The following is a 66,675-nucleotide window of genomic DNA, read 5'->3' as shown; positions in this document are numbered from 1 at the left end:
TACACACTTCAGATGTGTTCAGCTAGACTCTGTTAAGATATGGGTGTGGATATAAAGGCTAGGCAAACTCCATCTTCATGATAACATACACAATCCCAATAGAACTGAAGGGGTGTGTGTGTGTGTGCAGGTCTCACCTGGGCAGTGCCAGCGACCTGCGTTACTCCATGGTGGAGGGTCAGGACGGCCACTACAGCACAACCGTCATCCGACGGGCACACAAGGGCAGGCTGGCAGCGCTACGTGACGACCCCAACAAGGTGCCCGACCCCCTCCCCCCTCCCCCACACACACACATCCTGCATCCCATAGTAGAACTGCCATCGCCATGCTAACCCCACATCTCCGTCTCTCTCTCATTCTGCTGCTGCCGTCCACGTGATGTAAGTCCGACCTGTCCACCGTCAGCCTCCATCTGTCTGTGTGGCTGGTTCTGACTGACAGCATGTCAGTGGGTGCATGCTGTGGGTCCCACACTCTGGGAGCGTGGCTGGACAGGGCGTGACGGTGTTTCCTGTTTCCTGTGTGCCGTGCAGGTGTACCTGCTGTGTGAGCAGGACTACCCTTCGCTGCGCGGCAGTGTCAGTCACCTGCTCGGCAGCGACATGGAGGCGGAGTCGGACCTGGACGACGACGTGAGTTCCGCCCTCCTGTCTCCCAGCGGCCAATCGGACGCCCAGACTCTCGCTCTAATGCTGCAGGAGCAGCTGGATGCTATTAACGAGGAGATCAGGTGACATATACACACGCACACATACACGCACTTCTTCACATTATTCCAGCTTTGTCTTTATTAACCATGGTTCTGTATGTGTGTGTGTGTGTGCAGGATGATCCAGGTAGAAAGAGAGTCAGCAGACCTGCGCTCTGACGAGATAGAATCCCGTGTGAACAGCGGCAGCATGGACGGGCTCAACGTCACGCTCCGCCCCCGAGCCCTGCCCACCTCTGCCACCGCCCAATCACTGGCCTCCTCCACCTCTCCGCCCAACAGCGGGCGCTCAACACCCAAACACCACGCACGCAACGCCAGCCACCAGCTGGGCATCATGACCCTGGTGAGACAGCAGCGAACACATTGTCACTCACGCACGTATTCTACCCAGGTGCACGTTCACAACTCCTTTTGCTGTGTGGTAAAAGAAAAGGTTTCCAGCTAAACGTTTGCATTTAGAGTGCGTGTGCGTGCATTTTTGAATGTGTGTGTGTATGTGTGAGTGTGTGCACGTCTCTAACCACTTGCCTCTGTGTGTGTGTGTGTGTGCCTGTCTGTCTCCCAACAGCCCAGTGACCTGAGGAAACACCGCAGGAAAGTAGCAGTAAGTCTGTCGAGCAGTCTGTCCACACTAACCTACACACAGAGAAACACAACAGGTCACCACCTTACCCCCCCCCTCTCTCTCTCTCTCTCTCTCTCTCTCTCTCTCTCTCTCTCTCTCTCTCTCTCTCTCTCTCTCTCTCTCACTCTCTCTCTCTCTCTCTCTCTCTCTCCCTCCCTCCAGTCTCCCACAGAGGTGAGGGAGGATAAGGCTACCATTAAGTGTGAGACGTCCCCCCCCTCCTCTCCTCGGAGCTTACGACTGGAGACCAACTTTGCCCAGCTCACAGGCAGCCTGGAGGATGGCCGAGGGTACACACACACACACACACCAACACAGTCACTCAACATTTAGTTGACCTTAGCAGCTGTTTCCGCTGGAACCGTAGTTGTAATACCTGCTGGTCTAGCTAGGGGCGCTGCTTGTGTGTGACCCTATCCTGGTGTCTCTCCAGAGGAAAGCAGAAGAAAGGGATCAAGTCTTCTATTGGACGTCTGTTTGGGAAGAAGGAGAAGGCTCGCATGGAGCAGTCTCTGGGGAGAGAGACACAGGCTGTACCTGCCATAATACCAGGTAACACACACACAGTACTGGACACACACGGGCACAATGATACAGGAGACTTTCTGTCTAATGGAATCCACTGTGTGTGTGTTTCAGACTTTGAGATGAGCATTGGAGATACCATGACTCTGGGAAAGCTGGGCACTCAGGCAGAGAGAGACCGCAGGATGAAAAAGAAGTGAGCTTTCTCTCTGTCTCTCTTCCTCTCTTTGTGTGTCTGTATCTCAGTCCCTTTCTCTCTCTCTCTCTCTCTCTCTCTTTCTGTCTGTCTGTAATTCAGTCATTCCCTCTCCTCTGTCTTTCTGTCTGTGTATCGCTCTTCCTCCCTCCCCAGGATCCTAAGGCAAAGCTGATGATATCCACTCGCTTTGATAATTCTATAATTATGTACATCTCTCTTTGTCCCTCTATCTCCCTCTGTCTCTCTCCCTCTGTCTCTTCCTCTCTCTGTCTCTCTCTCTGTCTCTCTCTCTCCCTCTGTCTCTCCCTCTCTCTGGCTCTCTCTCTCTCTCTCTCTCAGACATGAGCTGTTGGAGGATGCCAGGAGGAGAGGTCTGCCTTTCGCCCAGTGGGATGGGCCTACTGTAGTCTCCTGGCTCGAGGTAGCCCACTGTACACCCTGTCAGCTAGACCCTAGATCTGAAAACCAGACAGCTTGCCCCCTTTTATCCTGCCCACTACCAGCCATACGTCCCCCGTCCTCCTCCCCAGCACGTCCCCTGATGCTCCTGTCTGTCCCTAGCTGTGGGTGGGCATGCCGGCCTGGTACGTGGCGGCGTGTCGGGCCAACGTGAAGAGCGGCGCCATCATGTCGGCGCTGTCCGACACGGAGATCCAGAGGGAGATCGGCATCAGCAACCCCCTGCACCGCCTCAAGCTGCGCCTGGCCATCCAGGAGATGGTGTCCCTCACCAGCCCCTCCGCACCGCTCACCTCCAGAACGGTACACACACACACACGTGTTACACTTAGTCATAAGGCATCCGCCACTACACGGATTTCCTCCCTCACCTCCACCTCCTGTTCCCTGAATGACTGACTGACTGTCTGACTGGGGGGGATGTTTCACCCTCCAGAGTGCTGTGCAGCAGCAGAGCCCTACTGGGAGAATGATGATGATGATGAGGATGATGATGATGATGAGGATGATGGTGATGATGATGGCTACTGTGCTGTCCTGGGCTGCATGTGGCTGAATGAGAACCTCCTCTCTCAGACTGTCCCAGATGTACGACCTGCCTGTAGCACACTCCCACTCTTCTCTTCACTTAAGACACTGTGTATCCTGTACGTGTGTGTGTCTTTGTGTGTGTGTGTGTGTGTGTGTGTGTTGTTCTATGCTCTCCTTCTCTGAGCAGTCCTCCGGAAATGTGTGGCTGACTCATGAAGAGATGGAGAACCTGGCTTCCTCCACTAAAGCGGTCAGTACCATCTGGGTACTCCCTTCACCCCCCTCACACACACACACACACACACCCTGTTCCTGCCGCGCCACACATATGCCCACTTCCGCACCCCCCCTGCCACCAACTATCACTTCTGCATGCCAACAACCTTCCCTGCCTCTGTGTTGGTCAAACCATGTCCTTGGTGTGTCTGTGTGTGTGTGTGTCTGGCTGTCTGTGTGTGTGTGTGTCTGGCTGTCTGTGTGTGTGTGTCTGGCTGTCTGTGTGTGTGTGTGTGTGTGTGTGTGTGTCTGTGTGTCTGTGTGTATGTGTGTGTCTGGCTGTCTGGTTATGTATGTGTGTCAACATGGTCTGTAATGCCATCATGATTGTGTAAGTGTATACTTGTCTTCTCAATGCTACAGTATTCTAGTCCAGTCATAGGTTTCCAGCTTCTCCTAATGCAATTCTTCAGTTTAGTTGGTACTGGGCAAAAACAAATGAGTGTGTGTGTGTGTGTATGCACGAGTGTGCGTGCGCATGTGTGTGTGTGTGTGTCTCTAACCCTCTGTGCTGTTTGTGCCATGCTGGACGTCCCTCAGGAGAATGAGGAGGGAAGCTGGGCTCAGGTGAGAGAACTCCTCCCCTAACAACGGCCTGCTGTCGCCATAACAACACACACCTGTCAGAAGGAGCCCAGTCCACACTGATACTCTGAGATAGGAAACACACAAACACACACACACTCTCTCTCTTTCACCTATCGCTCACACACACACTCACGCGCACACACACGCGCGCGCGCGCGCTAACCGTGCGTCTCTCCCTGCAGACCCTGGCGTATGGGGATATGAACCATGAATGGATAGGTAATGAGTGGCTGCCCAGCCTGGGCCTGCCCCAGTACCGCTCCTACTTCATGGAGTGCCTGGTGGACGCCCGCATGCTGGACCACCTCACCAAGAAGGACCTGAGGACCCACCTCAAGATGGTGGACAGCTTCCACAGGTCTGTCACCATGGCAACTAACCAAACCGATCTGTTTGACTTTTCTTCTTCTTGTTTTTCTGTGTTTACTGTGTTTGCGTTACAGATTATTGTTGGACACGGAATAAACTTGTGTGTATGTGTGTGTGTGTGTCTAAAATAGGGCCAGTCTGCAATATGGGATTATGTGCTTGAAGAGACTCAATTATGACAGGAAAGACCTGGAGCGCAGGAGAGAGGACAGCCAGCACGACATGAAAGGTACACTTACAACACACACACGCACACACACACACACACACACAGACACACACACACACACACAGAGACCACACACAGCCATGGACACACACGCAGACACATTCACAAACACGTACATGGTTTAGACACATGATATCTAGACCACACAGGCAGGCATGGAAACACACACACAGAGAAACACTCAGGTACACAGTGCCATCTGGTGGAGCTGGTGAGTACTGCTTCAGTAGATCAGTGTAACAGCTGAGTCTGGTACTGTCCAAGGCCAGTTTGGCTCCCAACCTTGATAGAGCAACACACCCACACACATACACACACACACATGCACAAACACACACAAGCACTCCCACACACACTCACACACAGTCAAACACACTGAGACACACATACATACACAGCCAAAGCCTTGCGACCTTACGACCTTGAGTTCTGTACATGAACTTGACTCAGCTGTTGTGTCTCATCAGAACCTTCCCCCTTCTCTCTCTTACACAAACACACACTATTTCTCACTCTCTCACACACACCACACACTCACCGCCTGTTCCAATTGAGAAAGCTAGTTGGCAGCTGTGGTTTGACAGAACAAAGAGGAGTATGCCTACGAATTTACACTACACTCATATAAGCATTATCGGTCAATATCACCCTTCTTATCTCTCTCCCTCCCTCCCTCCCTCTCCCTCCCTCTCCCTCCCTCCCTCTCCCTCTCTCTCTCTCTCTCCTGTATGGCACCGTGTGTAGATGCACTGGTGTGGACGAACGAGCAGGTGATCCACTGGGCTCAGTCCATCGGGCTGAGGGAGTACAGCACCAACCTGCTGGAGAGTGGCGTCCACGGAGCGCTCATCTCTCTGGACGAGACCTTCGACTACAGCAGCCTAGCCCTCATACTGCAGATCCCCATGCAGAACACACAGGTACACACACACACACACGTCACAGGTATAGACTGACACTCACACACAGAACACACAGGTTTACACTCACACACACAGAACACAGATATAAACACAGAAAAGCCTACACACACCTACAAACCCTGCACACACACCTACAAACGAGGTACCAAAAATGATTTGGGGGAATCTTGTTTTTCAGGCACGCCAGGTTCTGGAGCGAGAGTTCAACAACGTCCTGGCTCTGGGTACTGACCGTCAGCTGGAGGAGGTGAGGCAGGGCCTTGCACATTCAACACCAGGGCCTTGCACCCTCAACATCAGGGCCTTGCACACCCAACATCAGGGCCTTGCACACTCAACATCAGGGCCTTGCACACCCAACATCAGGGCCTTGCACACTCAACATCAGGGCCTTGTACCCTCAACATCAGGGCCTTGTACCCTCAACATCAGGGCCTTGCACACTTAACATCAGGGCCTTGCACACTCAACATCAGGGCCTTGTACCCTCAACATCAGGGCCTTGTACCCTCAACATCAGGGCCTTGCACACTTAACATCAGGGCCTTGCACACTCAACATCAGGGCCTTGCACACCCAACATCAGGGCCTTGCACACTCAACATCAGGGCCTTGTACACTCAACATCAGGGCCTTGTACCCTCAACATCAGGGCCTTGCACACTTAACATCAGGGCCTTGCACACTCAACATCAGGGCCTTGTACACCCAACATCAGGGCCTTGCACACTCAACATCAGGGCCTTGTACCCTCAACATCAGGGCCTTGCACACTCAACATCAGGGCCTTGTACCCTCAACATCAGGGCCTTGTACCCTCAACATCAGGGCCTTGTACCCTCAACATCAGGGCCTTGCACACTCAACATCAGGGCCTTGCACACTCAACATCAAGGCCTTGCACACCCAACATCAGGGCCTTGTACCCTCAACATCAGGGCCTTGTACCCTCAACATCAGGGCCTTGCACACTCAACATCAGGGCCTTGCACACTCAACATCAGGGCCTTGCACACCCAACATCAGGGCCTTGCACACTCAACATCAGGGCCTTGTACCCTCAACATCAGGGCCTTGTACACTCAACACCAGGGCCTTGCACACTTAACATCAGGGCCTTGCACACTCAACTTCAGAGCCAATGTTCTACAGTGTCAGTATGCTGGAGGCCTACATTGAACACAGTCTCTGTCTGCAGAGTGGGGATGATAAGACTTTCCGGCGTTCTCCATCATGGCGAAAGCGTTTCCGTGCGCGGGAGGGAGGGGCTGGCCTGGGGATGATGGCGGGATCCATGGAAACGCTCCCCGCAGGGTTCCGCATGCCCTCCATGTCCGTCCCTCCGTCCATGTCTCTGGTGCCCAAGAAACAGCTGCAGCCTGAAGGTGTGTGCGTGGATGTCTGTGGAGGAGACAGTACTGGGCCTTACAACAATAACCAGCTAACCAATGGCTTTGCATGTGTGTGCCTTGTGTCTAACTCTGCTTGTGTAGCACTCTCTGCTTGGCCTGACTAACTGCATGCCTTTGTCCTCTGCCCTGCTCCACTCCTTTCTGCCTTGCCTTGTCTAGCTCCTCCCCCGGCGCCACAGAGACTGGACCCCTCAGCGGTGCGGACCTACTCATGCTAATTACACTTCACTCCGCTTACTAACTGGAACAGGTGAGCTAACCCCTCACCAACACCACCTAGCACCTAAGCAGCTAAGCTAACAGGTGAGCTATCTACACTTCAGTTCTTACAGCTAGGCTTAAGCCTGCATCTTAGCTACCTCCAGGAGTAACTGGGGATAAACAGGTGAGCCCTGAAACCAGCATGAATGTTTGTTGGGTTTCTAGCATTGCTTCAATGTGTTCCTGTTTCTTTTTCCCTCTCTCTCTCTTCCACCCAGTGCATTCTCATTACCTGTACGGACACATGCTTGCGGCCTTTCGAGAGTGACATGCCAAATCTGGAGAGACCTGGTCGTCAGGGGGCTCATCAAATCTCTCCCCCCCCCCTGTACCCAGCCTCACCTCCCACCTCTCCCCCTCACCTCACACCTGCCCTGGACACGTGCAATACAATTTAGAGGTGAACTGAACTCCCACCTTGGAACTCTTGAGCGTGCTCATTGGCTGCGCTCGCTGCTGTAGAGGAGACTCCTCCCAGTCTCTCCCAGTAACCCCAGTGCTCCCAGTAGCCTTGTTGTTGTGGTGTAGTGCTTCTGCTCCTACTCCTGGCCCCTGACCCCTGGCCCCTGACCCCTGACCCCTGACCCCTGGTCCATTCTGTGGGTTCTAGTCTTCATCCTTCTCATCAGCCTCATCTGTGGATTTTGACTCTTAACTTGTCTAACTCGAAGGTCCAACTCCAGATTGCAACCGTCACGCTGTCCCCTGGACCTAGAGAAGGTCAGAGTGGAGAGGACATCAGTAGGTCTAGATGTCTGAGGGTGATAAGTGTTGATTTGGATTCGAATTGAACCTATTGGGTGTGTCAATGAAAAATCACAATACACGTTGCCCCCTATCGGTTATGCAAGGTACTACTCATTATCGTCTGTACATAAAATGGATGACTTATGTTTTTTATAGAAATATATATAAATATATATATTGGAATTATATATGGAGAATATGATCCTATCATTGCTGTATGAAACCCAATGCCCTGTATTCGGTAGTGACTGTTCTCTTCCTGTCTTGGACCTCTGTGTGTCTTATATGCTGTCAGTGTGTGAACTGTTAGTGGGAGGAACTCACTAAGTAGGGGTGTGTTGCTGTGTGAATACTAAAAGGACTCTACAGGTTCAAGGGTCCAATTCTATACTGTTCAGTTCCCTTTTCCTGCCACCTCTCTCATGTCCTTACCTCCATCCTTGTTTAGCACTATGTAGCTCCTCCCTCTCCCGTTCAGCTCCTCCCCCCCCCCCCTGCCTCTAGGTTGACATGATGTAGCTAACATGATTAGAGTAGAGCGTTTGTAGACGTGAGCGAGCCAGAGAGCCAGCATATGGGCCGTTTGTGAATGAAAGCTCCAGTCTCCTATATCTGGGACTGGAGGCACCTGTGCGTTGCCCCAGACGACCAGGAGTGTGTGTCTGGGGGTCTCTGTTTAGACGAGTTGTGAGAGTGTCCACTGTAGCTGTTTCTGGGTGATTCCGTATTTATTTTCTAATCAAACTGTAAATTGCTGCTTGGCACCAGCCAATGAAATCGACACAAAACTGGTCACCTGACACAGACATCACATCATATTTGGGTGCATCCTGCCCCCACCCTCTTCCTGTCTAGTTGCCATGGGGATGTGACAGTGGCCAGTACTGTTCTCTGACTGTCGGGATGCTGTGTGTGACCTGCTCCTGCTGTCCAATGAGAGTACGGTATCAGTGAACCAGTGAATTGTTGGGTGGGTGTATTATCTTTTTTATTTGACAGACAATGTTCTAAAGGTGTAATGTGCTACTGTGGCAGCTATGAGTACTGTATGTGTATTTATTCCAGGTGTGAAATGATGCTGACAAATCAATACTTTATTATTTGGCTATTTAAATGAAGTGTATTGTATTTATGACACTATATAGACATAAGTAAATCTGTTTTTTTAAGATAAAAGTTGAATGATGTGTGTTTATTTCATGTTTTGGGTGATGTTGGTGCATGTGTGAAGGACATTCATTGGCAAGATATTGAAAATGGTCTTTAATGCAAGGACTGGTCAGAATATCACTTCTTGCAAAATCTACAAATACACAACAATCTTCGTTATAAAAGTCAAAAATAAGTTAGCAAAAAATAGAAAATAAAATAGCAAAACCACTCTGTAGAAAAACGGAACGTATTTACATCACTAGCATTCATAACAAGTTTAAATTAAGCAGATCTTGGTCAAAACTGCCATGGTACATGATTGGCCCCACAAATAAACTCATGTTTTAAGCATAAAACACACACAAACAGAATGCAAGATAGATCAGGGATCTAGGTTTCAAAAGATTGGATTTCTTTAAGTTAGGACAGAAAAACTAGGCTTTCTCTCCACCTCCACCTCAGAAGGACTCCAGGCAGAAGCCTAAGGGAGATCCCCACTGGAAGGAGATCTTTAGTGAAAGTCATGCAGGAGCCAGTGGGTTCTCATGGTAGAGTCTGGTCCTGGAGCTGTGGGGGAGGTGTGGACCACAGGGTTCAAGAGGAAAGAGAGGAGGAGAGGAGAGGAGGAGAGGAGAGGAAGAGAGGAGGAGAGGAGAGGAAAGGAGGAGAGGAGAGGACAGGAGGAGAGGAGAGGAGGAGAGGAGAGGAGGAGAGGAGAGGAGAGGAGGAGAGGAGAGGAGGAGAGGAGAGGAGGAGAAGAGAGGAGGAGAGGAGTAGAGGAGAGGAGGACAGGAGAGGAGTAGAGGAGAGGAGAGGAGGAGAGGGGAACCTCAGAAGGGAACAAGGCCTTAGGCTAGAGGAGCAGAGAGAGAGACATCATATTGGAGTAGAGGAGAGGAGAAGGGCACCTCAGAAGGGAACAAGATCTCATGGTGGAAAAGAAGAAGAGGAGGTCTGAGGTTGGTTCTATAAGTTTTGGTTCCCAGATGATCACTAGAGATCATAAAACACAAGGTCTATTTTTCAAAATTGGTGTGACGTTATTCTATGGTAGGATTCACATGAATGGTGATTTGATAAAGAATCATGACTTCATGACAACGATCTAAAAATGTCAATACATGATGTATGGCCTTGTCTAGAACTCAGCCCCAGTGTGTAAGCCTCTGAGTGTCTGACTCTGGTGCTCCCGGCTGGGGGCTTTACTTGGGAATGTCCACCGGTACTGGGTACACCACAGGGCCCTCAGCGGCGGTGATGCTGTCCACGATGGAGGTCAGGGAGCGCAGGTTGGTCTGGTCTGGAGAGTCGGCGTTCAGAAGGTCTGGGGAGGAACAGGGGCCAGGTCAGCACCCAGCAAGGTAGGTGTGATGTGTGTGTGCGTGCGTGTGTGTGTGTTTGTGTGCGTGTGTGTGGGACCACGCACCCTCGTTGCTGTAGTTGTGCGTACACTGGTCCGAGGCGCTGCTCCACTCTGGGCTGCTGCAGCAGGTGCTGCCTGATCTCTGCTCGCTTGACGACGACACCTGTTGCCATGGAGACGCGGACAGAAGGCGCTGTCAGTCACTCTGTGTTATGACACATCATGCCCCACCCTACACAGACACACCACAAACAGTAAGCGGCTCACTGCGACGAGCAACTCACACACACACACACACACACACACACGCACAAAGCTTGGACTAAACATACACACCATATCTTTGTGGTGAAGCTAACCTACACCAGTCCTTAGAATCCATGTTGTGTGGTCAGTTCCATAGGAACACAAAGTCAATAAGAGAACGTTACTTGATATCTTAAAGATCAAATCTGTAACTTGAAACCAGAAAGAATATGTAAGTCATGCTGGACATTACAGTATATCCTCCATCAATGACTTTAAATAGTCAAAACAGTTTTTTATGAAATCATACCTATTTAAATACAAGATCATTCTAGAGATTCCAATTTGATTGTATCTGACCATGTTTGTAGCTGAGACACGTGTGATCAGTTTTTTTGATGAATGAAGATATTTACTACTGCACATCCGGATTCATATAGCAGTTATTACCCTACTCTTTCAATATTTGAAGATTTGACTTACTACTACCATAGACTACAGATGTTTTTACGAAACCTAAAAACATATATAAAAAAAGCTTTTGACTGAACGTATTTTATTGGTTTAGCTTTGAAGTATTTATTGACCTTGATCTTTTTTCATTTTAATGATAAACTTTGATTATTTTAATTATATGCTCTGTAAAACTTTGAGATTGCTCTAATGTAAAGTGCAATACAAATACAATTTTTCACTATTATTACTACTACACCCAGTGCTAACATTGACATTGGTAACCTCTAACTAATCTTAACTACGAACACACACAGACACACACATGGCTCAGACATTAAAGTGGAAGCATTATAAGATATCCTTACATCTATGTGTCACACAACACACATGTCCTTCTATCTGTCTGTAGGACTCTTTCTCCTTAAAAAAATGTCGTCCTCTTTTTCATCTTCTCCGTCACTTTTTCTTAATGACTCTGACTCCATCATTCTTTCTCCTGGCACTGTTATCATCTCTCTCCTCTTTCTCCTCTCTCTCCCCCTCATTCTCCCTCCCTCTCCCCCCGTCCTACTCACTCTGGGCTGGGGTCCCGCTGGGCGGTAATGGACGCCCTGCTGTCCGTTCTCGCTGTCCTGCTGGTTGAGCGAGGACACCAGCGCCTGCAGCCTCTCGATGTACTGAATGGCGCTGCGCAGGATCTCCACCTTGGGCAGCCGCTGGTTGGGGTTCATGAGCGTGCTCCTCTTCAGGGCCTCGAAGGCCTCGTTCACCTTCTTCAGGCGGCGCTTCTCCCTGAGCGTGGCCGCTTTCCGACGGTCCATGGTCACCGTCTTGCGCTTGCAAAGCTTGCAGGCCCAGGGAAGACACTGCCCCGGGCAGTGGGGTTCTGAGTTGGGGGAGAGGCTGGAGGGAGAGGCCTTGTCCTCCATACCCCCGGCGCCTACCCCGACGCCTCCAGACAAACCCCCACACAGCCCCATCATGGAGCCCCTCTCCTGGTAGCCCCCCTGGTCGTACCCCCCAGGCAGACGGGAGGGGAAGTAGCTGTCCCCCCCCTCGTAGAAGCGCTGGTCAGGAAAGAAGTAAGGGTTGGTCTCAAACAGCTCCATGATGGACTCTGACACTGAAGTGGGGGTTAGGGGACTCCGGCTTCCCCTACGCTGGGTGTGGGTTCTAGGAGGAGGTAGGTCCTGCGCTTGGAAATGGTGTGTGAAGGAGAGTGTGTGTGTGCCTCTCCCCGTCCTGGCCTGGGTCTGAGCAGAGAGGGAGATGTGTAGGGAACAACTGTTGTGTGGAGCAACTGTAGGCTGGCATTTAAACCCCTCTGCCTGCTGCAGGATCACAGGGTTAAATTTAGCACAAGCCCCTAGAAACCTGACACGACGTTTAGCTGTTGCTGCACATCTACACTTCACATCTCTGTTGGACCAAGCTCTCCAGGGCTTTAGACGCGTGTGTGTATGTATATGTGTGTGTGTGTGCATGTATATGTGTGTGTGCGTGTGTGTGTATGTATATGTGTATGTGTGTGCATGTATATGTGTGTGTGCGTGTGTGTGTATGTATATGTGTGTGTGTGTGCATGTATATGTGTGTGTGTGTGTGTGTGTGTGTATGGGGCTCATGGTCTGTCATTGGCAGAGAGGCTGGAACAGGATCTAGTTGCCGTAGAAATGGGTCTGATTCCCTCAGATCTGAGTGGACGGTCAAAGATGAGGGCCTTGATGAGCTGATCCCAGACCCCCGTCCTGCTCTGGGACACGCGCATCACGTCCTCTGCCAGTCTGGACACAGCTGTCCCCACTACTCTGGAGCCATGACACAAGAAGTCCTTCCACAATGGTGTCGTTTGGTGTGGTTTATCATAAACAATATGTTTTCAATCTGAAATCTATAGTTTGCATGTGCTTTTACATGAAAACAAAATTAAATGTGGAATTGAATTGAGGTGGATCATGAAAAGCAGGTGAAGGCGTTTGCCCATGTCTAGAATGGAGTCATAGAAATAGCAGAAACTAGTCAGAGTCAGGCAGAACTGGACTGGTCTGCTTGTACAGTGATACAGCTGTACAGTCTAGAGTTGACATTGCCTGGTATTTGTCTCACTGAAGAGACTAACATCCGGTGGGATGGCCTTGGTTGTCCTGACCCTGGGCAGTGCTCGTGTTAGCCTAGCCGCCAGGCGCTAATCCCCTCAGGACATGTCTCACCTCATAGCTCACAGGCTAATTCAGACAGGCTTCCGCTCAGACGGCAAAACAACCACACAGGCTTACTCAAGGGTCCTGACATCCCAGGACATGGCATCAACAAGACATGGCGTGGCTTTATAGGACAAGGTTTGATATGTCAGGTCTTGGGAAAGGCAGGTCTGGGCAGGTTTTGATACTGGTTGAACTTAGTGGAGGGTTGAGTACAAAGTGAATGGAATCAGTCTAAGAGCAGGCCTGGGTAAAGGGTCGAGGTAGAGATAGAGGGTAAAGGGAGTAGAGAGGTAGAGGATAGTAAATAGTAAATAGTAGGTAGTAGATAGAATGTGGATGGGAGAGAGTAGAGAGTAGAGGGTAGTAGAGAGAGGGAAGTAGATAGAGGGTGGTAGATAGAGGGTAGAGAGTAGAGGGCATTAGATAGAGGGTAGAGAGTGAGGGCAGTAGAGAAAGGGCAGTAGATAGAGGGTGGTAGATAGAGGGTAGAGAGTAGAGGGCAGTAGAGAAAGGGCAGTAGATAGAGGGTGTTAGATAGAGATTAGAGAGTAGAGGGCATTAGATAGAGGGTAGAGAGTAGAGGGCAGTAGAGAAAGGGCAGTAGATAGAGGGTAGACAGTGGAAGACAGTGGATAACAGGTAGCAAATAGAAGGTGAAGGTAAAGGGTAGAGATTAGAAGTTTGGGACAGGTCTGGACAGGGCTTGGTGGTGGCTGAGCGTGGTGCAGGGTGCTGGTGGTGGTGGTGGGGGGCTGTCAGGTTAGTCTGTGATGGATGGTCACTGATGGTGGATGGAGTACAAAGAGGCCTGTGTGGGACTCGGGCGCAAGGGGAGCAGGAGGGGGGAGGTCCAACAGTTTGTCAGAGTCACTCATAACCCCTAGTCATCCTAACCTCATTGTCAGCAGAACTAGAGCACCAAGCTGGAGTGTGTGTGTGTGTGTGTGTGTGTGTGTGTGTGTGTGTGTGTGTTGCAGGGTAGTGTCCGAAGTGTCATTCTGGTTGAGAGTAAAATCCCCTTTCAGCATTTGGAAGTGAACAGTTGTGGTAGCGCCCAGCAGGGGGGCCACAGTGTTTACTTGTGAATCCCAGTAGTTGTATATGGCGTTCTGCTTTGTGTCCAGTCCCTTCAGGTTGGCTCTCAGGTTGGCTCTCAGCCCCACAGACTGAACATAACCTTTTGGAGTGAAAAAGTGAATGATCTGAAATATGTACAGGTATCTGTACTTGCCTAGATTTGCTGTCCAAGTATATTTTATTGCCTTATATCATCCAAACCTATTTCTCTATTCATCCAATCCAAACCTGTGTGTGCTTCAACACCACAACATACATCAATAAATCAACAAGTGTGTATGTGTGTGTGTACTGTATGTGGAGGTGTGTGACTAAGGGAGTTGCCCTGTCATTGCCAACAGTATGCCACTCTTCCTCAATGACAAGCAGCAGCACATTGCAGGACAGCTGGGGGGGGGGGGGGGGGTTGACTTTTATGGACTGCCCATTACTATTCCTGAAGGTTCCTTCTGTAGTAACCAAAGCACTGAGTTGATTCTTTCTATTACGAGTTTGGAAAGGCTGGATCCCTTCCTTGAGATCCCATCTACTGCATGAGATACAAGCAGATAGTGTGTGTGTGTGTCAGTGCGGAGGAGGGTGGAGGAGTATTAAGGGATAAGGTGGTGGTCTGTTTTCTTACAGAAATGCTCCTGTGTTACTGCATTAGTTGAGGAATGTGCTGCTTTGGCGGTCTGCCTCTCAACTCCCAGAAACAACATTATGAGCTGCCTCAGGAGAGGTCAGGGTCACCATGGTGACAGTCACAGATGTCTGTCACCATCGTTTCAGAGACTAGCGCTCCCTTTTGGCCAGTCTTTGTCTGTCCCTTCGCTTTGACAAGACTGCTCAGCATCAACACCTTGTCCATTATCACGATTGACTGTTGTTTTGAAGCAAAGAAACTACTCGTATTCCCAAACCAAAAGCCTTCTCTCACACTCTGATAATGGCTGGCAGTGATAATGGTGAACTGCACTGTCGATTCACTTCAACATTCGTATGGTTATGTTTAATCTGATGTCTCAAACGGCAAACCTTCTACAACTTGTTCATCTGAAACATTGAAAATGAATAAACAAGCAAAGAAGATGTGACAGCCTCTCCCTGGTCATGGTGGTGTACTGTACACACAGCATGAGCCACAGAGTCACTTTGTGGAGCGATGTCCCAAAGTGGCCGGGCCCCTCAACAGCCTGGTCATAGTCATTAGAATACTCCCATTCATCCCTTTATACAAAGAAGTTTCCCCACCTGTGTTTTCACAGGACTCTGGAGGCCCAGGAAAAGCCTTCTAAGTCGGGGGGAAACAGTAGTTGTGCGGGCCCAGCCACGCTGCTCCTCACTGGGGCTTTTATCGGGGTGTAATCCCCTACAACAAACAGAATGGACGGCATGCGCATACGCAGCTGTCACAGATTTAGTGCAAGTGGTGTCACGTTAAATCACAGGAATGGACTGAGCCTTCGAGTCTTCCACTGCCCTGCCCTAGCCCGGCATCCTACACACTGACAGTTACACACACTAAAACTCACACAACTGTACTACCAAACACCACATACCACCTCTATACCTCAGACTGTAAACAAAGTCACATACAAACATAAGCGTTTAACAAATAATCAGGGGTGGGTGTTCTTTTCAGATCCTGAGCCACGCACTTTTGCTCATATACTCTACATTTCACAGAATCAGTATTCCTTCATTCTTAATCTCCTTCCTTCTCCAATGAAAAACTAATTTAAGTTAAATAAACAAAAGATGATCTGAAGCAACACCTTTCAGTTTCGTAAGGTACCTTACAAATTAATATTTTATGAGTTGTATTTAATATTTTTGTATTCGTCCTGTTGACCATAGTGGTGAATCTGGGGAGAGGAGGGACCATTCTGCACATGAACCAGCTCTTATGAACTGACTTTTTGTATTGTATTGCCAATGTGTGTTTGTGTCCTTGGGCTGAGTGAGTAGAGGGTCAATGGATGGTTGGCAGTCACATGACCCTGGGTCTGATCTTCCACACCTCACTTCCTGCCAGGACAAAGAGGATCCAGCCATTATCACTGTTCCTGATATCTGAAGTCCTGATGTCACTGGTCTTTCAGAATCTCCATTTCTGTCCCTCCTTTGTGTCGCTCTCCTGCTCCAGTGACCTTCTACCATGTCAGCACTCAGACTGATTTAGCGCCATGGTTTCTGGAGACACCAAGTAGCCTTAGACAACAGAGAGAATGCAAGTGTGTGTGTGTGTGTGTGTGTGTGAGTAGAAGTGAGAGCAGACCTGCCAGTTACACATCTACTGTTAGAACCACAGAGACATTAAACCAGAGGAGCGATGAGGAGGTTAAACAGACAGGGAGAGGGACACAGATACCAGACAGATAATAGTCTTCCTGTAACATACTCTGACATCATAACACCCTGTAGCAGTCTGTTTAGAACACCACTAAGACAAGGACATACAGTTTGAACACGAGTCACTCTGATCCTCCTTCCAAACGTGCTGGAAGTCAGACTTGAGACCATTTCATCTGTTCCGTGAGACAAATGATGGTATTTCACATAACTTTGGTTGTGTGTGGTACTGGTCTGACTTAGCACTGTACTGGTCCCTGTACTTGGAGTTGGAATACAATACAAGACAAAACTTGTTGCGGACGACTCCCAAGGCCAGAATCTTCACAAGTATTGGAACTATGTATAACTATGTCTCACTTCCCAACAATTTTCCCCTTCGGAAGTATTGCATAGGGGATGAGTGGGGTATGTGTGAAGGTTATTCTGGGATGTTGGGATGAATGTGCTGTAGCCGTGGTAACATGTGGATCCCCTTCCACTCCCTCCATGCCATTCTAGAACTGCCATAGGTGCCATGTCACTGTGGTGATGTGCCTGTCTGTTGGAGCATGGAGCTAGCCCCTCCAAGCCTGGCCTACTGCCATCCAAGACCAAATCAGCATTCCACATACAAGTCCAACCCATTCCCAACGTTAGACATAGTTAACGCTCCTCTGGAACCAGTGTAGCTTGCCTTCCAAAAATTAGCGATTTAGTAGTCTGTGCCGCTGGTGACACAGCATACAGTATCTCATATATTAAAGAGGGTGATGCTGTTAACTACAAAGTTCTACACATTTACACCAGTTTAAAAAGTAGAAGCGTTTGATCAATGAACCTTCAGGAGAGAGAGAGGCAGGTGCACAGAGTCAGTGCTGTCATGAGAGAGAGAGGACCCAGGACAGCTGGCCTGTCATACAATGACTTATTCTTCAGTGTCCACACTGCTCTCCACCAGCAGATACTGGACGTCGACTGGCTTGATCCAAGTGATAATAGCCATATTAGTACATTAATGCAGGGAAAAAATATTCACAAATATTTGAATGGTTATCAATTACTTTATTCATAAGTCAGTTACATATAGGATAAGGCTTTACATCATAAGCAGATACAACAGATTTTGAGAAGCGTTCTGGCACATGTGGAGCACCAGACTTCAGACCGTTCATGAATGTTTCTTCTGACCCCACAGCAGGGGTCTGGGGAAATTACGGGCAGTTTGTCATTTCTCTCCTGCAGTTGAGTTATGCTATTAAGTATATACGGTTTAATACTGCACAGCTTGAGAACACAGGCATGAAGGCCTCTATGCAGCACCACACTGTGGCAGAGACAGGAACATGTCAGAGGAGCAGTACCACACAGGAGAGGACAGGCCATATAGAGCTCTGAAGAAATCATTTGAAGACAAACTTCTTTGTTTATGTATATATATATATATATATATACACACACACATACACACAATTATTTTACTGAGGTGAAGCAAAGCAGCAACAGCATTGCATCATTCAATAACTTAACTCTTAAACAAAGGATATCTAGCTAGATAGGTCTAAGTGCCACCAATCAAATTATGGAATAGCATATAACTCAAATTAATTGCCTTGGATTTAGGTGGATGCAAGAGTTCACCTTAAAAAAGCATTTCAATAGCAAAACAAAAAACAATCATTGTATTCATTACATTTGGCAGTGTAACGCTTTCAAACCTCCATATATATGTGCTGACAATAGTCCCCTTCATAGTTCAGTGACCATACTCTAGGAAGAGGGGACACATTTTTGCAAACACAAAACTAGCTGGCAACTTGAATCTCAAGTCATCAGAACATGTGACTTGTCTTTTCTCTTGACAACAGGTCTAAGCTAGTAGGCAGTAAACCAGAACAAAGTCTGTAATTTACTGGTGCCCAAGTGCAGTGTTTCTACAGCCAGAACATTGGCAACTATATCGCTGTTCATTGAGTATTGACCACATGCATAAGCAAAATAAAAACCATAAATACAAATAAATACATAATTAAATGGAATCAGGCTAACCGGTACAAACATTAACCAATTGGAGAAGCTCTCACTACTGACCAACGGTAGACAGCCTGACTAGGCAAATTAGAAAACAAAACATATTGGCAAATATGAAAAAAATGTCTTTATATTTGAGAAGGTTTTTTTTTTTTTTTTTTTTTACTGGGGTCAACATGTTTAGAAGGATTTCCTTCTAAACATTTGGCAAGAAGACCATCAGACATTGCAGTGTTTTGTTTGTATAGTGCTGCTTGGCATGTTTCGAAATAAAAAGGTGATATGTGTGTGTGTCTGTATGTATGCATGTGTACATGCTTGTGTCTGCGTGTGTGTGTGCATGCCAGTCTCACAGGATGAAGATCTTGATGACCTTCTGTATGATCTGTCCACAGCCGGGGCAAGGGGCCTGGAACTTGTGCAGCCTCCTGGCGCAGGGGAAGCACGTGAGCAGGTGAGCCGTGCGCCCGTGGATGATGTTGCCGTTCCGCGGCCGCACTCTGCACAGCTTACAGGGCTCCAGCAGGGCCTCGGGCCTAGCCTCCACCTCCATCCCCAGGCTTTCCTGACTCTCCGAGAGCTGCTCCTCCCTGGTGCCCCCTGCTGGCCGGGGTCCTTTGCCTTTCCCGGCCCCCCCGGGGGGCAGAGGGCGCTCGGCCGTGGAGTGGGACGGCAGGATGACCGGGTCGGACACGGCCCTGACACAGTCGGGCACGTCGACGCCCGTGTCGCTGTCCTCCTCCTCGTCATGCTGGCTGAGAGCGCTGCATGCTGGGATGTCGGGGACAGAGAGGGAATGGGCCAATCGAGGGACATCCTTGTACCAGTTCCTTCGCAGGGCCCAGCAGCGTACACAGTAGCGCTGGAGAGGAGAGTTGAACTTCTTACACTCTGAACACTGCCACGCATCCTGAGGAACAGACAGAGGACTCACATTACAGCTGCGGCCTTGTGAGAGCCTTGTCATGTGACGTGATACACACCAAAGAAAAAAAAGAAAAAGAAAGAAAAAAGGGATTTTGAAGGGAGATGGGACGGATCTGGGACATACCTGTATGGAGATCTCTGTATCTGTATCATCACTCAGACACTGGGAATCCTCATCAAGCTCCTCGTGCATCTGAACACACCAGAGAGATCAGCACCATGGCACTGCTTCCCAACATCCAACCTTTCAGTCAGGACATTCTAGATGGCTGTGAGCCGTGCCTGGCCCTCAGGCCCTTCCTACCTCCTTATCAGCCTTCTCCTCTTTTCCTCCAGCCTCCTCCTCGTCAGCTGGGAACTCCCCCTCTCCTGCGCTCCCCTCCTCCTTCATCTCCACGCTCACCTGTTCACTCTCGCCCTCCGTCAGGAACCATAGGTCGTCCGTGGTGTCGGACACGATGGCCGTGTCCTCCTCCTGAGTCACAGACAGCTGAGTTCTCAGTCAGCACGTCTGATGTCATCACTGTGAGCCCTCAGTCAGCACGTCTGATGTCATCACTGTGAGCCCTCAGTTACGATGTCTGATGTCATCCCAGCGAGCCCTCAGACGTCTGATGTGATCAGTATCTGTGACTGTTCCACCCTCAAGTCTAGCGCCCACTCCCAGTTCAACTCTGACCACAACTAGAGACAAGAGATACTGTGTGGTACTTTGAAAGTAGTAAGTGTTCATTTGTCCTTACTTGGTTAGTGTGGATGTCGGTAGATCCGTTGCTTCTGCGGCTGTAGTTACTGCGGAGATTACCCAGGAACCACCAGGGCAGGCCTGAGAGGTCCCACTCATCCAGGGTGACATCCAGCTTGGGCCGCTTGCAGGCTGACCTTGGCAGGCCATCCAGAGAGTCTGCAGAGGGACCAGGGATTAGAGCCCAATCCTCACCCATCTTGTATTACAGCTTTAACACTAAAGCCACTTCAGCTAGTTAATACTACTTCAAAAGCATGTGTCCTGTGTCTGTGTTGAAGCAGACCACGGGGTCAGGCCGAGGAGGACCTTGGGAAACCCGCTTTACCTTCATCGGGCTCGCGAGGTCGTCTCTGAGAAGGGGTCTGCAGGGGGAGTGGACGGTCACTGACCGCACCCACACCTGCCTTGGCCACACCCCCACACACCTGCACAGGTAGGAAGAGAGGAGTGGAGAGCCAATCAGACCACAGAGAAGGAGCTAGGTAAAGGGCGGAACCACAGCTCCCTGTCAGCATAGCCTCGCTTGGGGAGGAGAGGGGGGGGGGGTCCCCTCACGGGGTGGGCAGCGAGGGGAAGGGCCGTTGGGTAAGGGAAGTGGGGTAGGGGAAGAGGTACTTGGGAGGGGGGGCTGGGGCAGTGAGGGGCAACAAAAAACAGACGGGTAAGAAAGAGCCAGAGGCAAACACACATTCAACCCAAGAACACTGACATGTATTTTGAGCGCAGAAGATTGAGGTAGATTGACACAGGCCTAATCAGACAGGTATTAATACAGAGAATCCACTGCAGACACTACTCTAGAATCACACACGCAAGCAGACATTAGAGAGGAAGCAGTGCATGCATTTCTGACACAATTCTAAGGGGAAATAGTGGGTGGGAGCAGAGGGGCCAGAGGAGGTGTGTGGATAGCCCAGCAAGGTGGGGGTGCTGGAGGTGAAGGGCTGCAGGTCTGTCGGGGGAGGCGGGCAAGGGACAGGTGGGGTGAGGGAGGGGGCGGTCGCTGCTGGGCCCTGCGACTTGATCAGGAGCTGTGTTCCCCCCAGGCCGGAGCAGAGAAGAGACCTCTGAGACAGACAGAGACAGGGACTCTGCCCCCCATCCACTGGAGAGGCACTGGGGGGGTCAGCCCAGACACCACTACCACAGTAGACCAGACCAGGGATGGGGTTGTACAGAGACGGTGCCACTCTGTACAGGTATGTCACTACCGGAGACAGCTGCCCCGCCCTCCCCTCACTACACACAAGCCACGCAGATCCACAACCCCAGGCCAACAGGTGTCAATGCAGGACAACGGGATTTTAGTGCAGCAGCTGAACCGATGGCTCAATATATATCTTTCTGGACACTTCATTGGCTGGCGGTTGTGTGGCGCTGGGGGGTGTGTGTGGCATGTTGTGTGTGGTGAGGTAGGTGGGAAACGAGGCTCTGTTTCTCCTGAGCACCATGCTTCAGCTTTACCTGACCGCGATCCTCCACTCGGCCCTCAACACACTCACGGCCCACAGAATGACTCTCTGCAGCGTCTGCGTTTCAAATGAGACACAGTAACATACATACACACACACCCTTTAACAGGGACACTCACGCTGACTTGTTTTGGAGGGACTTTGGAAAAGAAGCGTGTGGGTAAGGACTAGGGAGGCACCACACACACTGTTTTCAACCTCACACACACACTCTGTACCTCTCTCTCTCTCTCTCTCTCTCTCTTTCAGCAACACACACACACACAAACAGTCTCTGTACCTCTCTCTCTCTGCAACACACACGCACATTCTCACAAAAACACACCACATTTGCCTCCTCCAACAAAAACATTCTTAAGACTTAAGTGACAAACATGGAGAGATGTTTAAGTAAGAATGTACAGCTTCAAGTCAACAATCACAAGACAATGTGCAGAGCCCACTATGTTCTAAATACATCATAACTTTTTAAAATTATCATTCATCATACATAAAATGAAAGAAAATAACAAGTGTGAATACATTTCACACTGATAATGATCACAATGCTAGCACAATGACTACTCTTGAAAAGAGACAAGACTGCACCCCCAAAACAATGTAATGTATAGAGCCCCAAGCTATTGAATTGTTTTCAGTCAGTCACAATTGATAAATACACTTTGAACACCAAAAATCACTTACCAGAACAATTCAGCACAACTAAGTACTTCTTCAGCATCTCGTAGACTGGACTGTAACACAAGAAAATAAACTTTAAAAAGATGTACATCCTTCCATTGCTTAAGAAAGTGTGCATGTGCAAAACAGCACTGTGTGTGTGTCTGTGTGGATAAGGGAAGTGTTTGCCCGTGTGCAATGTTGCTGCTTTTCCTCACCTGGGGTTTTTAACAGAGAAGCTCTCCACCTCCAGCAGCTCTCCCAGAGGGTCGTCCTGACAGTGGACTATGTGCTGTCTTTGTTTGTCATACAGCTGCTTTCCCATGATGTACTGGCCCAGGTGGTGCATGACCTAAACACACACTCACCATGAGCCACAGTACTTGCATGTATGATGCAAGTCACAACCATCAGGTGACGTACTACTGTCTAACATCTCACTGCTAATGGAGAGTCCTTGTCAACACAAAATACACGATTCCATGTGATGAGCTACTCCGTTGTTACTCGTAATGATAACACAACACTCGTTAGCTTTAAACTTACCTCCTTGAGAGTGAAAACCTCTTCCCGAGCTCCCGCCACACGCAAAATCTGCAGGAGAGGAGCTTTGGGCTGCACCTACCGAACACACAACACCCACAGACAAACATTAAATCACTGGAAAAGCAAGGGGTTCGATGAAGTTCCTCAAGGTTTCATTTTCTATCTCACCTGGCTGCCCTCTCCAGGCAGTACCCTGCATGCTGAGCTAGTTGCTGCTTGCGGGTGTGAGGATAACGAGTTCATAGTCAGCAGACACAATCTGAAAGAATCGTTTTTAATAATTGCTATTATTATGATAGAAACTTGAGGTAAGAAACAAGGTAAATCATTTCACGCTGCTTGTTAATAGTTGCTTCAGCTGCCTGTGGAAATAGCCGAGCCGTTCAGTAAACATGACATAATGGCTAATATTTGGTCCAAGCAGTGATAACCAACGCTGGCAGTAGAACACGGTTTAATGATTTACAGACTTAGTTTTAACAAAGTTAAACGTTGCTGGCTACACACTTGCTCACTAACAACGTTTGATTGACAATGTGCACAGCATTGTTGGCACCACACTGTTCCCTTATCTGAAATTGTCTATCCTCCTGTGCTAGTTAGCTAGCTCTCTAGATAGCTTAGTAGTAGATCGTTTGCAAGTTTAGCCACGACAAATCTGCCGTTATCTTCCAATTCTAAACGTCGACACCTCAATGCTTGTCTGCACTAACGTTTAAGGGGATGATAGTTAACATGTAGCTGGCCAAAGTACCAAAATTACTGGCAGGTGGCACGCATCAGGTAGCTAGTAAGAGCTAGTACAATTAGAAAATATATAACGCTAGGCAACTACCGTGACGGCAAATCTTACCTTAATGTCTCGGCGTTACCGTTAGTGGTGTATCATTGGAAAGGTGGCTACATTGTTGCAGTCCGCGTTATTCATACCTAAAATGCACCTGTTTAGCTAATGTGTGCAAAAGGAGGGTTTCTATTTAGCCATGAATGTACACACTAGCATTAGCTAACGTAGCGGAAGCAGTTTCCGTGATTCAAATTCGACACAGGTCCAAGTGAACACAACTTCCGGCAAAATAGAGCACTGGAATGTCTGACGTCCATCTGGCCCAGTACAACAATGTATCAGGAACCATTTTCTTACGCACGTCCCTTAGTTGCAACATACATATTGATATGTCAACATGGTAAATGTAACAATTACCAGTAGGCCTATTTTATTCAAGATAAGCATTCACAAAGTTGCATTTGGATGCGGTAGTGCCAGTCTTATTTAAACAGTTGTTCAGTAAAATGAACACTAAAAGAGCATGGTTCTACATTTAGGGCAAAAGCATGCTTAAAGCTCCGCTGAGAGAATGTCTCCATGTAACTAACAGTGCAATCAAGAAGTACCATGTATTCGCAGGATTATTGTCTCAGTTTGGTATTTAAACATTTCTTCTATAAAAAAAAAAACAACCATGTTCACTCATGAATTAAAACTGACAACATAACTTGTTGGATTTAATGAAGATGACACAGTCAACATCATTAGTCATAATACCTCCTTGGTTATTGTTCATCCAAGAACCAAACAGCTTATTCACTGGGGTACGGGCCCTGGTGCTAGTCGGTATCCAGGCTATACAATGTTGCCTCTACTGCTAGACAAAGCACAATTTAGGTCTTGCATATTTCACAATTACCATTGATATGAAAAGTTGACAACAAATTAATATCAGCTTGATATCCGTTTTTGGCAGTCAACAATTAGTATCAGCTGGACATCTGTTTTGGCCATCAAAGTCAGACATTTGCGACGTATTATTATGAGGCACTACAGACAGTTCAAGTAGAGACCTGTAGTTATGGTACATTGTAATTCACTAGTTAGTACATTCCTTCATCTGTTGAACACTATACCTACTATCCCTTCCACCTGCTGTCTACAATACTGAACAATGAAAGTGCTTTGGTGGCATAATTCAAGTTTCCCACTCCTACGGCACAAGCAAGTAGAACACTAGCCATTCAATATTGATAAGAACTGTTGTATAGTTAGTGTGATTGTTTACATCTTCACTGAGTTCAATACGCTACAAATTCCATGGACCACAGTCTGCATCTTTCTCAGATAAAATATGAACATATCAACTATTTTCTTATCTTCTGCCTGATCCAGTCAGGTCCCAGTCCCTGCATTTGTGTCTCGCTTATTTGTTGTCCAGCACTTTAGAGACACCATGGCTCTCAGTCTGTCCTTTCCACCAACCCACATCTCTTCAGGTCAGCTCACATTTAGTTCGTATTTTCACTTGAAATTGGAGAGGAACATCAAAAGATGTTGTTGATTCTCCAGCCACATGGGGGCGCTGAGAGGTGAAGACACTGGAGGCAGCAGTAACATTAGTTGACAGACACAAAAAGAAAGGCAATGTTTTAGACAAAGCAAGAGAAGGAGTCTTAGACAGGCTTCTAAAATATAGTGTTGGAAGTCTGAAGTTGCTCAGTCCACCTTCAAGCCAAGAGATCCTAGAACAGAACACAACAACAATTTCAGAGTTAAACATCCTATAGGGCTATAGTGGTAACTAGTTATTTGTCAGCTGTTTCATTTCGACTAACACTAACATACACTAAACTATTGTGTGTCAACGCAAAGTACCTCATCTGAGTCATCGTGGTAATGTGTTTTGCCTGTCTCCATGCTGTTTGTGTCCAGATCATCCACTCCCTCGATCCCATTGGCCTCAACATGCTGCCGCAGCACAGAGTACCTATGTACCAGGAACCTGGAACGAGAGTGTGTGTTAGTGTGGAGGCAGGAGTGTGTGTTTTAGTGTAGGGGTGTGTGTGTTAGTGTGGAGGTGAGTGGGTCAGTGTGGAGGTGGGTGGAGGGATAACCATACCTTCCTCCACAGACATATTTCTTCACTAGCAAAACACCTGCAGCAGCACTCAGGAGCAGAAACAACATGACAATCACCACTACTGGAGCAGGATTGAAAGAGTTGTCTTCAGCCTGAGAGAGAGAGAGAAACAGAGCATTAGAGCCCTGTTCATCCCCTTCAGTCTGACAGTGATGCATTTAGCAGTACTGAGGCTGACCAAAGGCTTGGGAAGGAGGGCACTGCTGACGCAGACTTTTCTCAGGTCTATCTCCTTCCTCTCCGGCTTGATCCCGGCTTCACACCGGTCCCCTGGAATCCTCCGGTACCTTTAAAAGGGAGGGAGTGTGAGTTGTAGAGAGAAACATACGTTTTTGTTTGTGAAGGGAAAAATTGTTTATTAGATGAAAAGGTAGCAGTAATAGTAGTTAAACAGAGAGAGAGGGGTGGATGTGTGGACAGAGAGACTCGTACCCGCTGGTCTGCAGTTGTTCTGTGGTCCCATTCAGACAGAACTCCAGGTCAAGGCCCTTCAGATCGGCCTGCCTCACACACTCTGAGCTGTTCTCTGAGCGGTAGTACCCAAAATCACTGTAGCAGGTGCAGAAAAGAGAGGGAGAACTATGGGATGAACACTGCGTGTAGCTCATACACAGAAAGAGGAATGGCAAATCAAGGGCTGGGGGTGGAGAAGAGGGCAGAGAAAGAAGGGGGAACCGTAACTTGGAAACATGAAGGAGTGATTAAGGGTAGCAAATGGGGAAGGTTTAGGAGAGCGCACCAGTGGTAGTCATCCAGCGTGCAGGAGCACGGGGCGGCCTGGGTAGCGATAATGTAATCCCTCCCGTTCCAGCAGATGGAGTCCTTCCTCAGGCGCAGGAAGTGTTCCTTATACCCCAGCAGGCAGCCGTCGCTGGGGTCGCTGAGGTCAGAGGAGTGGGCCAGCCACTGCACGTAGTCGCCCTCTCCGCCTGTAGGGGGAGACACACGACATGGGGACAAACGGAGACACCCTCGCTGAAGCGTTAACTGTTCACAGCATCAAACAACATGACCAAACACACACACACACACTCACAGTCTCTGTTGAGGAGCTGTCTGAAGTCGATGGTGACGACCACCCAGTTCCCCGGCCGGTCCCTGAAGCCCCAGAGGCTGATGTTCATGGAGCGTGCCCCGGGCTCAGAGTCCATGCCGCTGAAGTGCAGGGGCTCGCTGGTGAAGTTGTACACACGCCAGCACTGGCCCTCGTCTGTGGAAAACCTGCACAGGGGAGGAGCAGACCAGGGAGAGGGTCAGAGAGTAGAAGAGGACTGGACACACAGTCAAAGATGTCACGTTAGACAAGGACCATGACACCAGCATCATTCCATCATTTACACATGTAACCGCTGTAGTCAATCTAGAGGTAATAATTAATAAGAATATATTCTCCTTTCTGCCCGTCCACATCCCTCCCCCTCCTACTTGATCTGATGGAGCGGTGACTGGGTGTGCTCCACAGCCACCAGCAGCCCCCCAGAGTCCAGGATGGCGTAGTGGTGGGGGCCCCTGAGGGCCTCCAGCCAGGTGTAGCCCCCGTCGTCAGACACGTACACGTCAGGGGCCAACACAGAGGCTGGGTCTCCAACGCTACCTGCAGGCACACAGGGAGCGTTGGGGATCAAACAGAAGGATGGGGAGCTGAACGTGTGTGTGTGTGAGTGTGTGTGAGTGAGTGTGTGTGTGGGTGTTACCGTGAGCCAGGATGATGCCTACAGCGCTGGGCTGGGACAGGGGCAGCATGGGGACGTTCATCTTCATGGTGGTGCTGTAGGACGCGTGGATGTGCAGTCTGCACTGTACAAACAGGAGCACACAGGTTTACTGTTAAACACCATAGTGTGGTTCTGTGTGTGTGTGTGTGAGAGTGTATATGTGTGTGTGTGTGTGTGAGTGTGTCTCACCCTGCTGGGCCGGTTGGTGGAGGTGTCTGTGTCACAGCGGCTGTTTCGTGGGTGATTCAGGGGCTGCCACTCTCCTCCCTGGTTAAAGGTCACCACCGTCTCTACTGAGCCTCCTACAGGGGGAGGGGTACAAAGAACCTTTAGGGACTCTGTGTGTGTGTGGGTGTGTAGGTGTGTGTGTGCGTGTTTGTGTGCGTGTGCAGGTGTCGACCCACCTTCTGTGAGCACGCTGCTCATGTAGACCCCCCGGAGCGAGGTGATGTTGGTGAAGTCAGTGTCGCCCCCTGTGGTGGTGTAGAGGTGGCGCGTCAGAGACCTGGAGTACAGCACGCCTCGGTCGTCCGACACATAGATGGTGCCCACGCCAGTGTCTGTCAACACAGCAGCACACAGCTGGTACACCTCATGTACACACACATCAGTCAGGCTGCTCTTCATCAGGGTGGGTTTTGCCGTGTGACCTCTGACCTCCAGGGTCGTCCACGTGCATGAAGACCATGTCGTCGTTGGCAGCCAGGATGGAGTAGAACTGCTCGTGACCCACAGTGGGGAGCTGGGCCATGTTCCAGTCCTCTCCTCCGCTCACCGACACGTGGATCATACGCTCGGTGCCCTGGGACACACACACACACACACAGTATACACTAACAGACGCCACACAACACACTAAGACAATCCTGACAGGGGATGAAGATGTGTGTTAGGCCATGGCTAACACACACAAAAGAACACACACACACCGTTCCAGTCATGATGGACGCAAAGATGAATCGTCCTCCTAATACAAAAGAGTAGACTTTGGTGGCGATGGTCCGGAAACTTCTACCATAGTCCACAGTCCTCTTTAACTCCAACATTCCCCTATCGCCTACATTGAGGGGGGGGGGCAGAAAGGAAGAGACAGAGGGGAGAAACGGAGAGAAAGACAAAATATGCTACATTGTGGAGGGTTCCGGTACTATGGGCATTAGGCTACAGTAGAGGCAGCAGTAGAAGCTGCAGTAGAGGCAGCAGTAGAAGCTGCAGTAGAGGCAGCAGTAGAAGCTGCAGTAGAGGCAGCTGTAGCTGTAATCACTCACTGCAGGATCCGTTGGGGTTTGTGGTGAAGTAGAGGGTGTTCTTAGGGCCCCTGTCCGAAGAGAAAAAGAGAGATTGAGGTTTCCAACTGAACAGACGGGTTGGGATGATGACCCAGCTCAAATCTAGACCACTTTTCTGTCTGGAAAGGGCTGGAACATATCCGGAGAGGTTCCTTCCTAACATCGCTCTCAACAGAGGCTGCCATGTCCTCCTCCAGCCCAGCCGTGCCAGCCTCCAGACCCCCCAGACCCCCCAGACCCTCCAGACCCTCCAGACCCTCCAGACCCTCCAGACCCCCAGACCCTCCAGACCCTCCAGACCCTCCAGACCCCCCAGACCCTCCAGACCCCCCAGACCCTCCAGACCCCCCAGACCCTCCACACCCCCCAGACCCTCCAGACCCCCCAGACCCTCCACACCCTCCAGACCCCCCAGACCCTCCAGAGACTCTTCCTCCTCCAGCAGTCTGCCAAACACACTGAGGTTTTCAGCACATTTCCATCATTTTGATGAATATTCTGCTGACTCACCATTCCCAGAGGATCCCAAAGGGATTTGCTCTTAAGAGTTTGAGCCTCAATCAAAGCCACATATCCCACAATGCAGTGTGATGTGCGAGCAGTCACAACCACAGCCTGACACTTAGTCCTCATCTGAACCCTGCAGCTCAACGGAGACGTCGAACATGTGGTCAAAACTGGCTAAGAAACACAGCTGCAATAACAAGACGCGCACACACACACACACAGTCTTTTCCGCACCATCTGACGAGACACACGCTGTCGTGTATCTTCCTCCAGGTGGCACCAAAGTCCTCAGACAGCCACGCGTCCATCTAGAGAGAGCAGAGGACACCGTGAGAAGAGGTCCCACTCAAAGCCCGCGGAGAGGGAAGCCAGGCTAGGGTTCAGGGGTCATGCTGAGGAGCCTACCTTGATGCTGAGGGTCAGCAGCACGCTGCAGTCTCCAGGGTTGTACAGCATCTGGATGAGGGGCTCAAAGGGGAGGTCGGACGGGACAAAGCTCCGGCCAAAGTCCTGCGAGCGGAACAGCCGCGAGCCGCCCTTCTCCGACAGGTCACCTGTCAGAATCACCTGATGGAGAGGACATCACAGGACATCACTACTGATCACAGTGGGAAGAGGTAGGGCTATATAGTTCACAAAACCCTGCAACATAAGACACACAAAAATGCATATATCCAAAACATATATGATACATATTTCACTGATTTAATAGGCTAACACTATTTTGGTGTTAATATATGAAGATTTCAGCTTGTTTGCCATTTGACTCTGGCTGATAAGAAGTAGTCTCTGTGGTGCTGACCTTGCCAGAGTGGTCTGGGCTGATGGCGATTCCAAACTCTGTCTGGACGAACGTGTGGTTGATCAGGTGAGTGACATCCTTGAAGGTTTTCCCATAGTCCTCGCTGGCAGACAGGGGCACAAGCAGGGGTCAGGATCATGTTTAAACAGTGAGAACCCTGGGAGGAGATGAAGGCCTAGCGAGCAGGCAGAGTGTTGGGCTCCTACCTCCTGTAGAGGGTGGACTGGCCGAAGCGCAGCATGAACATGGGCACCTGAAACGTGGTCAAGGCCAGCAGCACCTGAGAGGAGACGGGGGTGTTAGGCTGCATCAGACATGTGGGTGTGCACCTGGGTGACAAGTGCTACTGCCATCTCCCACTCAGTCCATCACACACACACACACACACACACACCATCTCTGTGACTCACCCCAGTGCCATCTCCAACCCAGGCCAGAGACACTGAGCCCATGCTCCGTACATTGAAGGTGAACTGCATGGAGACAGATAAACATGAGGGGTTAGCAAGCATGCTCATGTGGTCATGATGTCACTACATGGGCTAAAATGAGCCACACACAGTTGTGACTGAGAGATGTGTAACGGTTGTAGTAACTGTTTCTAGACGTACAATTACCCGAGTCTACTTCTCAACAACTAACCGACCCTGAACACCAGCGCCCCCTACAGGAAGGGACTGTTCTTCTTTCAGGGGCTCAAAACCTTCATCTTGCTGCAGTGTTCTACTACTGTGCTGTGGAGGCAGCGGGAGCGACATGGACGCTAGCCACCGAGACCAGACCAGGCCACGGATCTAGTGACTGTTCCCTCCTTACCAGCTCATTATGGTATACTTGCTTTTCTATCTCAACAATTTGCACTGGTTTACACTAGTTGTACAGTTGACAGTTTGAAGCCAGCAGACTACTTGCATCTGATATTTCTCTTCTATAACATACACAGTAGCTTCAGAAAGTCAACATACTCCTTTTAGCAGACCTGCAACATCATGACCTTGCAAGGGGGGTTTCCTGAACACATACATTTCCTTCAGGATAATGAGAATTAAATCTAATTGTATTGTATCAAATGTTTCTGCTAAAGTGGAATCACAGGTTCCACATGGTTAACACGTGCGTACGCACAAAACAATACTACACCTCTGTGTCATGTGATCAACCCATGTGTGTGGTCTGCTTTGGACAACACACACAGAACACACTCCCAGGCCAAGAAGGTGGACGGACTGGATTAACAGTCTACAGTCTCCAGGGCTGTGTCTGTGTGTGACTACATTCCTGCCTGGCTGACAAGTGGAGAGGCCCAAGAATAAGAGAGGAACTGGTGTCCTGGGGGGGGGGGGGGGGGCACACACACACAATACTGAGACCAAAGGTCTTCGTGAGGGGCCCCTTAGTCTAGTCCACAGATGCAGACAAAATGTGTGTGGAGGGAGATTAGCCCCAAAGGGACAGAGAGAGAGACAGAGAGATAGAGAGAGAGAGAGAGAGAGAGAGAGAGAGAGAGAGAGAGAGAGAGAGAGAGAGAGAGAGGATACGTTGTTGTTTACTAGGTAGTATAGGCCCCAGAGAGGGTGTGTGTGTGTGCGTGCAGGTCCATAAAAGCTACAGGAGGCAGGACGCTTGGTGGAAAGTACTGGTAAATAGACCGGGGGAAAGTAGCATGTATCTTCCAAGAGTGAACACAAGTTTCCATCCCCCCTTCACAAGAATCCTTCATCACTCTGACCCTCTACTGCTCATCCTTCATCACTCTTACCCTCTACTGCTCATCCTTCCCCTCTCTGTCCATCCCCCATCCGATCCCCCTGTCCCTCAAGCTGTACTTGACTTTATGGTCTACCGTTTGTGCTGAAAGATGACTATGATGATGAAGTGTTGGAGAGTAAGGAGACTGCTTGCACACCTGGGTTCAATCTAGAGCGTTTTTCCCGTGTTGGTCTAAGCCCCTGACGGAAGGCCTGCTTGCTGTACAGCTGATATCCTGCCCTGCGTTTGGAACCCAAACACAACAGTAGTTCACCGAGGGACAAGTCAGCCCAGAATAAGATAGAGGAGGAGGAGGAGGGAGGGATAGGAGACTCAGTGAATTCTGCGTTCTCCTACCATTAGGCGGAAAGGTAAAGAAAGAAGGAAGTGGAAAAGAGCAACAGGCAGCCAATTACAGAGGTAAGATAGTGTCTGCCAGACAGGATGTGACATCACCGGCCAGATTACATGGTTGCATCAGCTGGTTAACGAGGATCAGGGATGGCTTCTTCTGTTCACCCACCACATCACTGATAATGCCAGATTTCTAAACGACACACACACACACACACACACACACACACACACACACACACACACACACACACACACACACACACACACACACACACACACACACACACACACACACACAGTAGAGCAGTGTGGTTCAGAGGTTACAGGCTACCACAGTACAGCCTTCTTCCACAAGTCTCTGGGTATTAAACTGACTGCTACGTCAATATTTACACTAATACAACTTCAGAGAAGGAGGCCAAACATACAGGCTCGGACGGTAGAGGTGAAGCTGGGTAGAAGGCTTAGGATAGATGTCAGGGGCTGGAATGGGGCTAGGACTGGGGTGGGGCTGGCGTGGGGCTAGGACTAGTGTGGGACTAGGACTGGGGTGGGGCTGGCATGGGGCTAGGACTAGTGTGGGACTAGGGCTAGGGTGGGGCTAGGACTGGGGTGGGGCTAGGGCTGGGGTTCATTATTGAGACAGAGGCACCAAAGTTTGTGGTTTGAATATGACAGGATCATTTGGGTGGGCTGGATGACTTGACACAATAAAACTTTTATCTCTTTACTTTTCTTTCTCTCTGTCTCTCCCATTTTCCCTGTTCACAGAAACACCATGTGGAACATCATTCTGCTGCTTGTCTTGGTTCGCTGCTGCTGCTGCTGCTGCTGGCTGCCTCCCAGCTAAGCTTCACACAGAGAACAGAACGTGTTTTCTCTGTACATTCTGGCCAGAGGGAGGGAAGGAGGGAGGAGAGAAGGAAGAGGGGAGGGAAGAAGGCCAAGCCAGACTGACTCAAGTTGTTGCACATTAAAACACAAGAAGCTAATTGACCAACGCAAAATAAAACAGCGAACATGTCAACAGTACAGTTGGGACTTACTATTGCCGTGTCTGCTTGTAATGTTTTCATCTGTTTGTTACTCCAGTCTGAGACTTCAGAGGTAAACACACATCTAGAATGTCTGATGTCAGAAGAGAGCCCTTATGATGTCTAGTGATCCACTGCTGCCCTGTGTGCTCGTGTGCAGTCCCTCCAGACTCAGAGTAGTACTTGTACAGACGAAACATGCAGGGAATGTTTACAGGGGAGCACAGTCTAGGGAGAACTGGAGAAGGTGATATAACGGCCAAAATAAAGCGGCTTGTTTCCTTTGTCGACAACTACACAGAGAGGAGATAGGATGACTGAGCCAGTTGGTGTGAAAGGTTCCTCTCAATCCATCCATAACAATGCATTCAACAATGCCTCTGGTTTTGACTGAGCAGCACCTATAAAACGTGTACAGCCACGTCTTGTAATGTTTAACAACATTAGCATCATCTGATAACAGCTGACTGAGCTGAATTTGACCTGAATCACCTGACACTTCGATGGCTCTGTCCATATACACATCACAACGTTCTTCCAACACCAAGCCTCATCGCAGGCCAACAGTCGATGTAGTTCGCCAGTTCGTCAAGTAAGTTAGTCAGATAAGTTCAACACGTTTATCTTACAACATAATAATAAACAAACGTTTTGACAGCACTTGGACTTTGCATGACCGCCGATAGAAAGGCCCTACAGAATGCCCTATAGAATGTGTAGATGCTGCCACATGCTGAGCAGACATTCAAAACTTGTTCTTTCTTGGTGGAACACATGACGAAACAGCCTACGGTTCGTATGACCGTAGGGTGAGGAGGCAATATCCAGGATAGTTCCTGGACGGCATAGTTTAGAAACTTACGGAATGTGTGTTATTCTTTAGTGTGGCCTCAAATCCCGGGAGTGGTTTGCAAGTCTTTATGTCGAGTTCGACGCTTCGTTTCTTGACCACAAAATGATCAAAATGTGCTCCCACACGAATACTGTGATCATCTCTCGGTCTCTGAGTCTTCTCAAACATTCCGTAGCCAAAGTTGGGTCCGTGTACATTCTTACTAAGTGCACAAGGAAACAAGGATACATAAATAATACAATGTAGCAGGATCATTTTTAAAAGTGTGAAGTTATATACAATATTAAACTTTGAATCTATCATGTAGCTAGCTAGCCACTTGATGTTTTGTATTGTACACATGCCGCTAATCATCGTCACATGCAAAATAGAAGTGGGCACTGGACATAATTTTAAAACGGCATGTCCACCGTGACAGATGATTGGCTAAGACTTAGATGATACGCATTTCGATTGGTCTCTCACAAACAAGGTTATATATTGCAACAAGTTGCAGCCCACTCTACAGTACTGTCCTGCCCTCTAGTGGCAAATCAATTCAGCTAAGTTGTCTTCGTCCAAAATCGTCTACTGCAGTCCACAAAGGAACATCTACTGACATACACATTAAGGTTCAATTTGTTAAGTCTATAATTATAATGTAATTTGACGTAATTTGATGAACAAAGCAACAAGTACAGTACGTCTGGTTGGGAGTATGTGGGAGGGGCAGTGGGTAAAGAAAACAGACAAACCATCTTATTTCAGAATACAATTGTTTAATTGTGGCATCGATCCGTAACAAAAAATTACCCTCCCCCCCTTTAATGTCACTCAGCTCCAAGCACTGATCTGACTGACACCTGTACAGAACTGTAGAAACCTGCAGTATGAGAGACAGAAGAAAAATAACAAGACATCACAATCAGAAGCCTCCTGTCTGAACCAGGAAGCTCTGAAAGCAGTAGGAGACATGGCGCTGATGGGAAATGTAGTTGTAGCAGTGTGGTTGTCCTCTGCCCTGGTCAGATCCCTCTCTAGAGGCCAGCCTACACCCAGAGGCCCACTGTGCTCTAGATGTCCTTGATCACATCCTCCAGCTCCTCCTTGGAGTACATGTGGAAGGTCTTCCCTGGCTCTATGGTGGCCAGCTAAAGGGAACGAGGGACAACCAAGTTAGTCTTTAAACATCATATTCCACCAAGTGAACAATTAGACCAAGCTGAGGCCCAGAACTGGATATGCAACAAGTCAAGGGGTCTGTAAACCTAAATCCTGCCATGGGCTGCACACGTGGTCTGTTCTAGCTTAGCATTAACAACTAATTTAAGTAATTTAAGTAAAAGGGAGTCAGATGGCTGAGCGGTGAGGGAGTCGAGCTAGTAATCAGAAGGTTGCCGGATCGATTCCCCGCCGTGCCAAATGACGGTGTGTCCTTGGGCAAGGCACTTCACCCTACTTGCCTCGGGGGGAATGTCCCTGTACTTACTGTAAGGCGCTCTGGATAAGAGCGTCTGCTAAATGACTAAATGTAAATGTAATTATCAGTGTGGACCTGCGAGACTGACCTCGATGTTGGTAGCATTGAGCTTCTCTTCCATCACCTGCTTCAGGATGGTGAGGGATGACTTGATGGCATCTTTTAACGTCATGGACTAAAGTCCACCCAAGGAGAGAAGACAGTTGAAGAGTTAGACCAATATGTCCAACGTAGTGGGATTCGAACTAATAGGTGAGACAAAAGCTACAGAAAGTGAATGGCTGTGACTGAGATGCGAGTGAAAAGAAAAGAGGACTGGAGGTGGAAGAGGGAGGAATGGCGAGCAGAGCAGTCTGGGGCTACCTTGTGGTAGACCTCCTGTAGAGAGCTCTGCGCTCCCTCAGAGGCGGAGCCAATGGCCCGGGCATCACACTGCACAAAGGTGCCAGAAGGGTCCATGTGGTACCTACGGGCAAGGCAGGGAGATATTTAAATATATAGCTGGGTTTTAGGAGACAGGATGGGCTTTTACCAACACAAAAGACAAAACAGCGAGTAAAACCCCCATTGGTAAACATACAGCTGGGGTCCCTTCTCATCCAGACCCCCAAAGAGGAGAGCCACTCCGAAGGGCCGGCTCTGTGGAGACACAAACAGGACTCAGTATAGCTCTTACAGATGACAGTGAGTACCGTCTAGAGGAGGAGGCGGTGTTAGAGTGGAGTCTGTGTACTGACCATGGCTCCAGGGTCTGCATCCTCCTCTCCAAACTGCAGGGCCAGGTTAGACACAGCCTGGGTTACACTCTCCACAGTCATTGTCTCATTGTAGGTGAACCAGTGGTTCTGGAGATGGACAAACAGAACCAAAATTATAGAACAATAGTGTACTTTTTTAAAGCAGTGTCTTTTTTAGCTCCACACTTTAGAATAAGAGTCAGACCTGTGTTTCCACCCTGGCTTTGTCGATGAGGGTCTTGGCATCGGCAATCAAGCCACTCATAGCACAGCCTTGGAGGGGAGCAGAAATAAATGTGAACAAGTTAAAGAAAAAAAATCTGTTCAAATTGTTTATTGCACATGTAATTATTTCATGTACACTTGCAGTATTCCCCCTTTAGCGTCTACTTACCAATGTGAGTGTCAATCTCGACAATCTTCTCAATGCTGCTGGGCTCCATGAGAGGAGAGGTGATCCTCTTCTCCACAGCCAGACACACCCCCTCAGAGGTCTGGATGCCAATGGCTGTGGACCCAAGCTGGGAAAGACAACAGCAAAGAAAACACATGAGGCATTCGTCACATGATCGTGTTCTTTTTTGGTCCAACACAACCATGAGGTGCAAATAATGAGGCTTTCCATTTCACACAGCTGCTTAACATAATTCACTGGGTAAAGAACCCCAGAAGACCTGATTGCATGCTACTTTCTGATTTGTAAGCAAAGCCCAGCTAATTAGTCATTGTCATTAATGTTTTAAGATATGGTGTGACCACTGTATTAGGTCTTGGTAGTTATGACAATAGAATATCATCCTTTACCCACCTTTATTGCTTCGATGGCATATTCCACTTGGAACAGTCTTCCCTCAGGAGAAAAGGTGTTCACTCCCCTAAAAGAGATTAGACTTCAGTGATCTGACTAAAAGAGGATCATTTAAAGAGGGTCTGAGTAGCCTGATTAGAAGTACGGCTAGTTAGACTTGCAGCGCTTTAACTTCCAAACTGAAAGTGAAAACGTGCTAGCGTGCTGCACAACCGACTAAAAGTGGATTTATGACGTGCATTTGGTTAGAAAAATTGGAAGCCCTACAGTAAACAAGATTACATTCGTTTTGGGCTAATATAGCTAATGCTAGCTGACTTCTAATGTAAGTAGTATCTGGAGCTGGTATCGCTTAGTTTTAGCTATCTGGCTAGCTAATGACGAAGCAGTGTTAGGGTTTACCTGTCATATTCCGATCTTGTCAAAAACATCTTCTGTACACCAGATCTAAAAATGAGAGACAGATACACTGATAATACAGCTAGTCCAATACAAACAATATACTGGGCAAAAAAAAAGTTAAGAGTAAGAAAACGAAGCTAGTTTGCGAACTAGAGACGGATTTAGACGTGACACACACTAGCAGCAGAAGCTAGTTAGCCTGGAATTGCTGCCTGGAAAAAAACCATATATAAATACCATATAACATTGAACATTTCTGACGTGCGTATACAAAATGTTTGTGACTGAAACTACAAAGAAAATATCATCTAAATATTACACATGCCACTAATCACTGACAATTACCTCCGGCTTTAGATCAATGAGTTCGCTTGTTTCGCGAGGAAGGAAGAGTGTAGTTGTGTGACAATAAAGGAAACGGGTGGATGTGTAAAGTTTAGAAAATATGGGTTCCGGATTATTTCCACAAGCCAAATAATGCCTCGAAAAGTCTGCCTTGCCTTGTAGTTTAACAATCTCTGTGTCATATCGAGAGTTATTTAAGATGTTAGTTAATTATTAATTTGTCTAGACATTTTAAACCACAAAACCAAGCTAAATTAATTAACGGGAAAAAAAAGAATACATCTCATAAAGAAAGAAAATGAATGGGGAACACAATTAGACATTGCCTCATTACTCGCTTGATTTTCTCTGTTGTAATTGTAATAACCTAAAACTATTTCAAATATAAAACATACAACATTCCTCAGATTAATCACAGATCATTACCTAGTGGGAGGGTGTTATATATATATGAAAATAAGAAAGTTAGGAAGAAAGGGAGGAAATTAGCTTGAATTGCATACATGAATAATGGTAACTAGTTTACACTTTAATTAATCATCGGCCAAATCAATGTTTTTCTGTCCACAAAATACTTTCCGAGGCAGATGTGTTACAGAACCACGTTGCTCTCTAGTGGCGAGGTTAAGCATAGCCATGACCAGATTCTGCTGGGGTACCAAAAATATGTCTGAACAAAAAATTTATAATCAGTTTAAATTACTTGACTACAAAACCATAAATACATAGAGTATATAGATGGTATGAACAGTTTCTAAATATAATACATATTATATTAGTAACATGTTCACAGAGAACTTTGAATAACTACAGAACTCTATCAATCAATTTAGCTGGACTCGTTACCCAACCGAACACCATGAAGGCATGGCATGACAGACAGGATGACCACAGGAGTCCAGCAGCAAAGAGAAAGAGGTGTAAGTGTTGTAGCTGCAGCTCACCTGGAACAGCCCTGCTGGGAGGGAGCTGGGAGACATCCACTAGGCACATCAGACATTTGATGTATTACATACTGGTGCTGAATCAGAAATATTATCGTATGGCAAGAACATTGGGCTTACAATATGAAGTTGAGAAACAAATGTCTTGTCTTCATGTACAATGACTTTGACAATCAATATACAGTATTGTAAATGGTATATGCAGTATGTGTAAGTGAGTGTCCCTTAGTGTGTGCATTACTGTAATGCACATGTGTATGAAGACCGCTAATGGCTGCCTAGGTAGGCTCTCCTGCCAAAGTAAATTCCTTGTTCGTGTAAACTTTCATGGCGAATAAACACCAATTCTGGTTCTGATTCTGAAGACTATGGCATCACCCCCTCCCCTGCAGGAAGGCTGCATGATGCTTTGTGCTCTCTAATCATTTACAGCCATGTTACCTGTCTAATTTAGCAGTGAGAGGAGCAGTCACTGCAGATGCTTCTAATCTTGGTGTCATATAGTCATTTCATAAACACAGATGATCAATTTCCTGTCATGTTTTACTGTGCTAAATACTTAAATGTTATTCAGGTACAAACACATAAGATCAAAAATGTTTAATAGATTATTTCAAAAGATGCAATCAGACAGTGGAAATGATTAAGCCTACAACACAGAATCTGAAACCACCACATTTCTTACCAAGCTCAATGCACAAAACTGTATTTCACAAAGAAAGAAAAACTAATTGATTTATGATTGACTATTTCTAGAACGTAGGTTATTCTCCCACAAAGCCATCATTATTATTAAAACACCTTTTAAATTAATGTTAATAATTCGTGAAAGAGAGTTGTCCTGACCAGACCAATACACTGAATATAACTGAGACTTGAATAACACACTCAAGCTTCCAAGCACAGGGTACTCTTATCCAAATCTACTCAAGCTCTGCACAACATAACAGTATATTATTATAGGTATCTTCTGTAAGCAGGGGATCAGTATAGTGTGATACATCAGGGTCTAATAATCTTCTCAAAAAGAACAGTTTGACCTGGAAACTAAACACACTCATATGTACATGTGGTGATCATAGATGTTGTGTGTCAGACTCATAATTTACTCCTATCAGTTGACATGTTTATTATGCTTTTCAGTGGGCACACATTGAAGACTTGAATTTAAATGGAACCCCATTTAAATTCCCCAACCCATTTTCTGTAGCTTTTACTCTTATTGATATGTGGACTTGATTTATTATACTAAATTATATTGTGCGTGAATATAAAGAATATTATCAGTGCATATTTTGTATTTAACTCACAGAATTGGCTTGACAGACATAATTTCTTATATGCAGTAAAGATATTACACTCCATTTCCATTTTAGGTTAACAAAGAATATGATTATATTTACACAATCATTAGACAAAATCATTGACAGACTTAATTCCTGGTGCCCTTTGATGACCTTTCACCTGCCCTCTTACCCTAGCCACTTGGCACAAGTGTCCGCCCTGAGAGAGTAGAAAGAGTTGGAGAAAGACAAAATAAGTATCTGATATTTTGACAAGCCTACTTATAAGCTCAATGTTAACCCTTTTTACCTAATTAGAAAACTTTCAAAACAATGCACATGCATCACATTTCTTTTAAGTCTGCTATATTTGTAACGTGTATGTCCTCATCACATGGCTGATGACTCACCGTTGGATTTCTTCCTCTGGTAGTAGATGAGTCCAGCCAGGGTTAGGACCAGACCCAGGACCAGCCCAGACGCTCCGATGGCAATCTTACTCTTCTCAGACTCAAGCAGGGACGGGTCTGTCGGAAGATATTACATCTCAGTTAGCATGCATCGATAGCTGTACTGTATTAAGACTTGGTGGTCCTCTACAGTATCTATCATACTTCTAAGATCAGTAATATAATATTACTCTGTCTAGCAAGTAATAAAGTGACACCATGATAACAGCTTAACACCAGTAGTATACTGAGCTCACCCCAGTGCTCCACAATGGGCTTGTCCAAGCTGGCATGCTCCACCATGCAGGAGATCTTCTCTCCAGACTTGGGCGTGTACTCCAGCTGGGAGTAGATCTGGTAGTACCAGTCTCCATCAACCAGCTCCTCTGTGGAGATCACGTCTGAGGTCACTTCCTGTCCGTCCCTCATCCAAGTCACTTTGATTTGTTTGGGGTAGTAGTCATAGGCACTGCACACGAGCATGGCAGGATGTCTGCCACTAGAGGGTGTTGCTGAGCTAATCCTGACAGAGGGCTCCACTGTAAATGAAGTAAAAACAACCTTTAATCACTCATTTAATACTCTCTCTCTCTACATTGAGAACATTCTTGAGCACATCATGTAAAATAAGAATGTAAAATGTAAACATAGCTAGATACAGTAAACTGTGATTATTGCTTATTCTATTGATTTATATAGTTTGTTTCAATCTCCCCTGGAGGCAACCGATTAAACATCTGACAATTTTTACATCATCAGTTATCAATAGTACCTATGTACGTTCTCATTGACTAATGTTATGCTATAGCTTAGTGAGGTGGTGATGTGATCAGGTGAGGTGGTGATGTGATAAGGTGAGGTGGTGATGTGATCAGGTGAGGTGGTGATGTGATCAGGTGAGGTGGTGATGTGATCAGGTGAGGTGGTGATGTGATCAGGTGAGGTAGTGATGTGATCAGGTGAGGTGGTGATGTGATCAGGTGAGGTGGTGATGTGATCAGGTGATGTGGTGATGTGATCAGGTGAGGTAGTGATGTGATCGGGTGAGGTGGTGATGTGATCGGGTGAGGTGGTGATGTGATCGGGTGAGGTGGTGATGTGATCAGGTGAGGTAGTGATGTGATCAGGTGAGGTGGTGATGTGATCAGGTGAGGTGGTGATGTGATCAGGTGAGGTAGTGATGTGATCAGGTGAGGTGGTGATGTGATCAGGTGAGGTGGTGATGTGATCAGGTGAGGTAGTGATGTGATCAGGTGAGGTGGTGATGTGATCAGGTGAGGTGGTGATGTGATCAGGTGAGGTGGTGATGTGATCAGGTGAGGTAATGATGTGATCAGGTGAGGTGGTGATGTGATCAGGTGAGGTGGTGATGTGATCAGGTGAGGTAGTGATGTGATCAGGTGAGGTAGTGATGTGATCAGGTGAGGTGGTGATGTGATCAGGTGAGGTAGTGATGTGATCAGGTGAGGTGGTGATGTGATCAGGTGAGGTGGTGATGTGATCAGGTGAGGTAGTGATGTGATCAGGTGAGGTAGTGATGTGATCAGGTGAGGTAGTGATGTGATCAGGTGATGTGGTGATGTGATCAGGTGAGGTAGTGATGCGATCAGGTGAGGTGGTGATGTGATCAGGTGAGGTGGTGATGTGATCAGGTGATGTGGTGATGTGATCAGGTGATGTGGTGATGTGATCAGGTGAGGTAGTGATGTGATCAGGTGAGGTGGTGATGTGATCAGGTGAGGTAGTGATGTGATCAGGTGAGGTAGTGATGTGATAAGGTGAGGTGGTGATGTGATCAGGTGAGGTAGTGATGTGATCAGGTGAGGTGGTGATGTGATCAGGTGAGGTGGTGATGTGATCAGGTGAGGTAGTGATGTGATCAGGTGAGGTGGTGATGTGATCAGGTGAGGTGGTGATGTGATCAGGTGAGGTGGTGATGTGATCAGGTGAGGTAGTGATGTGATCAGGTGAGGTAGTGATGTGATCAAGTGAGGTAGTGATGTGATCAGGTGAGGTGGTGATGTGATCAGGTGAGGTGGTGATGTGATCAGGTGAGGTAGTGATGTGATCAGGTGAGGTGGTGTTGTGGTGCTGAGCAGGAGCAGCTCACCATGTTTATCCAGTAGATAGCTGTAATGAATAACAGCGTTAGGCTTGCAGTATCTCTCTAGCATGGATTGCTCCGAAGCCAGATATTTGTCATTCCAACATTTTGCTTCAGAAACACCATATTCTGTGAATCCAACGAAGTGACCCACAGTGCTGTTGAATCTGGTGTACTCAACTTTGTTGAAAACATAAGAGTCTATCCATTCTGTGTCATGCAGGTCCTTTGAGGAGAACACACAGTGTCCTGTCCTAAAATACTTATATCCATCTGAAAATTCAATAATGATACCACACATCTGAGTATATCAATGTATTCATGTTTTCATCAAATAACATCTTGTGATTCATGTCAATTAAATTTATGGGCTGAGAAAATAAATACCTTGCAATGCCACAGACTTTACAGGACAATATTCTTGTAGTATATTTACAAACTGTAGATTACTGTGCAGTTTATAATGTAGCTTACCTGCATTTTGTGTAGAGAGCATCAGAGCCATGCAAATGAAAAATATAGTTGACCAGGACATGTTGCTTCACTGTGAAAGTGCCAACACTGATAATAGAGGAAAGAGGGCACAACTTTATCCTCATACTGAGTATGAAACTGAAGAAACCAATCATCTGCTGTCTGTCATATGTTACTAGGCAGACAAACAGTATTTTCAACATAAGTGTATCATATCTTCTTGTTTGCCCCTGAGACTCAGCAACTCAACTTATGTCCTCTGTCGAGGACGCTGGTTTTGAGTTAGAAACTTTGCAACCCTAATAGCCGTTGCCTTTATTTAATTTTGCCCAAAGGAGCAGACATCCTGGGGTTTTTCTAGTGATCTTTCTAAGGACCTCATGAATTCTAGATAGTTAATTAACAAATAAACAAATACGAAAGATCAGTTGTGTATATACTTAAAATGTTTGTCACTTATGTTATCCCCCCCACACACACACAAAGTGTAACTTTGTTTATGCTTAGTGGGCCTTTTGTTTACTTTTGTTTCATACATGATTCATCAGGCTGTTGTACAAGTTTTTACAAAGTGCAGATTGTAATTAAAAGCTAAATGCTCTAAAACAGTTTGGCTAAGGAAGCCATACAAACACATACAACAAATATTATTAATCTGTCCTTTATTGTTCACATCTGTCAACAAGCACAAGTCTGCATAAAGTTGCACATGAAAATAGAAATTGGTGTGTGAACTATTTTGTAAATTAAATGAGAGATCAGAGAAATCAGATCATAACTATTCAGATGTCTATTCAGAGTAGAGGTTATTATTACACGAATATTCAAATAAATTCTCAATAATAACAATGAAGTACTATTACGAAAAAAAAATTATTCACTATTATTATTGACAAACTACAGCCCATTAGAATCCAGAACAAATACAGTTAGTGCCTAACAATGAGACCATTTACGTTTGTCTAAGTGATTATGATTACCCCAAAACGTATGTAATGCCCCTGCCCCCCCCCCCCCACACACACACACACACACACACACACACACACACACGTGTCTCGAGGTGAAAGAACTGATTATCTCCACTCCCATCATATTGTCCTGTGGGCTTAGTTGCACTCGTTTCCTTTGATGAGGAAGAATGTTCCAGCAGCCACTCCCATTAGTCCCACTGTCAGGCCCACGCCACAGAACACAGCAGGACCCACACTGGGCACACTCACCTCCACATCTGGAGAGGAACACACACACACACATTTTATTAGAGATGGAATTAGGAAAACACACATACTGCTGCTTTTAAGTCTGGACATACCTATCTCTAATCTTTACATAAAAACATTTCTACATATAAGAATAAGTGATCCATATTTTAGCTTTTAGAGTGATTTTCACTCATCTAGTGTGCCTCACCCCAGATCCGTGTGAGAGGCTCAGGGAGGGACCTGTGCTGCACACTGCAGCTGTAGATGTCTCCTTCCCCAGGGGTGAAGGTCAGCCTGGAGACCTGGTTAAAAGTGAAGTCTTTGTTGGGGTAGGGAGGGATGATTCTGACTCCCTCTGTCACATTCTCCCCGTTCCTGGTCCACCAGATTGTCACAGGGGCAGGGTAGAACCCAGTCACATGACAGATGAGAGTATTCTCCATCCCCAGCTCCACCTCGTCCCTGGTGTAGATGGTGTTGTGGGGGGCATCTGTAGAGAAACACACCTGTCATCATTCAGTACCTCTGTGGTTTTCAATGCTATCATTCAGTACCTCTGTGGTTTTCTGTCTATCAAATTGTCTCTTACCTAATATAGTTGGAGGGTTTTTATAACCTTTAATGCATCCGGCTAGGTTTCTTCTGCAGATGTCTTGATCTACCAGAGCAGCTTGATAAAGTCCAGTGTAAGTGATGGGGCCAGCAAACGGAGGAAGTGCGTTCACAACCTTCTCCTTGGTGAAGTCTATGTAATACATCACTTCACCATCTACTCCATACAAATCCTCTGCATCTGTATCAGAGCACCCGCTGGTATAGATATCATCATGCATAACTGGAGAAAAGGGACAAGAGAACGCTCTGGTAAAGACTTGTACACATCAATGCATACTTTATTATTCAGGACACAATTCTCTTTGTGACAAAGTATCAAAAACATAGCATCTAGAAAGGAATCTGAATGATGTTTTATTTTCTTATCAGTCTTGTTTTTCTACAGCAGGTAACCATGGCAGTACAACGAATACATCTTGTCCCCAGAAAAGCTACTTAACAGTTTACCAGATGTATTAAAGTAGCCAGTTAACATAAACATGATCTACTTACTTAGTGCTTCTACACGGAGTAGACAGGAGAGCACGAGGACAGTTCCAAATCCCTTCATGTTGTGACTTCACAGAGAGGAGGACTGAGCACACTTCAGTTATAGAACAGTCTGACACTTTGTTTATTCTGAACAGTCTCTGGTCTGTCATTGGTATGGTTACATGCTTACTCAGCTGTTTCTAGGTAGACTGATTCACACCTGGCTGTTCAGGCTTGTACTGTTGCCACTGGCCTACTATTTCATTAAACTTGACTCTGTAGTCAGAGCACTGACCCCGTGTGTACAAGCATAGTGGCCTCTGTGGTAGTCCAAAGCAGCACAGCCATATTTTTGTTCCACCCACTCATTCTGAGAGTGCCTTATGCTGTTTCAGCATAAGAATAAAATCTCTTACCTCTCACCATACTTATCCTGTATGACGGTGTGGTTATCCAAACCACACCTGACAATTGAACGATGTACTATGCTCAATCCCTCCACCATGATGCCTATAGCCACAGATGGAGACTCACATGACTGCCTGGATAATATCTCAGAAAAGGTATTGCCAAGAACAGATTTAAAAGATACACTTATGAGAACAGTGATGAAACCATGTATGTAGATGGGTCAAGCAGGAAAAAACCATACGGGACATGCTGTAGTAACGCAAACCAAAGTACTGTTGGCCAAACTACTACCCAGGAACTACTCTGCACAAGCTGCAGAGCTGGTGGCCCTGACAGAGGCATGCAAATTAGCCAAAGGAAAAATAGCAAGTATTTATACCGACAGCCAGTATGCATTTTCCACTGTAAATGTGTTCGCCCAACATTGGAAGAATAGAGGTATGATCACGTCAACAGGAAAATACATAAACCACAAAGATCTAATACTTGCGCTCTTGAAAGCCATCCAGTTCCCACTGTATGTAGGTATATGCAAATATGCACACTGGAAAAACAGACCCAGTTTCAATAGGTAATGCCAAAGCAGATGTTGCGGAAGCAGCCATACAGGAAATACTAACCTTATCAGAAACTTTTTTGATGAGACAGTTTTAAGAGATATGCCGGATGTGTCCCCAAAATCAGAGAAAAAGAAATGGATAAAGAACGGGGCAACCACACACATTGGAATGGCCATCACAGACCCTCTCCTGGACCCCCTGCTGTTTGCCTACAGAGCCAACAGGTCTATAGACGACCCAGTCAACATGGCCCTCCACTTCACCCTAGAGCACCTGGACTCCCCAGCATCCTACGCCAGGATCCTGTTTGTGGACTTCAGCTCTGCCTTCATCCATCATCACACCATCATCCTCGCTCTGCTTCAGGACAAGCTCTACCTGCTGAATGTGCTCCACTCCACCTGCAGGTGGATCACAGACTTCCTGTCTGACAGGAAGCAGTGCGTTAAGCTGGGAACACACGTCTCTCACTCCCGGTCCATCAGCACCGGATCTCCTCAGGGCTGCGTCCTTTCTCAGGACCTCAGGTGGGAACTGAATATCAACTTCCTCAACAAGAAAGCACAACAGAGGATGTACTTCCTAGCTAGTATCCAATGACTAGTTCTATTGATTGGTGAATAATGTAAGCACACATGAAATCACAATTTCTTTCCACAGGTATACCAGAAAAGATTTATAACGGGAGCCACTTTGTGAACCACAATTACAATGATAGCACAACATCTAAGGATAAACCTAAAAAATCCCTGTGCTTATCACCCACAATCAGCAGGTCTAGTGGAAAGACATTATGGTATTTTAAAGAGTAAATTACGGAAAGCCATGGAGGAGACAGAAAATTATTGGATTTATTGTTTACCATCAGTAAAAAAATATTTATGGAAGATCATACATTATCCCACAATTCACACCATTTATAAGACATGATGAGGAGGCAGACCAAACACTGGCAGAATATATGAAGAACGTGCAAAAGAACAAAGAGGTTTCTTCCAACAATGGAGAAACAGGTGAAGCAGTACACCCACTGATGGAGGTAGTCCAACCCGGCGACTGGGTGCTGACCAAGGTCATCAAGAGAAAGAACTGGCCAAGCCCCAGGTGGGAGGGACCAAATCAGGTACTACTCACCACACCCACTGCAGTCAAAATAGCGAGGACGTCTTGGATACATCTGTCACACTGTAAGAAAGTAAGGGAAATAACCACAGGGCCAGATTAGTTGCTCACCACCATCTCTTGAGGCACAAGTCTGATTACAAAGGGGGGTCTTTCTGATAGTGAGAGGCTCGTCTCAACATCAGTGAAGAAACCAACAGCCAAGAGAGAAACTCATGGTGTAGACTAAAATAAGCTAAAAGACAGGAGACAACAAACAGGGAGAGGTAGAAGCAGAATGTGGCATCCATTTCCTCGTCCGCAATACTGTGGTATCGGTATTACCGTATGTTGCCTACTGCTATTGACAATCATAATAGCACTCATTCCATTACTAGGGTATGAGAAGGAGATTTCCCATGACCAGGCGACTACCTAGCAATCTCCACAAAAGAGGCAAGTGGTAGATTGATCAGTAACTATCCAGTGTCAGGAGGGGCAAGATTGCTCATTTAAAATGAGTAGTAACTATACTAGAGATGCTGTTAAATATATTGTAGAGCAACTGGGCCCCACTTCCCTGATGGCATGTCAGCACACCTGATTCAAATGAATGGTCATTACCCTTATTCCACAGAGTTTGATAACAACCCATTCATTTGAAACAGGTGTGCTGGAGCAGGGAAACATCTAAACATTAGGACAGTGGCCGTTGAGGACCAGGAATGGAGAACCCTGCCCTAAAGACACCATGCCCTAAAGACACCATGCCCTAAAGACCCCATGCCCTAAAGACACCATGTCCTAAAGACACCCTGCCCTAAAGACACCCTGCCCTAAAGAAACCCTGCCCTAAAGACACCCTGCCCTAAAGACACCATGCCCTAAAGACAACATGCCCTGAAGACACCATGCCCTAAAGACACCATGCCCTAAAGACACCCTGCCCTAAAGACACCCTGCCCTAAAGACACCATGCCCTGAAGACAACATGCCCTGAAGACACCATGCCCTAAAGACACCATGCCCTAAAGACACCTTGCCCTAAAGACACCCTGCCCTAAAGACACCATGCCCTAAAGACACCATGCCCTAAAGACACCCTGCCCTAAAGACACCATGCCCTAAAGACACCCTGCCCTAAAGACACCATGCCCTAAAGTCACCCTTCCCTAAAGACACCCTGCCCTAAAGACACCATGCCCTAAAGACACCATGCCCTAAAGACACCATGCCCTAAAGACACCCTGCCCTAAAGACACCATGCCCTAAAGACACCATGCTCTAAAGACACCATGCCCTAAAGACACCCTGCCCTAAAGACACCATGCCCTAAAGACACCATGCCCTAAAGACACCCTGCCCTAAAGACACCATGCCCTAAAGACACCCTGCCCTAAAGACACCATGCCCTAAAGACACCATGCTCTAAAGACACCATGCCCTAAAGACACCCTGCCCTAAAGACACCGTGCCCTAAAGACACCATGCCCTAAAGACACCCTGCCCTAAAGACACCATGCCCTAAAGACACCATGCCCTAAAGACACCCTGCCCTAAAGACACCATGGCCTAAAGACACCATGCCCTAAAGACAATATGCCCTAAAGACACCATGCCCTAAAGACACCATGCCCTAAAGACACCATGCCCTAAAGACACCCTGCCCTAAAGACACCGTGCCCCCAAGACACCATGCCCTAAAGACACCCTGCCCTAAAGACACCATGCCCTTAAGACACCCTGCCCTAAAGACACCATGCCCTAAAGACACCATGCCCTAAAGACACCCTGCCCTAAAGACACCATGCCCTAAAGACACAATGCCCTAAAGACACCATGCCCTAAAGACACCATGCCCAAAGACATTACATGTCTTGTTTGATGACAGATAAACAAGGCAGGGTCAACGAGAGCGTGACAAACTTACAGCAATATGGGTTGTATGAGACAAGTGGGTCCAGTGATTACCTTTTCATTATAATCCAGGCCCTCACGTCACTGTAGATTTGTAGGTGCTGTCCCTTCAGACAATACATACCGAGCAAACCAGAAATATGGGAAGCTTGTGATGCACAGTCAAGCTATGCCTGGAATATGTAAATCCACAAGGGAAGCACCTGAAAAATATCAGGACATTGGGGTGGATTTTATGGTGATTTGCATATTTTCCATAGTCAGGCAAAAGGTAATTTTAATGTATAAAGGTGAGTGGGTGGGGGTTATTTTTTAATTTACTGCAAGGGCTATTTTGGTGTGTCAACAAATAAACATAAAGTACCTGACACAAAAAACCTGGGTAAAAATTTGATTCTGGGGGTTAAAACAGCTGGGGTCAAATTTACCGGACGAAAGATGTTTGGAGAGTTAAGTTGTTGACCTATAATAGGGTCTTGTTTGAGATTCCCAGGTTTGTATCTTTGATGGATGTAGGTCCAGTGATTCAAAGTGTAGTTGATATGTTGTGTTACAACTTTGTTTTAAATGTAGATGCAGTTTCTTTCCAAGGGCCATCAGGCTTCTGAATGGACATTGATATGGACATTGACACACTTCTCACTAGTCACTTTACACACCACTGGTTGCACTATTAGCAATATTGCACTATTGTACTTCACTTGTCTTAGGCTTGCATAGGTTTATAAGGTTAGTATATGTTATTATGTGTATTAGAGGTTTAGTATATTGTATTTAATATTGTATATTATCTGTATATTTAGGAGGTTTACTATATTTCAGCTTATCATAGATGTATTCTTTATTCTGTGTACTTACATGTTATGCCAGGTTGCTTTGCGTTGTCTTGTCCTAAGAATTTCAGTGCCCAGTCTGACCTTGTATTGTTCTGTATACCTGACAAATAAAAGACTTGAACTTGATCTTGAACTTGTACGGTGAGATTAAGCAAAGTTTGCATTTAAACTAGACAACGCTCTAATTGACCAAATAATGACCCTAAAGTGATCAATGCAGTTAGGAAATTGATTAATTAAAAGCAGCTTGCAGTGTAGGCTAGATAAGTGTAGTCAGAGGTTCTCATAGAACTATAGCTCCAGACCCCTGGTTACTGTAGGCTTCAGAACAGTGTGTTAGAAGTGGCCAAGGAAGAGTTATAAGAAAGGTTAGTCGGTCTGAGTCAGGGAGTAGCACAAATGATAATTGAGAAAAGGAGGGAGACTTTGCGTTCTAATTATTTAAAAAGAAAGAGCGATCAGGTAAGTGGTAGAGCGTGTAATTTTGTAGAGCAGGTTCAGAGTTTAAATGAGAAAGTGCAGTTTTGGAAAGGGGAACATGCTGTAGCAAAGGAGAAATTAGACAGGTTTATACAAGGGCAGGTACCCACATTTGAGTACGGTAGGTATTCAGATGTTGTTAGGGAAGTGTACATGGATTTGATCACCATCATGGGGGTGAGTTCACCAAAGCATCTGAAGTTGTTAAAATTGTGTTACAGAAGCTTGGCAGGTCCAAGATAGGAAGGCTTCCTAGCCATTCTTTTTGTAAATATATGGTGTTGGAAGCAAAACAGGTGTTGTTACAGCATCTCATAAGTACTCTGTTGTCAGAGAATAACTTGACCCTTTGCACTGATACAACAAGTTCGGACCCAAATACGGCACTGCAGGCATCTATTTAAAGGATGGTACAAGACTGCATTTAGGTGTGAGAGAACAGGCATCCGGTTCTGCCCAGTGCATGTTTGATACTGTGCGGGAGATGATTTATGATGTTGTTAGCAGTGTAGGTTCTGTGGTTTGCATTTCATTGCATATCATGCCTTGTCTACCTGGGAAGACATGATTTTTGGCAGTGCAGAGATTGGAAGCTCTAGGCATCCCATTTCCAGAGGAGTTGTGATGAAAGCGGAGCTGTACACCTTTTGAGAATAGTGAGTAAGCTCATTCAAGAGCGTGGCTGTGAAAAGAGTGGCAAGCCGGTTCAATTTCAAACATTTTTGGTGGACAGGAACGGAACAGATTTTGTTCCCCTTGCTCCTTTTAAGGGAAACAAGGCAAATGTCACCTTTTACAACTCAGCAGGTTTGTATTTTTTGAGTAGGGATATTTTTTATTTTTCTTGTGCCAACAGAAAGGACAATAGGTTAGTAGAGGCTGTGCATGAGGATCTTAATGTTCCTCATTTCCTTGCAGGTTGTCTGGCCTTGGGGCTTGTAGGGAAGTTAGTTGTTGATCCTGTGTGGGAGGCACTTTCTAGGAAGGACAATGTGCTGGTTATAATGGCAGGTATCAGGAACTTGTCAGAAAGCTTAGAGAGTGGCAGATGAATGGAGCTTCACTTCTTACAGGGGAAGTGACTCTCTTTGAGGACATAGCTGTCCATGATAGTCCTGTTTTGAAGTATTTGACGACAAAGTCTGACATAGATTTAGATGGTTTGACAGTGCAGGCTGTTGAGATAGTTTTAGCCAGCCTGGTGAAGGTGTGTAGCAGCATGCTAGCGGACCACTTAGAGCATGGACGCTATGCAGATGTGTCTGAGGAACTGGTTGACCAACTTGCCTCAGCACCTAAAACCAATGTCAGCTGTGAGCGCGACTGTAATAGAACATGACTATTCTTTAAGATGTCTACAATATTCTTTGGCCTAGAACAATTATTGCTTAGATTTTAACTTCTGTAAAGCTAGAATAACTTTTTGGCCTAAGACAGTATTGCTTAAGTTTCCGCTTGTTGACAAACGTCCAACAAATGTGACTGTTTTACCCTGGTTGTTTTACCCACACCCTAGGGACTCCAGGGATTCTTCATCACAAGTTCTTCTTTCTTGTCTCAAGCTATGTTTTTAATATTGAGTGTTTGTATTAAGTTCTGCAACCTGTTTCCCTGTTTCATTTTTTTGTGTATTGGAGAGTTCCACTTTTGATAGACATGAACTATTGAACCAATGATGTACCAGTCTGGAACTACTGTTTAAAATAATGCTCAGATCATGACATTTTCAGTGGGCACTTCTACTCCAGACATCATTTATGATACTGTTTTAGAACTGCTCCTCCTTGCTGCTAGAATATCCAGATAAAGACAAATACTTCTGACCTCAGACTTTTAATGATAGAAATTCCACCAGACAACTTTGTTTTTTTTGATAGGCATCTTCTTCAAGAGAAGGCAAGGGCAAAGGTAAATACCCTCGAGGGCATGATGCTTTTCAAGGAGCATCGGTCTTGGGAATGACTGTCAGGATTAGATTAGACAGGAAAGCACAGGTGTTGGCTGTAGCTGGAGCATCAGTGAAAGAACAGAGAGCTGTGAGGTGCTCAAGCCATCAGGGATGAGAGACTTAGGATTTTGCAGGTGTCTAGGGTCAAAGAGAGAGAGAGAGGGAAGTTAGGGATGTTGCCACAAAGCAAAAGCTGACATTGGAGACCAGTAAGTATGGGGGCTTGTGGACAACTTTAGATGAAACAGATGAGCAACTAGAGAGTTTAGGTGAGAGATCCAGACTGTTAGCTGTATCAGCACTGTTGAGGTTTAGACGGGTGGTACTAGGGATGAACAATGAGAATGGCGTCTTCAATTTAAGTAAGGACAGGAGAAGATTCCCTTAGGGGAAGATTAATCTTAGGAGTTGGAGGACACTGAGGATAGGCAGTATGGGTGTGCATCAGCACATGTTTTTGCAGAGGCAAAGGCTGAATTGAAATGCCTTGCTGATAGGCAGCAGGCACGTGTTTGGGATTCAGGTAGGAAGAGGGGGGGGCTCTCAAAGATCATAGTATCTGATGTGCAGTCGGCAGACCAGCTCCTTGGTAAAATCATCAGACATGGATTTGATGAGGATGGGACTTAAGTCTGGTACAGAGCCACAGTTATAGGGGAAAAGGAGGTCAATGATAAGACCATTTCCCATGTAAGATATGATGTGGAGAAGAGACTGTGGTGGTTTGATTTATGGTCAGATTTTCAGGAGAGGTATGTGGAGTTGTTGTCTGTCAGTGCTGCAGACATGATAGGCAGGAAAATAAATCACATGTACATATGTAGTGATGACAGCGGGTTGGAGTGCTGGTATCCAGGTACAGTAGTGGGCTGTAACACAGGTAGTTTACTTGTTGTGGAGTACGAGGGTGAGGACAAAGAGAAGGGGATTTATGAATGTCCTCTTTTAGACGATTATTTAAATCATGAGGTCAGATTTACATAAGTTGTGAAGCAAGGCTGTGGATCAGGTTTGAAAAGCCGACAGTATAGAGCAGGGCACTGGCAGTGAGACTGTTGAGCGGGATTTAACAGCCAACAGTATAGAGCAGGGGACTGGCAGTAGTAGTCTTAATTTTTAGTTATTGCGTATCATCCAATATTAATCTTTTCTTTCAGGTTGAAGATAGCTGTAAAATGATTTGTTACTATTGTCTATCTGATAGGAAGGTTATCTGAAGAAGGCAGGCCGGAAGGAGTCACGACAACGGAAAAGTAATTTGGCTTTAATTTATTAGTCAAGTACCCGGATCAAACAATCAGTTCAAGACAAACTGATGGCATGAGTGAAACTCTGTCTCTCAGCCATGCTTAAATACATGAGTTGGACAGTACAGATATAGAATGCACAGAATTGCTTCCTTAACGGGTCTTCAGTGGTCAGCACACTGATACAGTAGAGTATAGAACAGCTGAGTCATGAATTATTCGTTTGACTCTTAGTTTGACTCTAATAAGGCTGTTGATCTCTCGCTAGTAATAGAAAAGCCAGCAGTATAGAGCAGGGCATTGGCAGTTGTCAATGCCCTGCCGTGGCCACAGCAACAGCCGTGCCCCCCTGTTGTTTTGTTTTTTCCCTGCCCTATTGTCTTCATCTGTCTCGTTCAGTGGTTGTCTCGTTAGATTCAGTGTGTCCACCTGTGTCTTGTTTGGTTCTGTGTATTTAGGTTCCTGTTTTGTGTCCAGTCTTTGTCTTGTCATTACCCTTGTTACCTGACTACCATGTCTGTGTTCCTGTTTCGAGTAATAAACCCCTTTGTTCGACAATGCCTGCCGACTCTCCTGCATTTGGGTCCTACCCCACCTCTTGCCGTGACAGAATGGCAAAACCCATAATGGACCAAGCGGAGAGCACCCCCAACCCTTTTCATAGGCACCCGTCTGGCTTTTGGTAGACCCCGCGGTGTGCAGCGGAAGGGACACCCCAAGACCTGGCTCCTACCCTGGCTCCAGCCCCAGCCCCGGTCCTGCCCTGTGCCCCTGCCTCACACCAAGGTTGTGCCGCCCAGTGCCAGGTCAACCGAGGTCTGGCCACCGCCTCCTCCGCCCGATGAGTTCTGGCCGTAGGCGCTCCCAGGTGCCTCCGTGTCTGTGCCCCTGTGTGTCCGCGCCCCCGTGTCTGCGCTCACAGGCCCAGAAGAGTCCAGAAGAGTCCAGTCTGCTGCCTCCTGGGTTGTGTGCGGCCTCCCCGCCTTCTCCTGTGCCCGTCCTGCCCCCGGGTGGTTCCCCGGACCTGCCCAGACCCGCTGCCCTGCCTCCGGGTCGCCCCCCAGACCCCCTGCCTTGTTGGACGTCCGGTGACGTCCCTTGAGAAGGGGCTACTGTCACAGCCACAGCCGTGCCCCCCTGTTGTTTTTGTTTTTTCCGTGCCCTATTGACCTTCAAGTGTCTTGTTTGGTTTTGTGTATTTACATGTAAGTTCCTGTTTTGTGTCCAGTCTTTGTCTTGTCATCACCCTTATTACGTGAGTACCCTGTCTGTGTTCCTGTACAGAAGATGTTTTTGAAAAGATCGGAATAAGACAGGTAAACCCTCACACTGATTTGTCATTAGCTAGCCAGACAGCTAAAACTAAGCAATCTATACCAGCTCTGTCATCACGGACCCTCTCCTGGACCCCCTGCAGTTTGCCTACAGACCCAACGGGTCTATAGACGACCCAGTCAACATGGCCCTCCACTTCACCCTACAGCACCTGGACTCCCCAGCATCCTACGCCAGGATCCTGTTTGTGGACTTCAGCTCTACCTTCAACACCATCATCCCCACCCTGCTCCTCCTTGACATTGTGACTTGATTTTCTCTGTTGTACTATTGTAATTGCCTAAAACTGTATTTCAAATATAAAACATACAACATTAATCACAGATCAATACCCAGTAAATAAGATGTGGGCGGAAAGGAAGTAAGTATTTTGGAAGAAAGTTAGGAAGAAAGGGAGGAAATGAGTTTGCAATGGATACATGTATAATGGTAACTAGTTACACTTTAACTAATTATCAGCCAAAGCAACAACAAAAAAATCTGTCCACAAAATGCTTTTTGAGGCAGTTCTGTTACAGAACCACATTGCTCTCTACTGGCGAGATTAAGCATAGCTATAAAACGGAATTTGTCAAAATATGTCTAAACGACAAATGTATTCACTTTAATCAGTTTAAATAACTTTACTACAAAACCATCAATACATAGAGTATATAGATGGTATGAACAGTCTCTAATGATAATACATATTATATTATTAACATGCTCAAAGAGAACTTTGAATAACTACAGAATACGATCGATCATTTAGCTGGACTCGTTACCCAACCCGAACACCATGAAGGCATGGCATGACCGACAGGATGACCACAGGAGTCCAGCAGCAAAGAGAAAGAGGTGTAAGTGTTGTAGCTGCAGCTCACCTGGAACAGCCCTGCTGGGAGGGAGCTGGGAGACATCCACTAGGCACATCAGACATTTGATGTATTACATACTGGTGCTAAATAATACTGTATGGCAAAAACATTGGGCTTACCATATGAAATTGGGAAACTGAAAATTATAAATAATATAACCTTCAGGATACATACTAATACGTATAACAACTGGGTTCTGGGTATAAAACAATATTTTGCATGGGAGTCAGGTGTCTGTGCGGTGAGGGAATTGGGCTAGTAATCTGAAGGTCGCCAGTTCGATTCCTGGCCACACCAAATGACGTTGTGTCCTTGGGCGAGGCACTTCACCCTACTTGCCTCGGGGGGAATGTCCCTGTACTTACTGTAAGTCGGTCTGGAAAAGAGCGTCTGCTAAATGACTAAATGCATGGAAAAAAATTATGTGGGCATCTGAGTTTACTCATCTGAAGATTGTAACAACTATATCACATTTATTTTTCCAACAACTTGATCAAAGTAAATGATTTATTGTGTCAGAGAATTCTGCATGTGAGGCTATTTCACAAATGTCTTGTCTTCATGTGCAATGACTGAAGAATTTGACAATCAATATACAGCACTGTAAATGGTATATGCAGTATGTGTAAGTGAGTGTGTGTATTAATGCACATGTGTATGAAGACTATGGCATCACCCCTCCCTTGCAGGAAGGCTGCATGATGCTTTGTGCTCTCTGGTCATTTACAGCCATGTTACCTGTCTAATTCAGCAGTGAGAGGAGCAGTCACTGCAGATGCTTCTGATCTTGGTGTCATATAGTCATTTCATGAACACAGATGATACATTTCCTGTCATGTTTTACTGTGCTGCTATTTACCTCAATGTGATTCAGGTACAAACACATATGATCAAAATGTTTAATACATGTATTCAAAAGATGCAATCAGACAGTGGAAATGATTAAGCCTACAACACAGAATCTGAAACCACCACATTTCTTACCAAGCTCAATGCACAAAACTGTATTTCACAAAGAAAGAAAAACGTATTGATTAGATTTGTGATTGACTATTTCTAAACAGTAGGTTATTCTCCCGCAAAGCCATCATTATCAATAAAACACCTTTTAAATTAATGTTAATAATTCGTGAAAGAGAGTCGTCCTGACCTGACCAATACACTGAATATAACTGAGACTTGAATAACACACTCAAGCTTCCAAGCACAGGGTACTCTTATCCAAATCTACTCAAGCTCTGCACAACATAACAGTATATTATTATAGGTATCTTCTGTAAGCAGGGGATCAGTATAGTGTGATACATCAGGGTCTAATAATCTTCTCAAAAAGAACAGTTTGACCTGGAAACTAAACCAACCCTCATTTGGTCTCTAACAGACAGTATCACAGAGTGTCTTAGTAGACGTTGCGTGTCAGACTCATAATTTATTCCTGTCAGTTGATCTGTTTATGTTATTCAGTTTGCACACAACAACACTTTAAGTTAAATGGACCCCAGCCCATTTTCTGTAGCTATTATTTTTATTGATATATATACTGTTTAACTGATTTATTATACTCACATTTTGTGTGTGAATCTAAAGAATATTATCAGTGCATATTTTGAATTTAACTCACAGAATTGGCCTGACTGAGACAGAATTGACATTGATATTTAGAAGTAAGTCGTACTTTTAGGTCCATGTTTAGTAGTTGATATGAATACAGAGCTGCAAAAAGTTACAATTCATAATCATGAGATAAAATCACTGACAGAAATAATTTGATGACCTTCGATGACCTTTCACCTGCCCTCTTACCCTAGCCACTTGGCACAAGTGTCCGCCCTGAGAGAGTAGAAAGAGTTGAAGAAAGACAAAATAAGTATCTGATATTTGGACAAGCCTACTAATAAACACAATGTTAACCCTTATTACCTAGTTAAAACATTAAAAATAATGCTCTTGCATGTCTTCATCACATGGCTGATGACTCACCGTTGGATTTCTTCCTCTGGTAGTAGATGAGTCCAGCCAGGGTTAGGACCAGACCCAGCACCAGCCCAGACGCTCCGATGGCAATCTTACTCTTCTCAGACTCAGGCAGGGACGGGTCTGTCGGAAGATATTACATCTGTTAGCATGCATCGATAGCTGTACTGTATTAAGACTTGGTGGTCCTCTACAGTATCTATGATTCTTCTAAGATCAGTAATATAATATTACTCTGTCTAGCAAGTAATAAAGTGACACCATGATAACAGCTTAACACCAGTAGTATACTGAGCTCACCCCAGTGCTCCACAATGGGCTTGTCCAAGCTGGCATGCTCCACCATGCAGGAGATCTTCTCTCCAGACTTGGGTGTGTATTCCAGCTGGGAGTGGATCTGGTAGTACCAGTCTCCATCAACCAGCTCCTCTGTGGAGATCACGTCTGAGGTCACTTCCTGTCCGTCCCTCATCCAGGTCACTTTGATTTGTTTGGGGTAGTAGTCATAGGCACTGCACATGAGCGTGGCATGATGTCTGCCACTAAAGGGCGACCCTGAGCTAAGTCTGACAGAGGGCGTCACTGTAAATAAAGACAGCACAGATTGGTCATTCATATAGTACTCTCCATCTCTCTTTCACATTGACAAGGTTATTGAGCACACCACTGAAAATGTCATTATAAAACTTGTCTAGAAACATTCAACTGTGATTATTGCACCCTCATTTGTGTAAGCTATTTGATAGATTTAGTTTGTTTCAATCTTTCCTGGATGCAACCAATAATACAGGCAGTAATTAAATCCAAAGTTATCAATAATTACTAGTTATTATCTAAAATTAAAGCTAAAAACAATATAATCACAATCTCTACTTTGGTAATCAAGAGCTCCATGTGCTGAAATACATAGTTTAGTGTTGAACAGATGACAGAGTAATGATGTGATCAGGTGAGGTGGTGATGTGGTGTAGTGGTGGTGAGCAGGAGCAGCTCACCATGTTTATCCAGTATAGCGCTGTAATCAATTGCAGCGTTATGCTTGCAGTAACCCTCCAGCTGGGTTTTCTCCTGAGCCAGTTGTGGTCCTTTATTCCATAGGTCTGCATTGTAGATACCATGTTCCGTTAATCCAACGTAGCGACCCACAGTGCTGTTGAATCTGATGTGCTCAACTTTGTTGAAAACATAAGAGTCTATGTACTCTGCACCATGCAGGTCCTTTGAGGAGAACACACAGCGTCCTGACCGATAGTACTTATATCCATCTGAAAATTAAATAATGATACCACAGGTCAACAATAAATGTATTCATTTCGTCTAATACAATCTTGTGATTCATGTCAATTAAAATAATGGATTGAGAAAATAAATACCTTGCAATACCACAGACAATATTCTTGTAGTATATTCACTAACAGTAGATTACTGTGCAGTTCATAATGAAGCTTACCTGCTGTTTGTGTAGAGAGCATCAGAGCCATGCAAATGAAAAATATAGTTGACCAGGACATGTTGCTTCACTGTGAAAGTGCCAACACTGATAATAGAGGAAAGAGAGCACAACATTATCCTCATACTGAGTATGAAACTGAAGAAACCAATCATCTGCTGTCTGTCATATGTTACTAGGCAGACATTATTCATAGTATTTTCAACATTAGTCTATCATATCTTCCTGTTTGCCCCTGAGACGCAGCAACTCATATATGTCCTCTGTAGAGGACGCTTGTTTTGAGTTAGGAACTTTGCAACCCTAATAGCCGTTGCCTTTATTTATTTTTGCCCAAAGGAGTAGACAACCTGGGGTTTTTAATGATCTTTCTAAGGACCTCATGAATAGTAATGTAATTCTAGATAGTTAATTAACCTATAAACAAATAAGAAAGCTCAGTTGTGTATTTTACTTAAAATGTTTGTTACCCAAACACTTATCCCCCCCCCCCCCACACACACACACACGTCTCAAGAGGTTGACAAATGTGTAACTTTATGCTTAGTTTACCTTTTGTTTACTTATGTATCATACATGATTCATCAGGTCATGTGTGACAGGTGCTGGTATTGGGGTGCGTAAATAGGTTGTGATCATTTTGAAGTTTTTACAACGTGCAAATTGTGGTTCAAATTATTTATCCGACATTGAAAACTTGCAACACATTGCAACTGCAGAAGTAAGCTAAATGCTCTAAAACTGTTTGGCTAAGGATGGCATACAAACACATACAACAAATATTATTAATTTGTAATTTATTGTTCACATCTGTCAATGAAATGAAAACATTTTTGCATAAATAACTATTATTTTTGCTAGAAATTGGTGTGTGGACTATTTTGTAAATTAAATGAGAGATCAGAGAAATCAAAGAATTACTCATCAGATGTCTATTCAGAGTAGAAGTTATTATTGTATTGATATTCAACTAAATTATTTGTCAACTTTAATATTTAAGTTAAGATGCTCTAATTACAATGAGGTACAACTACGAGGCATTTGTTATATTTAACACAATTAAGCTGCTATTGAAGAATATATTGTTTGTGTACTAGATACTGAAACAATCTTAAGATAAGCACTGTTATAGTAAAGCACATAATAGTAAAGAATAGGAAAATACATTGATTTAGAAGCAATTATTAATGACAAACTGCAGCCCATTAGAATCCAGAACAAATACAGTTAGTGCCTAACAATGAGACCATTTACGTTTTGTATTATTCATGTCTAAGTAATTAAGATTACCCAAAAACGTATGTAATGCCCCCCCCCCCCCCTACCCCACACACACACACACACACACACACGTCTCGAGGTGAAAGAACTGATTATATCCACTCTTATCATATTGTCACGCGGTCTCAGTTACACTCATTTCCTTTGATGAGGAAGAATGTTCCAGCAGCCACTCCCAGCAGTCCCACAGTCAGGCCCACGCCACAGAACACAGCAGGACCCACACTGGGCACACTCACCTCCACATCTGGAGAGGAACACACACACAAACATTTTATTAGAGATGGAATTAGGAAAACACACATACTGCTGCTTTTAAGTCTGGACATACCTATCTCTAATCTTTACATAAAAACATTTCTAGATATAAGAATGAGTGATCCATATTTTAGTTTTTAGAGTGATTTTCACTCATCTAGCGTGCCTCACCCCAGATCCGTGTGAGAGGCTCAGGGAGGGACATGTGCTGCACACTGCAGCTGTAGATGTCTCCCTCCCCAGGGGTGAAGGTCAGCCTGGAGACCTGGTTAAAGGTGAAGTCTTTGTTGGGGTAGGGAGAGCTGATACTGACTCCGTCTGTCACGTTCTCACCGTTCCTGGTCCACCAGACTGTCACAGGGGCAGGGAAGAACCCAGTCACGTGACAGATGAGAGTGTTCTCCACCCCCAGCTCCACATCGTCCCTGGTGTAGATGATGCTGTGGGGGGTGTCTGTACAGAAACACACCTGTCATCATTCAGTACATCCATTTCTCTGTGGTTTTCAATGCACAAATAAGTTCTGTCGATCAAATAGTCTCTTACCTAATGTAGTTGGAGGGTTTTTATAAGCTTTTATGGATGTGGCTAAGTTTGCTCTGCATCCAGCTTTATTTGCCAGAGCAGATGCATAAAGTTCAGGGTAAGTATTAGGGTCAGCAAACGGAGGCTGTGGGTACACAGCCTTCTGCTTGGTGAAGTCTGCGTACGCCATCACTTCACCATCTAGTCCATACATAAATTCTGCATCTGTATCAGAGCACCCGACGATATTGATATCCTCATGCATAACTGGAGAAAAGGGACAAGAAGAGAACGCGCTGGTAAGACTTGTACACATCACTGCATACTTCATTATTCAGGACACAATTCTCTATGTGGTAAAGTATCAATAACATAGCATCTAGAAGGGAATCTGAATGATATTTTAATTTCCATACAAGTTTTGTCTTTCTACAGCAGGTAACCATGGCAGGACAAATAATATGTCCTAGAAAAACTACTTTAGACAGTTTACCAGATGTATTAAAGTAGCCAGTTAACATAAACATGATCTACTTACTTAGTGCTTCTACACGGAGTAGACAGGAGAGCACGAGGACAGTTCCAAATCCCTTCATGTTGTGACTTCACAGAGAGGAGGACTGAGCACACTTCAGTTATAGAACAGTCTGACACTTTGTTTATTCTGAACATTCTCTGGTCTGTCATTGGTCTGTTTAGTTGTCATCGGTTTCTAGGTAGAGTGCTCCCCACACGGCTGTTCAGGCTTGTACTGTACATAGACGGTAGATGATGATGAACTCTCATTATAGGCTAGAATAGAATACTGTAGAGAATGTTTGTAGTCCACCTAAATACGCAGAAAAGGGGTGACAGAAGATTCTTTCTGACCAACTGATTGTTAGATTAATGTGGACTTTATGTGTATCTCACATGAAGCACATTATAGTGTGTGGGAGGCAGTTACTTTTAAAAGTTATAGCAAAAGCATTTAGCTGTTTTGCATTTTATGCATTTTAAATGTATTTTACAATTGTAATAAATGATTAATGCTAATATTTAAGTCATTTTCTTTTTATGTACATTATATTCATACAGCATTTCAAAGCAATTTATAACAAAACACAATGGATTAGCACCAAACCCTTATCTTAAAGGACCTGTTGGGTGTTACTGTAGCCAATGTCAAGCAGAGTGTTTGGAAGTCCCCTACAACATTAAACTTACTTGAGAGAACCAACCTGTCCAGTCTTACCAGCCAGGATAAGTACCTAAATTATGAAACACTGGTGAGCCAAATCAAAGCTTCAGACTATTACAAACACCCTCTGGTCACCATGAAGAGAAACAGTTAAAGCAACATCAACTCTAACTGCCTGTTTAAACATGCTTTGTGTTTTATGTATTGTCTTAATGTATTTCCTTTATGTGTATGGTGAAACTACCTGAACGTGGATGCACAGAGGCCATCAAAGGTAATCCTACACATACAGTATTACTGTAAGCATAACATACTACCACATCATTATTGATATTGTCAATAAAATATATTTTTCACACCATAGGCCATTAAACTACACATCCTTCCCAGAGACTTTTATAAAGTAAGTGACAACATGGTTAAAAACCACAACCTAATTGACCTGGAATCAGCTGCTGGAGCTGCAGCTGACCTGGAATCAGCTGCTGGGAGGCAGCAGAGGGACGACCACTTGCTACTTCTGGAAATGATACACACACACCGGGGCCTAGGGGCCTTGGGGCCTTGGGGCCTAGGGGCCTAGGGGCCTTGGGGCCTTGGGGCCTTGGGGCCTAGGGGCCTAGGGGCCTTGGGGCCTTGGGGCCTTGGGGCCTTGGGGCCTTGCGCCAGTGGAGAAGGGGGGCCGATAGTGAGGAAGTCGTCTAGGAGATGGAGGGGACCTCTGGACTCGTTGAGGAGGGGTTCCAGCGGAGTGCTTCAAGAAACACAAAGATGTACAGCCTGCTTTTGCATCCAATGCCAGGCGGACGGCAAGCAGTTTGAGTGCTGCCAGTGAACCCCAAAGAAACCCAGAAAGGCTGGCGGACGGGAGGGCCTCGAACGCGGGCCCAAGGCCCGCAGGCCGGCTGGGTCGAGGGAGCCGGAGGAGCGAGAGATGATCCCGCCGCAGATAGAGCATGCACGGAGGCTCCGGCAGGCAGACAAGCAGCAGCCATCGAAATTGCGACGGACCACCAGGATCGGAGCCTGCGGGGCCGGACAGGAGGGGCAGCAGGGAGGGGCAGGGGAAGGAGGGCCAGAGGAGGTGAAAGGGGCCAGGTGTGGGGGCCAGGGGCCAGGTGCGGGGGCCAGGGGCCAGGTGTGGGGGCCAGGACCGGACACCCCAGGCCCGCACGGGAAGGAGAGCAGGGGCAGGACGGACAGCCAAACCCGAGGAGGACAGGGCCACAGCAACGGTGCAGGGGGCAGCAACCCAGGACGGGAGGAGAAGGACGGCCAGGACCACGTAATCACCCTGGGGGACGGCCGCCCGGGGGGAGGCAGACACGGGGGGGGGGAGGCCTGGAGGCAGAGGGGGCCACGGAGCGGATAGCGGGAGGCGCCGCTGGCAGCGCGAAAGCAGGGGGGACAGGGCCCCGACAGGAGAGGCAGCAGCCGGGGCGGGCAGGATGGCCGGAACGGAGCCACCTGCAGGAGCGAAGGCACAGGGCAAGGGCAGAGGAGCGCAGCCCCGAGGAGGCAGGGCCAGTCCAGAGCAAGCAAGGCCAGGCGGCAGGGCGGGGCAAGGCCAGACACAGGGCAAAGGGGCGGCGAGGAGCCCGTGGAGGCGACGAACAGGGCAGGAAGGTCAACGAGGGCAAGAGCCAAACCAGGGGAACAGGGCTAGGCAAGAGGCAGGAAGCCGCCCATGAGGATAGCAGCCCAGACGGAGGGAGACACAAGGATAAGGGCAGCAGCCAGGGCGGGGGGGCATCAGGGGGGAGCCACCTGCAAAGAAAAAAGCACAGGACACGGACGCGTGGGCCGGAAACAGGGCAGGAAGGTCAGCGAGGGCGGGACCTGAAGCCGGGGCAGGGAGAGACGGGCGAGCAGGGTGCAGGAACCCGTGGGGCAGCAGTAGAGGGGCAGTGTGGGGGGGGATCGGGGAGGTACGCCGCCCCCCGGACTCCCCGAAGCAGAGGGAGAAGAGCCTGGCCCGAAACCCAGAGATCCCGAGCCCAGAGAAGGCACTGCAGGCCAGCAACGGTCCAACCCAAAGGCAGCGCCTGGAGGCTCAGTGGAGCAGGAGACGGGGGGGGGGGCGGAGCCACCTGCAGGGAGAAAAGCACAGGACACGGTCAGGGGGGGCGTGGCCCGGAGCAGGCAGGGCCGGGACAGAGCACGCAGAGGTAGGTGCGGGGCAGGGGGGCACCAAGAAGGCGAGGAACACGGTGAATGGGGCAGAGAGGAAAGCGAGGGCGAGAGCCAAAGCCGGGGCAGGGGGAGGCAGGCGAGGCAGAGGGCGGGAACCCACGGGGCGCGGCCCAGCGCCCGGCAGCAGGAGAGGGGCGGAGCAGGGAGCGGGTAGGTGCGCAAAACTCCCCGGACCAGAGGGGGCGAACAGCCAGGCTGTCAGACAGACCGGCGGAACGGATCCTCCGAGTCCGGAGGACGCGCTGCAGGCCAGCGACGGTCGTAAACCGAAGGCAGTGCCGGGAGGCGAGGAGGAGAATCCGGGGCCAGCACGGGCAGCTGACCGGCCCGGGAGCGACACCCGGAGTGATCCCAGGTAGAAGGCCCGGTGGGCGGAGACCACGGGGGACGGCCAGGTCGAGGCCCGGGACCAGGAGGTAGAACCGTATGACCCAGGGAAACAGAGGAGCCCGGAGCAGCACCACTCGGGGAGCACGCTGGGGGTCCCGAGGACGCAGCCAGAACACTGTAGGCGGGACCGTCTCACCAGCCGGGAGGGGAACTCGTGGTCGGAGAGGTGGAGGTCCAGGACGTCCAGCCCCCACCGCAGAAGACGAGGCCAGACGGCAAACAGCGGGAGCCGGGGCGAGCATAACAGCAGTGGAGAGGCAGACGCAGACGCAAAGCAGCAACCACAAGCAGGGAGGGAGGGAGGGAGGGAGGGAGGGAGGGAAGGAGGGAGGGAGGGAGGGAGGGAGGGAGGGAGGGAGGGAGGGAGGGAGGGAGGGAGGGAGGGAGGGAGGGAGGGAGGGAGGGAGGGAGGGAGGGAGGGAGGGAGGGAGGGAGGGAGGGAGGGAGGGAGGGAGGGAGGGAGGGAGGGAGGGAGGGAGGGAGGGTAGCAACAACAAGATGCACGGAAGGTCGAAGTGACAACAACATGCTAGCATAGGGACCAGAGGAATGGAGGATACTTTATACAGAACTCTTAATTGACCAAGGGGAGTTTGGTCGCATTCTTCCGTGCTTTACTGGGCTGATGCGTATTAGTTTGATTGGCCAATCTCAGGGTCAAGACCAGAGTCTTGGTGTGCCACCTTCTTCCCAAACTTTAGTTAACCCTTTCAGGCCTAACTCCATTTATGGCATCATCCTTCATCCTACGTACAAGCATCATAGAAAATAGTAATTTATTTCACACAAGTAGCCTGACAAATTCCTAAAATCTTGAATGATTTTAGAATACAAACTTTACAAACATCACATCTTAACTCCTAGATTAAAACCCTCCCATTGACAATGTGCAGTTCATTAAGTAAAACAAAGCATTGTGTATTCCAACCAACCCATTCTCCATTTTAAACCATGCAGGTACAGTATGATGGCACTCAGTCTAGGCAGCATGTTTCTGTTCCCTGTGCTGCTCTGTGGTCTGTCCTGTTCCTCATTCCTGCCCTCATCTCAGGGCCAGTCAGACTGGCTAGGGAGAGCAGGGTGTTTACCTCAAACCACCTCTGCTACATGAGCTCTGGAAAGTCCCACACCACTTTCACTTCAGTAGCCTAACCACACGGCCAA

The 66,675-nt window shown here is 46.9% G+C and overlaps 9 protein-coding genes across 17 annotated transcripts in view; 1 reads left to right on the top strand and 8 right to left on the bottom strand.

Moving 5' to 3' along the window:
* The window catches only part of ppfia4 (PTPRF interacting protein alpha 4), a 39,077-nt gene extending 31,616 nt beyond the window's left edge, over positions 1-7,461 (top strand). For 3 of the 4 annotated variants that reach the window (XM_084704840.1, XM_084704839.1, XM_084704837.1), the window contains exons 13-29: positions 131-260; positions 537-733; positions 830-1,058; positions 1,284-1,319; positions 1,503-1,630; positions 1,774-1,892; positions 1,980-2,061; positions 2,404-2,485; positions 2,626-2,826; positions 3,242-3,304; positions 3,871-3,897; positions 4,101-4,276; positions 4,419-4,516; positions 5,261-5,436; positions 5,618-5,686; positions 6,638-6,824; positions 7,011-7,069. In XM_084704840.1, the coding sequence (XP_084560966.1) occupies positions 131-260; positions 537-733; positions 830-1,058; positions 1,284-1,319; positions 1,503-1,630; positions 1,774-1,892; positions 1,980-2,061; positions 2,404-2,485; positions 2,626-2,826; positions 3,242-3,304; positions 3,871-3,897; positions 4,101-4,276; positions 4,419-4,516; positions 5,261-5,436; positions 5,618-5,686; positions 6,638-6,824; positions 7,011-7,069 (2,059 nt within the window). Of the gene's footprint in view, positions 1-130; positions 261-536; positions 734-829; positions 1,059-1,283; positions 1,326-1,502; positions 1,631-1,773; positions 1,893-1,979; positions 2,062-2,403; positions 2,486-2,625; positions 2,827-3,241; positions 3,305-3,870; positions 3,898-4,100; positions 4,277-4,418; positions 4,517-5,260; positions 5,437-5,617; positions 5,687-6,637; positions 6,825-7,010; positions 7,070-7,330 lie in introns of those variants that run through there. The other variant, XM_084704841.1, reaches the window with a different exon arrangement.
* A 1,646-nt stretch (positions 7,462-9,107) lies between these two features.
* Positions 9,108-12,324, bottom strand: myog (myogenin). The gene is made up of 3 exons (XM_084704969.1): positions 11,652-12,324; positions 10,438-10,537; positions 9,108-10,335 (listed from the first exon to the last, which is right to left on the bottom strand). Exons 1-3 carry the CDS (start codon positions 12,183-12,185, stop codon positions 10,214-10,216), a joined length of 756 nt encoding a protein of 251 aa, XP_084561095.1. The 5' UTR covers positions 12,186-12,324; the 3' UTR covers positions 9,108-10,213.
* Positions 12,325-17,714: 5,390 nt separating this feature from the next.
* On the bottom strand, positions 17,715-24,109 carry mdm4 (MDM4 regulator of p53). Of its 4 annotated transcripts, none has more exons than XM_084705957.1 (11): positions 23,908-24,109; positions 23,223-23,313; positions 23,055-23,129; positions 22,727-22,860; positions 22,533-22,582; positions 21,841-21,905; positions 20,702-20,801; positions 20,372-20,532; positions 19,933-20,118; positions 19,753-19,821; positions 17,715-19,611 (listed from the first exon to the last, which is right to left on the bottom strand). In XM_084705957.1, the coding sequence occupies exons 2-11, from the start codon at positions 23,295-23,297 to the stop codon at positions 19,051-19,053; spliced, it is 1,476 nt and encodes a 491-aa protein (XP_084562083.1). In that variant the 5' UTR covers positions 23,298-23,313; positions 23,908-24,109; the 3' UTR covers positions 17,715-19,050. The 4 variants fall into 4 exon arrangements, with proteins under 4 accessions (XP_084562083.1, XP_084562085.1, XP_084562084.1 ...); XM_084705959.1 differs by having other exon boundaries at positions 20,032-20,118; XM_084705958.1 differs by having other exon boundaries at positions 19,933-20,103.
* A 419-nt stretch (positions 24,110-24,528) lies between these two features.
* On the bottom strand, positions 24,529-34,655 carry LOC146272675 (sortilin-like). 2 transcript variants are annotated; one of them, XM_084706047.1, is made up of 21 exons: positions 34,282-34,655; positions 30,690-30,752; positions 30,486-30,559; positions 30,280-30,382; positions 29,883-30,044; positions 29,712-29,785; positions 28,950-28,999; positions 28,611-28,738; positions 28,339-28,483; positions 28,086-28,241; positions 27,871-27,983; positions 27,661-27,763; positions 27,392-27,560; positions 27,003-27,187; positions 26,706-26,895; positions 26,399-26,515; positions 26,145-26,253; positions 25,946-26,058; positions 25,702-25,828; positions 25,552-25,568; positions 24,529-25,424 (listed from the first exon to the last, which is right to left on the bottom strand). In XM_084706047.1, exons 1-20 carry the CDS (start codon positions 34,624-34,626, stop codon positions 25,554-25,556), a joined length of 2,541 nt encoding a protein of 846 aa, XP_084562173.1. In that variant the 5' UTR covers positions 34,627-34,655; the 3' UTR covers positions 24,529-25,424; positions 25,552-25,553. The 2 variants fall into 2 exon arrangements, with proteins under 2 accessions (XP_084562173.1, XP_084562172.1); XM_084706046.1 differs by having other exon boundaries at positions 24,529-25,568.
* Positions 34,656-35,010: 355 nt separating this feature from the next.
* On the bottom strand, positions 35,011-38,118 carry psma5 (proteasome 20S subunit alpha 5). The gene is made up of 10 exons (XM_084706157.1): positions 38,024-38,118; positions 37,679-37,723; positions 37,277-37,343; positions 36,863-36,989; positions 36,674-36,741; positions 36,469-36,576; positions 36,312-36,370; positions 36,095-36,197; positions 35,820-35,906; positions 35,011-35,402 (listed from the first exon to the last, which is right to left on the bottom strand). The coding sequence occupies exons 2-10, from the start codon at positions 37,705-37,707 to the stop codon at positions 35,325-35,327; spliced, it is 726 nt and encodes a 241-aa protein (XP_084562283.1). The 5' UTR covers positions 37,708-37,723; positions 38,024-38,118; the 3' UTR covers positions 35,011-35,324.
* A 1,475-nt stretch (positions 38,119-39,593) lies between these two features.
* On the bottom strand, positions 39,594-43,338 carry LOC146272673 (rano class II histocompatibility antigen, A beta chain-like). Of its 2 annotated transcripts, XM_084704745.1 has the most exons (5): positions 43,278-43,338; positions 42,810-43,076; positions 40,957-41,238; positions 40,661-40,777; positions 39,594-40,470 (listed from the first exon to the last, which is right to left on the bottom strand). In XM_084704745.1, exons 1-5 carry the CDS (start codon positions 43,336-43,338, stop codon positions 40,445-40,447), a joined length of 753 nt encoding a protein of 250 aa, XP_084560871.1. In that variant the 3' UTR covers positions 39,594-40,444. The 2 variants fall into 2 exon arrangements, with proteins under 2 accessions (XP_084560871.1, XP_084560872.1); XM_084704746.1 differs by lacking the exons at positions 42,810-43,076; positions 43,278-43,338 and having other exon boundaries at positions 40,957-41,251.
* Positions 43,339-44,317: 979 nt separating this feature from the next.
* Positions 44,318-45,654, bottom strand: LOC146272672 (H-2 class II histocompatibility antigen, A-Q alpha chain-like). The gene is made up of 4 exons (XM_084704748.1): positions 45,590-45,654; positions 45,072-45,317; positions 44,691-44,972; positions 44,318-44,508 (listed from the first exon to the last, which is right to left on the bottom strand). Exons 1-4 carry the CDS (start codon positions 45,645-45,647, stop codon positions 44,387-44,389), a joined length of 708 nt encoding a protein of 235 aa, XP_084560874.1. The 5' UTR covers positions 45,648-45,654; the 3' UTR covers positions 44,318-44,386.
* An 11,491-nt stretch (positions 45,655-57,145) lies between these two features.
* Positions 57,146-59,805, bottom strand: LOC146272671 (HLA class II histocompatibility antigen, DQ beta 1 chain-like). Its single transcript, XM_084704743.1, has 5 exons — positions 59,685-59,805; positions 59,230-59,499; positions 58,535-58,816; positions 58,241-58,357; positions 57,146-58,090 (listed from the first exon to the last, which is right to left on the bottom strand). Exons 1-5 carry the CDS (start codon positions 59,743-59,745, stop codon positions 58,065-58,067), a joined length of 756 nt encoding a protein of 251 aa, XP_084560869.1. The 5' UTR covers positions 59,746-59,805; the 3' UTR covers positions 57,146-58,064.
* Positions 59,806-60,464: 659 nt separating this feature from the next.
* Positions 60,465-62,383, bottom strand: LOC146272670 (H-2 class II histocompatibility antigen, A-U alpha chain-like). Its single transcript, XM_084704747.1, has 4 exons — positions 62,287-62,383; positions 61,770-62,015; positions 61,395-61,676; positions 60,465-61,212 (listed from the first exon to the last, which is right to left on the bottom strand). Exons 1-4 carry the CDS (start codon positions 62,342-62,344, stop codon positions 61,091-61,093), a joined length of 708 nt encoding a protein of 235 aa, XP_084560873.1. The 5' UTR covers positions 62,345-62,383; the 3' UTR covers positions 60,465-61,090.
* Between the last annotated feature and the right edge of the window lie 4,292 nt (positions 62,384-66,675).

The sequence above is a fragment of the Hypomesus nipponensis genome, chromosome 9 (assembly GCF_054491055.1).
Source record: "Hypomesus nipponensis isolate SF chromosome 9, ASM5449105v1, whole genome shotgun sequence".
Classification (NCBI taxonomy): Eukaryota; Metazoa; Chordata; class Actinopteri; order Osmeriformes; family Osmeridae; genus Hypomesus; species Hypomesus nipponensis.
This window is presented reverse-complemented; position numbering and strand designations above follow the sequence as displayed.

Excerpts from the sequence above, each read along its gene's own strand:
- mdm4 (XM_084705957.1), bottom strand. The coding sequence starts at position 23,297 with ATGAACTCGTTATCCTCACACCCGCAAGCAGCAACTAGCTCAGCATGC. Across the intron at positions 21,906-22,532 it reads AGTTGTGCTGAATTGTTCTG|ACGCTGCAGAGAGTCATTCT; the intron begins GTAAGTGATTTT and ends TTTGAAACGCAG. Across the intron at positions 19,612-19,752 it reads ATACAGAGATCTCCATACAG|GATGCGTGGCAGTGTTCAGA; the intron begins GTATGTCCCAGA and ends TCTGTTCCTCAG.
- LOC146272672 (XM_084704748.1), bottom strand. The coding sequence starts at position 45,647 with ATGAAGGGATTTGGAACTGTCCTCGTGCTCTCCTGTCTACTCCGTGTA. Across the intron at positions 45,318-45,589 it reads ACTCCGTGTAGAAGCACTAA|TTATGCATGATGATATCTAT; the intron begins GTAAGTAGATCA and ends CCTTTTCTCCAG. Across the intron at positions 44,973-45,071 it reads AAACCCTCCAACTATATTAG|ATGCCCCCCACAACACCATC; the intron begins GTAAGAGACAAT and ends GTTTCTCTACAG.
- LOC146272671 (XM_084704743.1), bottom strand. The coding sequence starts at position 59,745 with ATGTCCTGGTCAACTATATTTTTCATTTGCATGGCTCTGATGCTCTCT. Across the intron at positions 59,500-59,684 it reads GCTCTCTACACAAACAGCAG|ATGGATATAAGTACTATCGG; the intron begins GTAAGCTTCATT and ends TTTAATTTTCAG. Across the intron at positions 58,358-58,534 it reads GCCCATTGTGGAGCACTGGG|ACCCGTCCCTGCCTGAGTCT; the intron begins GTGAGCTCAGTA and ends ATCTTCCGACAG.
- LOC146272670 (XM_084704747.1), bottom strand. The coding sequence starts at position 62,344 with ATGAAGGGATTTGGAACTGTCCTCGTGCTCTCCTGTCTACTCCGTGTA. Across the intron at positions 62,016-62,286 it reads ACTCCGTGTAGAAGCACTAA|TTATGCATGAGGATATCAAT; the intron begins GTAAGTAGATCA and ends CCTTTTCTCCAG. Across the intron at positions 61,677-61,769 it reads AAACCCTCCAACTACATTAG|ACACCCCCCACAGCATCATC; the intron begins GTAAGAGACTAT and ends GTTTCTGTACAG.
- LOC146272673 (XM_084704745.1), bottom strand. The coding sequence starts at position 43,338 with ATGTCCTGGTCAACTATATTTTTCATTTGCATGGCTCTGATGCTCTCT. Across the intron at positions 40,778-40,956 it reads GCCCATTGTGGAGCACTGGG|ACCCGTCCCTGCTTGAGTCT; the intron begins GTGAGCTCAGTA and ends ATCTTCCGACAG. Across the intron at positions 40,471-40,660 it reads CCAGAGGAAGAAATCCAACG|GGCGGACACTTGTGCCAAGT; the intron begins GTGAGTCATCAG and ends CTACTCTCTCAG.
- LOC146272675 (XM_084706046.1), bottom strand. The coding sequence starts at position 34,626 with ATGATTAGCGGCATGTGTACAATACAAAACATCAAGTGGCTAGCTAGC. Across the intron at positions 27,764-27,870 it reads CCACCAACCGGCCCAGCAGG|TGCAGACTGCACATCCACGC; the intron begins GTGAGACACACT and ends CTGTTTGTACAG. Across the intron at positions 27,561-27,660 it reads AGGCATCATCCTGGCTCACG|GTAGCGTTGGAGACCCAGCC; the intron begins GTAACACCCACA and ends GTGTGCCTGCAG.
- myog (XM_084704969.1), bottom strand. The coding sequence starts at position 12,185 with ATGGAGCTGTTTGAGACCAACCCTTACTTCTTTCCTGACCAGCGCTTC. Across the intron at positions 10,538-11,651 it reads CAGCGGGACCCCAGCCCAGA|GTGTCGTCGTCAAGCGAGCA; the intron begins GTGAGTAGGACG and ends CCATGGCAACAG. Across the intron at positions 10,336-10,437 it reads GCACAACTACAGCAACGAGG|ACCTTCTGAACGCCGACTCT; the intron begins GTGCGTGGTCCC and ends GTTCCTCCCCAG.
- psma5 (XM_084706157.1), bottom strand. The coding sequence starts at position 37,707 with ATGTTTTTGACAAGATCGGAATATGACAG. Across the intron at positions 36,990-37,276 it reads ATGCCATCGAAGCAATAAAG|CTTGGGTCCACAGCCATTGG; the intron begins GTGGGTAAAGGA and ends TGTCTTTCCCAG. Across the intron at positions 36,371-36,468 it reads ATGCAGACCCTGGAGCCATG|AGCCGGCCCTTCGGAGTGGC; the intron begins GTCAGTACACAG and ends GTGTCTCCACAG.